Genomic DNA, 72,089 nt, shown 5'->3' with positions numbered 1-72,089 from the left:
TGTTTGGTGAGTTGCGACACATTATTTAGAAAAGCTGTGACACATTATTTAGGGAAGTTTAGAATACAAATACAAATATTTTTAATTGTATATTTACATATCTTTCACAGTAACAATTATTAGGATGCCATTTTGCCCACGTATAGGCCTAAAATGGCACACTGAGTTGAAATATGTCTTTTTACGCAAATTATTTTTAATATTTCTTCTGAAGTCTTAAGACTTTGCCGAGAGATAGGCCTAGGTATATGGGCAACAATTAATTTACCTTCGAATTCGGACTCTTGTGCGTTACAGCTTTCCAGGAAAATCAATAATAAAAAGTGGTATGCCATTTTAGGGTTAATTCCTATATATTCGCCTATTATCGCGAGGACATTGTCGTATATAGCATTAACACTTAAATTACCGTATATCACGAGAAATTATCGTATGGTTGGCAAGCCTGTCTTCCACACATGCACAGGAAGAAAGGTGTTGCATACTTTGACATCACTGTGACCGTGGTGCAGTGTTGCCACACTTGGTACAATTGTACCAAATTCAGCTCTTTTGTCATCCACCGGCCCGCTGCTACCACGCTGGCATTTTCAGCCCCTTTTGTAAAAAAAAGTTGGTACAATTCTACCCAATTCAGCACCATTTAACAAACACTTGTCATATCTTCAAAACTGTCAGTGTGCTGTTATATGTTTTCTGTTTCTGTATGTGTATTATGTGTATGTGTGCTGCACTAGTTTCGATACAATTGTGACTTAAAATTATTAATAATGAGTTGTGATGTCTTTCAGGGAAGGTTCAGGAGAAGGACTCCGGACCGCTTTTACATTTTTTACAAATGTCAGTTCATTTACCTTATATTCTTCTTCCAGTCTATTATCCTACTTCAGTCGTGAAATAAGGTGCAATAATTTATACTTTAATATTTTATTCTAACGTACTGTTTACACACAAACTCTGAGATGACTGATTTTTTTTTTTCGTTTTATATATTTTTCATTATGACCATAATACCGTTTTGGTTTATTGGTCACTTTGAAATAGAAGCGCGTTTGGTTTCCTTACAATACATACTGAAGATTATAACTTTCCCTTTTAATTTGAGGCCTCTGTTGTATTTCCTACGTGCGAGAAAAGTTTCATCTACTTTCAGGTTGTTCGGGCTCATTCTATTTGGATTAAAAAGTAATTTTTGAAAAGAGCACTTTCTTGATTTAGACTCTTGGAAAAGGGGGGAGTGTTCTAGAACTTAGATCCGTATATTACGCTGGTATAAAATAATGCATTCAGCCCTTTTGGTTTCAATTTGGTACTATTTTTGAGCCCACTCCAGAGCTAGGACTGTGGCAACACTGCCGTTGTGGCTTGTGGATCTTTTACCCCAGCACGATAGAGACCTGCACGGGCCGAATTTTTCAGCCCGAGCCCAATCCAGCTCGAACGTACCTAGGCCCGGCCCATCCCGGGCCCGAAAAGTTTTGAAGATTTTCGGCCCGAGCCCGGCCCAGCCCAGCCCGATATGTTTTTCAAAATTTTTGGCCCAAGCCCGGCCCGGGCCTGATAAATTTTTAAAAGTTTTTGGCCCGACCCCGGCCCGATAAATTTTTTAAAAAAATTAGCTCGAGCCCGAATCTTTCTCAAAATTTAGTACTAAATTTGACCTAACACTCAGAAACATTTCCTAAACTTTGGTTCACAACCTGACGCTTGCCTTCCGAATGATAACCATTGCCTGCTAGAACTTTGCCTGTCATCGAGAGAACAAGAACTCCATTCCTTGTAACAAAAATCTAGCTTAATTGATTTTTAGCATAAAGTGAAGATGGCAATATTGTTTAGCGACAGGCAAAATATTCCCACCCCCTTCTTGTCATATTTTGGGTTCAGTGAAGGTCAAGGTCAGAACTCAATTTACCGCATAATCCCTGCAATCCTCTATAGTGAAAGTGGAGCCGCTAAGCAACACAAACTGTAAATAGCTATTGCATTCTTTGTAACATTTTTCATGGACGCACTTCTTCAACGTTTGGCTTTATTCCAATTATCGTTTAACAAAAGTCAATAATTATTAAAGAATTGCAATTGATCGGCCCCAGCCCGGCCCGACCTGAAGAGAAATCAGTGTCGGTCAGCCCAAACGAGGCCCGGCCCAAAGGAATAACAATATCGGCCCACCCAAGCCCGGCCCGGCCCAAAGAAATAACAGAGTCGGCCCGTGCAGGTCTCTACAACACGAAGCAGTACAACGAAGTGGACGAGACAGTGTGTCGCCGAGGATGTCATCCCTTATACCTGACGTACTAACATGCTCATAGATACTTAAGGCCCAGGAATCTAATTGACAATTCTAATACTAATTCGCACAAACAAGATCCTAATTCCACAGTTACGTTCCAAAACATTGGACCGCAGACAGATCCCTATGTAATTTCGTTAATTCTAATTGGTATCTTAACCCTTCTCAGTTTTTACAATAGCTTCTAACTATATAACATAAATCGACTGGACAAACCAGCTAAGTAACAAATAAAACTAGGTACGAGAAGTTATGCAAGTTGCCACTTATGACTGCGAATAATCCACAATGGCGGATCTAGAACGTAAGAACTGGGGGGAGAGGCAGCAGGAGCCTAGACTATAAGTATATCATGAGTTCACTATACACTTTCAAAAATATATAAATAATAGCATTGTGGTTCAAAAAACTGGGGGCCTTGGCCCCCCAAGGCCGGGCTAAATTGGCAACTGATAATCCAACTATATATTTCCTTGCACTATAGTGATCGCACGGAGTTGTGAAACTTGAGTTTGATATCAATTCCAGCATCCAATAGAATGTGAGGGTGTATCCCGGTCGTTAAAACCTATCTATTATAGTGCTGCCAAAGTGTCTTGAGCCGTGGCAAAAATGCGATCTAAAACTCACACCCTCATACGCCCACGCATTTAGCCAATGAGCGTTCAGCTGTTGTTAAGCGAGAGAGCGGATGACGAAAGAGAGTGGAATTCCTTTAGCCGATAGCAGCGCTTGGAATGGAAGACTAAGTGTCAAGTCAATGTGGTATATCTTTAAATTTGTTAGTGTGTCACTCGCACTATAGAGAAAACATCTCATGAGGGTACAGTGTTCTCGGATTCCCGCTAAGTTTCCTTTTGTTAATTTTTATTGCTGTTGTTGTTTTATATTTTTGCTATTATTATTATTATCACCGTGTAATTCTAATAATTGTTAGGGTTCACACTATAGTTCTTTAAGTGTTGTTTTTCGTCGCTTGTTCGCCATGTCTCTGTAAGTTTGGCAATTGTTGGTGCTCTTCAGATGTTTCACTTTTCTTAAAGGTACTTTCGGAAGGCAGTTCCATGAACAGCACGGAATTCTTTCGATGCATTAACCCAAAATACTATGGATTGAACACTAGTATCAGTTGTTTTCGGATGTTTTTTACATATCATACATATCCTTTCATATCTTTTTCTGTGTAAAAAGTGTGTTAAAACCCTAATTTTGGCCAGAGTGCACTGATGTATAAAAAAAATAATCATGATCGGTGCATCAGTCTAAGAAAAGTTAACGTTTAAATATGTTTTTATATTTTACCCCGTCTCCCTTTTCCGAACGTTTGCTAGAAATGTAAATTAGAGTAGGACGCATTAATGTACCAAATAGAAACATCGTTCAGTGGCCTGAAAATAGTGAGCAAACGTTTATATATTTATATATATGTATGTATGTATAAGTAAAATATCAAATAATACTTGTGCCAAAGTGGATACTTTCAAAAATCTAGCATCAATGTTAAAGACCAACCATGTTCACCAACAAATTAAGTGCTGACTAAAAGCAGGGAATTCGGGTTATTATTCAGTACAAAATCTCATGACTTCGCGAGTTCTGTCGAATAATTTCAACCTAAAAAAATATACAAAACGATAGTCATGCCTGTTGTTCTGTATGGTTGCGAAACATGGTCCCTTACCCTGAGGGAAGAACATAGACTGAAAGTGTTTGAGAACAAGATACTGACAAGGAAGGATCATGCAGTGGCTCCGCTGAGATCCGAACGACACAATTGTGTTTGCATTTGATATTTCATAACTAGATGAATCCCAATGTTATACGTGCCACCGGGCGGAATATCGTGAGTTACAACATATTTTGTAATGTAAGAAAAAAAAAACCTGGCAGAATAATTTGAACCGAGTCATTTGTTCGGAAACGATTGGGTAAGTGGAAAACTCAGCCAACACGTATCCCATCATTTTCAACGTCAAACGTTTTGGGGTAATAAACTTTGTCCCAGGGTCCCTCGTAGGGTCCCAGACGGGGTCCAACTCTAAAGTTTTAAATGGCAAGGGGGGTTAAGTGGCACATCATTTGAAAGCTGTTGTAAAATGAAAGAAAAGGCAGCAAGTCTCGACTCTCTACAACAACCCTGTGCAAAATGGCAACGGGTCAAAACGTAAACAAAAACTTAATTGAAAAGTCCATGGTCACCCCTATAAATCGGAAACGGTAAGACAAATGTGAAAACAGGAAAGGAAGTGTGGCATTATTTTCAAAGTACGATTTAAGTGAAAACGTCTTGTCCCAGGGTCCCACATGGTACCAGGGGGGTCCAACTAAAAGTTTCAAATGGCAAGAGAGGTAGGACATCGTTTGAAAACTCTTGTTAAGTGAAGGAAGATGGAGCACGTCTCGACTTTCTACGACAACTCTGTTCAAAATTGCGGTTGGTCAAAATGTAAACAAAAACTTAATTGAAAATATATGGCCACCTTGAATCCAAGATGGCCGCTTAAAACCTATATCGAAAGGATAAGCATACCAAACTGCTGAAGCTAGGAAAACAAATTTGGCATTATTGTTGAATAATAAGTGACTAAAATAATGAAAATGTTCAAAGACGCGACATTTTGAATTCAAAATGCCGCACTATGTATCGAACGCATATCCAGCTCACACCACTGGTGTTGGAGAAGCGAACGTTTATGGTTAATAGTAGATATCCACAAAATATCAAAGAGTATAATCTGTAATCCAATATGGCTGCCAGCGTGAAAAATGAGTTTGTATATAAATTTGTTATTTCTTGGAATACTGTGACCAAATCAACAAAGTTTGACGCAGCTCGATGTACTGAAATGACTTACACATGATTGGTACTACTAGCCAATCTTGTAATTTTATTTTATTTATTCATTTATTTATTTATTATTTATTTATTTTGTATATTTGGTATTGCTTAAAGTATTGCGATCAATCCAACGTATGGCATACAAATGTAACCATCACGAATACGTTACAATAGAGCTCCCAACCTACTGGTGGAGCAAGTTCTTCCTGTATGAACTACGTATGACAAAATTAGAAAAATACCCGAACTTTTGTTTAGCAATATGAGTAGAAAGTCAGAGTTGTGTGTTCATCGCATATTCGTTATATTCAAGTAAATAATGTGGAGAGAACCGTGACGAACATGCATTAAGAAGAAAACATGTATGTGTTGTTGCCGGATGAAATAGTAGTTGAAGTGAATCGAAATTCAATTATTCTTTAGTCTTCCTATTATTTCTAAATTAATAGAGAAAAATAGAGATTTAGATTTGTACTGTTATGAATGACATATGTTTTAAGCGGCCATCTTGGATTTAATGCCATAGTTTTTCAATTAAGGTTTTGTTTACATTTTGACTCGCCGCAATTTTGGACAGGGTTGTCGTAGAAAGTCAAGACTTGCTCAATCTACTTTCATCAAACAAGATCTTGCAAACGATGAGCTTCTTAACCTCTGTTGCCATTTGAAACTTTTTAGTTGAACTCCACCTGGGACCCTGTAGGCACCCTGGAACAAGACGCTTTAACTTAAATTGTTGTACTTTGAAAATAATGCCACACTCCTTTTCCTATTTTAATATTTGTCTCACCGTCTCCAATTTATAGGGGTGAACATGGACTTTTCAATTAAGTTTTTGTTTACATTTTGACCCTCCGCCATTTTGCACATGGTTCTTGTAGAGAGTCGAGACTTGCTGCATTTTCTTTCATTTTACAACAACTTTCAAACGATGTGCCACTTAACTCCCCTTGCGATTTAAAAAGTTTGATTTGGACCCCGTCCGGGACCCTGCAAGGATCCTGGGGCATTTTTTATCCGAAAAAGTGTGTCCTTGAAAATGATGGAATACATATTGTCCGAGGTTTCCATTTACCAAACCGTTTCCGAACAAATGACACGATTCAAACTATTCTACCAGCTTTGTAACTTTTATATTACAAAATATGTTGTAACTCACGACATTCCGCCCGGTGGCACGTATAACTTTGGGATTCGTCTAGTTATAACATATCAAATGCAAACACAATTGTCTCGTTCGGATTTCAGCGGAGCCACTGCGTGACCCTTCCTTGTGAGGCTAATACTCGGAATTAAGAGGAATAAAACGAGAATGGAAACTTCATAACGAGGAACTGCATAATTTATACCTTTTACCAAACATAGTTAGGATCATCAAGACTAGGCGGTGTCAGGTGAGTAGGTCATGTAGTCAGAATGGAAGAAAGTAGAAACACTTCAAAGTTTTAACTAGAAGTCCGGAAAATGATCATTGAGAAGACCTGGGCGCAGATGGGAGAACAATATTAATATGGATCTCGCAGAAATAGCCATACAAAATAGAAACTAATCCAGTTGGCTAAGGAAGGAAGCCAATAGAGAGCTTTTGTGAACGCGGCATTTTACTCAGGGTTGCCCACAAGGGGAGGGAGCTATGACGCAAACTGCATCATTGAAATATTTGGGGGGTTAAGAATCTATATAAATATGTTTGAGAGGAGTGTAAAAATGAATGGAAAAGAATTAGTAGAACAAGCGATTTGGCAAGAGAAAGTGTTTGTATATACATAACATTTAAATTTGAATTAAAATAGCATAATTATACGATCAGGCTGGGAGGGGGGGTAAGTCATAATTGAGGGTGCGTCATGGATATAAGGGGGAGGGAGCACCACTGTTTTACTCGTGTGTTCAATAGACCATAGAATTAGTTAGTTTATAAGTAATACATTGTATGGTTCGCCCCATGCCTATAAAGTGAAAAGGTAGGTATGCTTTTGGTGCATTTACTCTGAACTCGAATAGAAGTATTGCATAACCCACTAAGTTTTATTGTATAGAATAACTTCTTCTAGTGGATATGTTAAATAATAAACATTTTACACCTTCATAACAGTATAATTCTATCTTTAGGAAGTTTTATATTCAAGCACATAAATCCAAAAGTAATTTCTTCCACACTTTAGTCATTAAGTCACTCAAAAGATTTAGAATGTTTCAGTAAATCCAGACGATTTGTTCGAAAAGTTTCTCGGAAAGAAAGGAAAGGAAAATCTCAGAAAGAAACTGTTTAACCTGATATCATAGATTTAAACCTTTTCTAAAATATATTGATTCCTAAAGTCTTTGCTCCATAAATCTTTGACTTCCGCCATTTCAAAACCATAAATCAGGGACTGTTATTTTCGTTATTCGTTGTGTATAAAAATCAAACCCTAGAACAAAAGCACTGGTCGCATACAAAATCAATATGTATACCCGTATAAATACCTAGTCAGAATCACATGAAATAATTATTTAATTTATATTTCTTTAATTGTTAGGATGTTGAATGTGAAAGTACAGAGTTGAAAATACTTTCTTAAAATTAAGAAAGCGTTTCTTATCTGTGCACCGAAAAAAAAATTATTTTTTTCTTAGGAATAAAAGTGGAAATTCTCATTCATGAAAAATGAAAGGAAGCCAAAGTTATTGTATAAAGCGGAACTGAAGCATACGCTGTTGTTTTCCTTATGAATGAGAATCGTTAAATTCTCTTTCTAGGAAAATATTTTGTCGGTGCAGAAATAAGAAACGATTTCTCAATTATAAGAAAGTATTTTCAACAGTGTAATTATCTAGCATTGTTTCGATATTTCCAAGATATATATATGTTGTCCACAGATACTACAAAAAAGGCAGAGGGAGTAACAGCCTAAAGGGCTATCTTTTTCTGCTAACTTCAGTTTCTTTTTCTACAGAACACAAATTCACAACCCCTTCTCAACTAATACGAATACTATTTTAAGAGGGTTCCTTACACATACAAGTTTCCTCGTAGTGCAGACATTGACTCTGTTGTAGGGCTTTAAACTAATACGTATGTATCTCTATAATTTAAGTACGATACACAGAGTAGTTCACAAAACGTTTTACGTGCCAAGTAATTAAAGTTCAGGTAAAAGCCTCTCTTATAATTCATTTGCTACTTCATTTCTTTTCGATGGTAAAAGTAGAAATGAAAAAGATTGATAAGGACTATCACCCTAATTATCTCTCGCCCCCTTTCAAACCATCCATGGCATACCACGTATTAAAATAACAACTAAATATTATAACATTATAAGTAACAAGTAGTAATGTCACATGTGTACCGACTGAAAGAGTATAGATTGTATGGAGTACTACTAATTTCCGAATTAACATTGAACCGGATGTGTTAATAAATTTGCACCACTTCCACTTTTAGCAGAGAGATATGGTTGGAAATGGAACAGATTAATGGAACATTTAATTGTTTGTAAGAGAACCATTTGTCGCTATATATCACAGTTGTCACACTATAGTGATCAACATTAAAACCAGAAGTGGTTTTTTTTCCTGCTGGTTTGAATATAGTACTAAGAGAGAAAATTATACCTATCCTTAAAAGGCTAAATTGATTCGAAGAAAACAATTCGCGTTATCTATTATCGTTTTTGTTCTATGAAGATCAATATTGAAAGCGAAAATTTAAGTACACTTCTATTACTTCCGGTTTTAGTAAAAAGTTGAGTATGGAAATAAAATGTATTCTTAGGACGCTTAATTGGTAGCAATAAATCGACTTCCCGCTATCTATTACCGTTTCTTCTTTATAGTGATCAATGTTAAAACCGGAAATGGATGGTTTGTACCACCTCTGATTTATGGATCACGCCCACCAACGAACTCGATTCTTAACTCTATAGCCTATAGGCCTACATCCTGGCTGAAATTGCAGCTGACCTATCAAGTAATTCTTGAGATTTTTTTTCCCTCTAGGACGAACGGACATACGGTCAGACAGGGTAAATAATGGATATCCCATCAAGAACGCAACTTTTGAAATGACCAACATTTCTGTTCTAGTGCTTTGGCAGTACCGAACGATACACAATTTTCATCCGTCCAGTGGCGTATTTACGATCTTGTTTCGGGGGGCTTTGCAAACTTTCAGGGCGGCTTTGTCTGAAAATGTGAAAATTCTGCAAGATATTTCATATATTTTACTATAGTAAGTAAGATTTCGGGGGGGGGGGTCTTAAGCCCGGAAGCCCCCCTAAATACACCACTGCATCTGTCTTTCAGAATTCGTTGCTTGCTAGTTCTAAAAATATTTAATTGTTGTAAACGCCGGCGAATAGATTTCACCGAACTTTCAGCAACATTGTTACTCACGATGGCGATGTCTTCCGCAGAATAACTAACACAAGATCGCCCCGAGGATTTAATGTCCCCAACAGAAGCGGTTTAATCAAACTTAGCTATCAAGTCTCATCAGATTCGACTTATTTGGTGCATTACGTTGACCAAACGTTCCACGGAGTTTGTGAATAGTATCTGCACAACATTTTCAACATTTGTAATAAGTTTTTATTGTGACAACGTGCTGTTCTGTAGTGAAGCACTCCATCCCTACAGGGCGGTAGCCAGCCCAAAAATGCAGGGGGGCCTGATCCAAACATATTATAATTCATCACCATATTATAGTTCATTTGCAAACCTACCGTAAAATTTTAGGGGGCGGTAAAAATGTAGGGAATCCCGGTCCCCCTAGTCCCCCGTTTTGCTTAATTTCTTTCTCGTTTTATGTTAATTGTTTTAATGCCATAAAATGATATACATTCTATTTGAAAAACTATAAGCTTGTGTTGGGATGTCAACACTGCTTGTGTAACACTACTGCCGTGATGTTGGTGACGTGTCCACCTCCCGTAGGTATCAGGTTACCTGCACACATTTTTCATTTTTCTGCCTTTTTCCGGTGTTTTTGGGGTGTAAATCAGCACAGCCTCACTCGGTCACTGCTTGGTATATGTATTACTCTTAGAAGATAAACAAGGCATTTCCGCACCCAACGACTATCACCACGATGATTAACGACCCACAATTAGTCAGCGTACCAATTTTCATAAATATCCAGCTGTCGCGATTCGCATACGTCCCTTGTCAGTGGAGAGAGAAGGGTCAAGGACCATGCCGAAGACTTGCATACCACGGAAGTACTTTCTTACCGTGGCACCACGGCATTCCTTGTAAAGAAGTATACCTCTTTTTTTGTAATTTCAGAATGTACTAATGTGGGTCAGGCAACACGATGTAATAATATTACCGGATTTATTACTTTAATCGGCAAGATCCTAGAACACTGGTCCCTTCTCCATTGAGTTGTTATAAATATAGATAACATTGTCCTGCCTTCACCCGCTATCGCTCCCTTGTGGTAATACTATGTGAATTGAGTATTGAGCTTTGGTACAGAAAGTAACCAACCTAAGCTAAATGTGGCTAGTGTTTACAACCTCCTCACTTCAATCGAAGATTCCTGACAGCAATGCACATATCAGTTTCTATTTATTCCGATAATCGTACTTATTACGTAATTTTTGCAAAGAGATCCGAAAATGTTTGCCGTAGCCAGGCACGTAGCCAAGGGGGGGGGTCCGGGGGGTCCGACCCCTCCCCCCTTCGAGAACAGAAATGAAAAAAAATAGGAAAGGACGAAACAAAATGAAATGAGAAAAAGAAGGATCAGCGTTAAAAATAAACTATAGTAAGCTTTTGGTTACTCTTTCTTATGAGGAAATTTGTATTACTTGCAATACATGGTTGCGAGGTGAGCGATTTATCCTGGAGGAGTCAGGAAATTTGAAATTTCTAGAAAAGTTGAAGAATTCTCAGAATTTCGGCTACTAGTCAGGGAGATTTCAAGCTTCTGAAAGCATAGTACCGTTGTGTAACAGCGTGGACATTTTTTATCATAATTTTTCGTCATCGTATCCTTGCAATATCAAACATGTTATATCAAAAACAATTTTCTACTGCTCCTTTAACCTGTCATTTGAAACACACAGTAGTTGACGGAATAATAAAAAATGTGGAAAGAATATTCTGTTAACATTTGATTCAACAGAGAAAGGAACGCAGATATTGCAAAATATTTTACAAGACATTATTGAGTATGTACTTTTTATAATAGTTAATATGTACTTTTTATAATAGTTGAGGTCATAATGAAAGGAAAATTGTTATATTTGAATAAACAGAGGAAGGATGTGAATATTGTATAATCGTTTTGAATGCTTTTTTTTATGTATTTTATTCGAGATTTCTTCATAGTTTCTTAAAATACTTACAAACATGTCCTCACAAAACAATATATGTTGATAGTAAAGTAGTTTAGATTAATCAAGCTCCTGGGCCTTCAGAATTTCATGTCACGCTTACCCCCCCCCCCTCCTCGTTACGAAATCCTGGCTAAAAGAACCAATATATGTTCCAGTAAAATTGTTTAGAATGATCGAGCCCCTGGTGTGCTGACCACAGTATTTCATGTCACGGACCCCCCCGCCTTCACGAAATCCTGGCTACGTGCCTTCCGTAGCATACAAACACTTTCTGAAATCAACTAATATAGTACCACTTAACATACTAAACGGTTTTAGCAGGCTCAAAGCACAATTACAGAGGAAACCTAACTCATTATCCAAGAAATAATACTATACTGTTTACATAAAGAAACATATGGTACATGCATACATTCCTTCAAATCGGAAAATTAGGTTTTGGAAACCCATGCAGGTCATAATATGTTTTCAATCATTATAGCACAGAGAAGTAAACAAATCTTATTAATAATATGGCAGTTCTGAAATTTCATGCAAGTGCCGTATCGTTTCCACGACTATGCGCATATCGTATGCACGACTATAAATATATTATTCATTTCACAATACTCACAAGTAAACCTTACGTTTGGGTGAATCCAGTTGCTGACGGAGACACATATGAGAAAGTAGTACTAAATGTGGTCAGTATTTCAGTGAAGTTATAGGTGCGAAGCTCCAGGGGTTTAGGAGATATAGCTACCAGAACATTACATGGAAGTACAGAATAGTCTTCATACAGTTGGAGGTAAAAGCTCTGTAAGACCTCTTGCAATGACAAAAGGTGAATAACAAATATATGGGTACATATTAGGACTAGGGAGAAGTCATATAGTAAGGGTATACCTGACGGCGGCCATCTTGAAATCCGCCATTTTGAATTAAGGTTAAGTTTTTAAAATAGGAATAGGGTCATGTGATACATGATTTAAGGCTCAAATTTAAAAATGAAATGAAATTTTTTTGAGTTTTACGTCCCACGGTTATGCCGGTTAGGCTAAAGGAGACGGTGATAATGAGTAATGAATGAAATGGTGGAATGAAGAAAGTGGGAGGAAACGGGAGAACCCCGAGAAAACCCACGCACACGGTGTTTGTCCACCACAAAGTTCACTTGGCGGGAGCAGGGTTTGAACCCGAGACCCCTAGCACCAGAGGTGAACGCTCAACCACTGAGCCACCGCGGCCCCTGGCTCAAATTTAATCAGAAGAACAATGGTGACGTTAATTTTGGTTTACGCGCAATTGGTAAAAAGTTACAGGGAAATTAAATATTGTTGCAGCATAAGTATTAGTCCTTTACCCCGCTTTGTAAATTTTGTGTTAATGATAATAATTAAATAAAAAGAAGGTGGATAAATATTAGGTCTATGGTAAGAGTTGAATTGATGGTTGTCATGTTCAAATCCGCCATTTTGAATCAGACAAAAGCTTTAAACAAAACGCATAACATTGACACCTTGTTAATAGCACATTTTACCATAAATCCAACGGTATAACAATTTTTGCTTTATCATTAACCAGCATTCTAGCCCGAAGTCATCTATTGCATTACTCTATTCCCATTTAATTTTGTGCTGATTAATGATATGATGATTATATCATTATGATGATTATATAGTTTCCCTTAGTCCTAATATGTACCCATATATTTGTTATTCACCTTTTGTCGTTACAAGAGGTCTTACAGAGCTGTTACCTCCAACTGTATGAAGACTATTCTGTACTTCCATATGATGTTCTGGTAGCTGTATCTCCTAAACCCCTGGAGCTTCGCACCTATAACTTCACTGAAATACTGACCACATTTAGTACTACTTTCTCATATGTGTCTCCGTCAGCAATTCGATTCACCCAAACGTAAGGTTTATTTGTCAGTATTGTAAGCAATTTATTGTTACAAGAGCAATACTTATTGTTTGTATAACCATAAAATAATTAACTATATTTTATGTTTTTCACAATTATCTCGTTATGATTATGATTACAATACAAAATTCGGTATAGTAGTTACAACAAAAAAATATTACTAAAACCTTGAAATAGGTTCGCAATCTACCTTAAACGTGACCGGTTTTGTGACGTAAAAGGCAGTTAGAAACTTCCGGAGGCATGTCAAACGGAGACCTTTAGTTTGGGTTGCGAACCCCAAATAATTCTCATACATGAAATTACTGAATGGCCTTAACATCTACCCAGTTGCTCCAAGAAGTAATTTTAATTAATGCAAGTCTTGGGGGCGTAGATAGCGTAGCTCAAAATTAATTAGAAACATGGGAGTAGAAATTCAGAGATAAAATTCGATAACACAGAAATAATTTAGAATAAGAATTTAATGAACTGATCTCGAAGAATTGAATAATCACAGTGCATGGTATGGACTGGTATGACGTAAAGACTAGAGAAGACAATGTATAATCACTTACTTTTGGTAACGATGACGAGCAGAATCTCTGATGGACAGAATGACGGAGTGACAAAAACTAATTATGAATGATATGACTCGCAGAGTTTCGACCGGAAGAGAATCCGGTAGTATTTATATGATTTTTCCGTCATGTCAACATTCTTGCAATTTCTTTCTGAGTCTTCCTAGTTCTAGAAGTCATAGCTGGCCTTTTGCATTGTACAAGTCAAGGCACTCTAAATTTTCCAGTGGATTATGAATCCTAAAGAATATTCAAATTGCCTCCACTTCATACATTGCCTGTTTTATACACATTTTAAAATTCAATTAAATATTTTGTTTCATTAAACATTGTGGTACACAATAATATGATTTGCACAATTTTGTTCTTGTTCTAGCATATATAACTAATGTTAAAAGGAAGGAATAACACTGATTTACTGCAGATCGTGTAAAATTTTAATCTAGTTGGCATGATTACATGAATTTTAATGTAGCATTCTTCTTCATCATATCATCATATGTACACTCATGTCCAAAATTATTGTCGCATGTCTATGTTGTTGTTGGAATATAATTTGATAACGAATTCGCCCGGTATATCTTATAATGTTAGTATCTGTATAATCGGCAAAGACATGTGTGTGGCAAATTTCATATCAAAAGGGCAGTAAATAAGAACAATAAAACGAAAATAAAACATTCTTGTGTATTTAGAAACATTTGGTTTACTCATTCTAACTTTCGTATTTATAATTTTTTTTCCAATGAAATTTATCACAAGTATACATTTCCCAACTATACACATAGTATCAGTATTAAAAGTACCCTGCAAAATCATTATCAAATTATATTCTTACAAGAAGACAGTTATAGATAAGCGACAACCATTTTGGACATGAGTGTACATTTGATGAACAATTTATCATATATACGTGTGGATACTATGAATTAATGTTTCTACAAGTTTTACTCTCTATCGTTAATTAAATGATCCACTCAGAAATATTATAATGAACTGGCGAAATTATGAAATTTTCCATAACCTGTTTTGTAATTTCTACTCTTACAGTTTTCTTGTTCATGTTTGAAAGAGATTAGTTGTTAGTCTTGAAAACATAGGTCTTTATCATAGAGTAGCCAAAGTATTCGTTCTATGCACTGAGAGAATCGGTTAATGAAACGAATTTGAATCCTTTTCTCTTTTCAGACACGCGTGGGAAGAATTTGGATTCAAACAGTCTACTTAAAAACCTAAATAGTGACGTTTGACTAACTCTATCGCCTATGGAATCCGGGGGTTCAATGCCACGCTAACGAAAGTTCTCCATTAACTTCTGTCCTCAGACAACTGGATCCAGTTTCTACTTTGTATTTCTATTTTCTGCGAGATCCATCATAATATTACACTCCCATCTCTGCCTACGTCTTCCTAATGATCACTTTCCGTTTTGATTTCCAGTTAAAACTTTGAAAAAGTTCCTACTTTTTTCATTCTGACGACATGACCTGCCCACCTGAGCTTCTTGGACTTCATGACCCTAACAATGTTTGGTAATTGATATAAACCATGGAGTTCCTCATTATGAAGTTTCCGCCATTCGCTGCTCCCGTTCCTCTTGAGCCCAAATATTCGTCTTAGGATTTTAGTCTCAAATACTTTCAGTCTACGTTCTTCCCTCAGAAGAGGCGACCATGTTTCTCAACCATACAGGACAACAGGCATGATTATTGTTTTATGTATTTTAAGTTTCAAATTCCTCGGCAGAATTCGTGATGACAAAAGATTTGAACTGAATACTGTATTAACACGAATTGCCTGCTTTCAGTCGACATTTAATTTCTTTGTTGATGTGGGTTTGGTGTGTTAACATTGATCCTAAATATTTGGAAGTATCTAATTTGTTAAAAGTATTACTTGATATTTTGACGTATCCATAATTAGCACTGTTACGATCCCGGGGAACTTTTATGCATTTAGTTTTCTCTACATTTGCATTCGAACCCATGTCCATGCAAGCGTTTAATAATACTCTTCACAGCTTTCTGTTGTTCCCCTGTCATCCACTACTATCTACATGAACGGTAGTGCTTGGCAGCCAAGTTCCCGAAGAAATTCGACGGAAATGAAAATTGGTATTATACATCAATAAGATTGTAAAAAGAACTCTATAACGGATTGAAATGTGAGGTTTAGAAATTAAAGAGATATCCGAGAGATGTAGTCATATACCAAATCTTACATTTCTAGCTTCAACCATATTCGAGCACTGGACCCCTAAAATATGCAGTTTTCACTCACTGATTCACTGACTGATTCATCAAATTGATTAGGTACTTCCCAATGAGATAGGGACGTGAAACTCTTCATAAAGGTACCTTATAATGACCTGAGTATGAAAAAAGTCCGAATGTGAGTAATGCTCTATGGGAAATTTTTCATGACCGAAAAACTGTCCTTAGCCAAGCTGGAATCGGTTTATTCATTCACCCATTACCTTGATTAAATACTTCTTAATGAGATAGAGGTGTGAAGCTCTGCATATAGGTACCTTATTAAAGTCCGAAATTTAAGAAATTTGCTATGGGAATTTTTTATGGGCCAAAACAGTCCTTACACAAGCAGAGATCAGTTCACTCACTCACTCGTCACGTGGATTAGGTACTTCCCAATGTTAGATAGATATGTAAATCTCTGCATAAAGGTACCTTATAATGACTTGAATATGTAAAAAGTCCGAAATGTGAGAAATATTCCATGAGATTTTTTTGTGCGAAAAACTGTTATTAGGCAAGCGGAAATCGGTTTGTTCACTCGCTCGTCACATTAATTCGGTACTTCTCAATGATAGAGGCGCGAAGCTCTGCATAACGGTACCTCATAATGACCTGAGTATGGAAAAATTCCGAAATGTGAGGAACGTGATATGGGATTTTTTTAATAGGCGAAAACTTGTCCGTAGCCATTAGGTAGTTTCCAATGAGATAAAGATGTGAAACTCTACTTAAAGTAACCTACCTTACGTAATGACTTGAGTATGGAAAACGTTCGAAACTTAAGGAATGCATGTGGGGATTTTTTATGGGCGAAAAAAAAACTGTCCGTAGCCATTAGGTACTTCTTAATGAGATAAAGATGTGAAACCCTCTATAAAGGTACCATAAACGGCTTGAGTATGAAATTTGAGGAATTTGGTATGGGAAATTTTTAATTAGCGAAAAACTGTCCTTACAATCCATTATTCCGTTATTCAACACATCATGTGCATAGTGATAATGTGAATTGTCAGAGTGGTCGAATTGGCACATATATGCCGTAAATTTAATGGTTTAAACACAAGAAAAACTAATATATATTTTTTGGGGGGATGAGTATTTTTCCTCTATTGCAGTCATTGGTATTGAATAGATATTGAAATTAAAGTGATAACCGTCTCCTTTAGCCTTGCCGGCAAACTCTGGGACGTAAAACTCAAAGATTTCATTTTTAAATTGATAAGTAAGAGAATGTAGAGGTGGGGATATTTAGAATTAATGAAGTTTTCCAAGAAATGAGATGTTCAATTGTTTGACTTTTGTATGAGATATGTTTGAGGCAAATATAATTAAGTTTACAAGATATTTAAAAGGTTTATATCATTAAAAGAAACCCCGAGGCAGTATGAAACTTCGTAACATACGCGGCACGTAATGAACTCCGTAGTTTCGCAATGTGGAAGGGTAGAGAACAAGTAAGTATGTTCAAACACCAGCCACGTTTAATGATGTAGCATCGAGGATTCAGTATCAAGGGTTTCGGAGCCCTGTTGATGCTCTTCGTATTTAGGTAATGAAAAATGAGACGTTAGCGATCGTGATTTCGTAGCTTTAGTAAATGTATTAGAACCCCATTAGGACATAACTCTTTGACAGATATTTAAGAGAAGAAACCCTTCCCGCTGGTCTAGTGGCCAGCATATGCGCCTTTGTTGTACAGAGTCCTTGGTTCAGTTCCCGGTGGGAGAGCCCTTGGGAACTAATGTTGCATATGGCACGTTATGATTCCTTTAAAAATGTGCAATTCTAAATTTCAATCCAAAAATATACAACAATTGGAAATCCCAATATATGATATTGATATGGTGAACTATAAAAGAAGTGAAATCTGAACAAAAACACCGCTAGTGCAAATGGTACAGCCAAGTTCGTCAGCCTGAAAAAGTGAGGCTTAATATGAGAAATATCATAGGGCTTTCCTTTCGGTCCATCTGATAAGGTATTAGAGCAAACTCATAATAGATATTGAGTAATGGTTTATTTATATAGATACATATACAAAACAGATTCTATCTCCACTTGTGTCTCTAACGGAAAGTAATAAAGATGCATCACTTCTGATTTCAAAATTCGAATTTCATAAAGCAGAAAGGAAAAAGAGCAAAAATAGGTTTTTATACGGATTCAGGGATGACGTGAGTGAAAGGAAACTTTACCCATGACCTAGTGATCCACCACCCACCGTGACTGCCAACCCACTGACCTACCACTCACAGTGACTCACCATGAACCACTACCATTGTGACCAACTCTAACATCCATGACCTACTGACCCACCATCCACCAAAACCCATCTTCATCAAGTCTGATCCATAATCGACATCCTCCTCTCCACCGACCAAAGAATTTACACTTGTAATAAAACAAGGCTATGAAATTATCAGTAATCGGATTTTGAATTTCTACGTTTAATCGATCAAGTATTGTTCTGTTACAATACCGATGGATCTGACCTTTGCAATATAAAATACTAAAGTGTTTGTCAATAGCCATTTTACGATGAATTTTATTTTAATTATCATATATAATTATTTCCTTTTTTATTTTTAGTATTACTGTATTATTGTGTATATAATTCTGTTTACTAAATTTTCAATCCAAAGTGTTCATAAATTCTGATTCATTCCAAATTAAAAAAAAATCTTCCATTTTAGAGGAAGATCAGGAACTTAAAATGCTAACTGCATTACCTCGATGAATTGCTAGACTAATGCGTTGAAATAAAAAATATGCACTTCTTGAATCTCCCATCTTGAGTTTTAATTTCGATTCGGTTTCCTTTAAGAATTCTTTAGCTTTCTGGCTAAAAGCTCCAATGGTTTTCGTAGCATTACTAATTGACCTTTTACCTTTGATTTTGTCAATAGCTTCGATTACTTGTGTTTCAGTGATCCTATCCAGTGACATTGTATCTACAATCGAAGAAACATCATTCAGAAAAATATCAGATAGTTTAACATTAGGTAGTTCAGAACTATATACTGATTGAAAATGCTTAGCAAAAGCTTCGCATTTCAATTTATTATCAGCAATTTTTTTCTTTGTTATATTCAAGTATTGATTCATTTATATCTGAAGATTTTTTCTTATTAATATAGTTCCAAAACTACCTAGGTTCTCTTACGATTTGCTCATTTTTTGCGTTGTTATAATCGCGAAAAACTATTTCAATACTATTTTTTACTTGTGACCTTAGTGTAACAAATTGCATCTAAGTCTTGATTTTTTAAATTTCTTCCTATAACGTTCTTTCTTCTTTATTTTTATTATTTCAGGAGTAAACCAAGTTGGATATGAACGTTTCCTCTTTATATTTTTATTTTGTTTCATTTAAAACTCCATATAATTCAGAATAGAACAACTCGACACAATTATCAATATTCTTAATCTCATACAAGGAATCCCATTTCTTACATCTCAATAATTGATAAAGTTTCAAGAAATCATACTTACAAAAGTTGTAGACTACGTCTTTCATTTCATTTCGTGTCTTATAGTTTTTATAAAACGGAATACTAATAATCAAACATGGGTGATGACGATCTGGTTGAACAAAATGAACATCAGATTCAAGAATTTCAACGTGTAATACATTAATAAATACATCATCTAAAATTCTATTGTTTAGATTTCTTACATTATTGATTTGTGAGAAATTTTAAAAAAATTACTTTATGTAAGACATTGTTCTCCAAATTAGGCAAATTTAAAAAATAGCTACCATCCAAATAATCTGTTAAAAGCGCCAAATTCAAATCTCTTATAATAAAAACATTTTGAGATAATGTTAGTTCATTAATTCTTTCAATATTTCGAAAAAAAATTAAATATAATTCTTCTGAACTATGTGGCGGGAAATACACTGTACATACATATATACATGTTAAATCTGATAACTGAATTTTTACCCACAAATCCTCATTATCTTGCAATTCAAATCTTTTTATTCTTTCAGAGATATAATTATTGTGAACAGCTAAGAGAACACCACTTCCATCTTTCATATTACTATGCTCTAGGTTGCGATCTTTTCTATAGACCAAATATTTATCATCAAACAACTCATTATTAAATATTTCATGTCTTAGTCTATTATTATTATTATTGTTATTATTATTATTATTATTATTATTATTATTATTATTATTATTATTATTATTATTATTATTATTATTATTATTATTATTACAATATCCAAAAGTACCTGAAATTTTTTCACTCAAAATATTCTCATCTTAGTAAGTAAATAGAAAGAAATGAAAAAGGAAGAAAAACGAAGGTCTATAAAGTAAAACATAGACAAATTCACCAGTGTTCAGAAGATGCTGTTTATAGTGCACAGAGCAGAGTGGGTTGGTGGGTCAGTGGCTCAAAATGGGTCATGATGGGTAGTAGGTTGCAGTGGATCTCGTCCTGTTGACCCATGAACCACTGATTCATTCACAAATCTTGGCCCACGACCCACTGCAACTCTGTACGGATTCAAACTCAAAGAATAGATTGGTCGCCAGGTTCCCACCCTTTTTGTAGAACCAGAAATAGTACACACCTATCATTTTCGGTTTTAATTTCGAATTCCCATAGAACAAGAACAATAAGAGCTGGCAAAGAATTGTATTTTAATATGGATTCGTCGCTCCAGACAGCTTCGGCGGTCTTTCTTACCTTTACATTGAAATTTGAGGTGGAATATAGTAGTGGATTCCTACAGTTTGGATATCTACGGTAGGTTTACAACGCTAAATTAAACTCACTTGTTAGTAATCAGAAATATGAAAATTTTTCGTAAACTGCAGCGCATTGTATTATAAGAAATAAGACATATTAGCCCTCTTTCATACGCAGTCACTGAGTTGCACCACTGCTTCTGAGGCAATGCTTTAAATTGAAGCTTTCAGACGGGGCAATCACAGTTGCGACCACCGTCTCGAGCAACTATCAGTAATCGCCACTGGTGAAGAAGCAATGTCTTAAATGGAAGGTTTCGTACGGGGACACAGCAGTTGCTACTACCGCACAAGGATACCAATGTATGCGTTTTTGTTAATTCAAAAAAAAACAACATAAATTTGGATTACTGATCAGAGATGAAAAATGTATAATTGTTTATCGCTTAAAATTTACCTTATTTTGCACCATACTGGTTTACTGGGTTTCTCTACCGTCTTAAGACAGCTATAGACTGACCTGCATTTTATGTTACAATGCAGTATCACCCCTGTAATGAACGCATAAGATACAATGAACAAATTTTTGCCTGTTTTTTTATATTACTACCACTTCCCAATTACCTGTACAATCCTGATCTTTCTGATATATACCAATCAAAATTTCTATATACGATTATATTCTTTTTCCTTTTTTTAAATAAAAAAGTGCTAATTAAATGTTAATTCTTATGTGTCATCATTAGTTCTCCCAGCTAAAAAACTGGCAAAATCTCTATTCATACAGTTGAAATATTTTATATATATATCCTTGTATATCCCTTGAATGTAAAAATATACATATGCACTAGCATTTTCCGTAATTATCTAAATAGCCATCATATGAATGTTGTATTGATTTCCCCAAGGCATAATTCACATCAAATTCTAACGTCTATTAAATATACATAGGTTGTATTTGGAATAAACCAAACATGGCTAAAGAATACCATAAATACATTTGCATATATGCACCACAGGCATCTCTTCTGGTGCTTTGACGTTATACGTATAATGTTTATAATGAAACTTTGCAAAGTTTTGTACATAAAAGCTTGTAATTGTCATAAAATGTGTAATAGCAATATCTTTCTTGTGTTATTAATGACGCAGTGCATAGAAGAAAATTACAATGAAGTGCCACAAGGGTAAAATTTAGGATCATTATTGTTTCTAGTATTTATCAATGAAGTATACAAATTCTCATACGCTATTTGCAGATATGTTAAAATATACATGGCAATAGAAACATTATAAGACTATAAAATGCTTCAAAATGACTTGAACGAACTGATGGAATGGTTCAATCAGAACATCATAAACGTGAACACTAATAAATGAAATGTAATGTATCGTAATGTAACAAATCGTAAAACTCTACAGAAATGTTACTATAAAATGAATGACATTACCAATCAGGGGCTTAGGGGTAGTGTATGATAGAAATTTAACAATGATTAACTAGGCGTACAAAAACCTCGGATTCATTATTAGGCCTGTCAATAAGGGATGATTTAGGGTAGAATAAGGGAAAAAAACGGTGGAAAGCTGGAACAAATTTTATTTTCTTTATATAAGTCCGTAACAACATAGTAATTTTGCACCACTCTGCCACGCCGGATTTGGCCGCCATCTTGGAAAAATGGCGCCAAAAATTAGTTTTTTGTAAATATCTCGCATGGAAAGCATTTTAGAGCAAAACATGTTATTACAAAAAATAATCTACATTAAATTCTGTACAAGAAATGTTCTTTTCATTTTATCTCTAGGATGCACCATTTAGATGTTATAGGCGTGGCAAATTACGCATTTTTCTTTCAGCATTACTTTGTAGCAGAAATTTAACGAAAATTTTCTGATAATGTTTTGTCTTAGTGATTTTTTAATATAAAATATAAATTAATATATTTTAATTCATTGCAGGTGTGACTAAGGATAAGTAATCAAGTCTATTAGATAATCTATGTTCAAGATGTCAGCTTAAAAGTATTTTATCTGTGAGATATTTCTCGGTGATGGTGTTACGTGTATAGTAAACAAAAAGGGTCTGAAAACATTAGTAGACTGCAGTATTAAAGTGAAAGATGAAACCAAATGTTAACCTAAGGGACTGAGAAGTGGTACACTTCATGAAATGTGTAGAAATGTTTATACAAAAGCAAGAAGCAGCAAAGCGTTGCTGTCATAACGAACTTCATCACTTATGCCGATTAGGTTAGTAGTACTAAGATTTAATTTTCAAGAAGCCTTCCTGTTTTGTAGACAATGCACATCAGATGATTTTTTAAAGAGACAGACTCAATAACTTGTGAGTGAGCGTGAGAGTGTACATCACGTCGAAACCATTCAAGTTAAAGATTCTATTATGGAAGCTAACAAGGAACAGTGCCAATTTGCATTTTTTCCAGATGATAATGATGCACTACTAACTAAAAAAAAAAAAAACAATAAGAACAAAAACTGAAAGAAAATTACTCAGAAGATATTATTATATCGACAAACAAAAACACAGAGCCCATAGTTTGCTTCCGTGATACAGGGCATAAAATACTCATGGATGCATGGTATTGAGCGTCAAAAGCGTAAGTATATGGACGAAGAGAATTTGAGAATCATGACAGCCGGGCAAATAATTGCGAAGATATCAAATCCTAGGTTTACGAACTGGTGATTAGCCATAATCAGATAATCTTTGAGTGACGTCAATTGATTGATTCCTGGGACCATAAAATGCCTTTTCGACATTACTATCTTGAAAAACAAGAAAGGGAATAGCACAAAATGGGAAAGAAAACTTATAACAATTTCTCACGTCATAACTGCAGCAGCTACACGAAAATATACTTTATCCTCATCGCAAGTAGGACTTGCGGTGGTGCATCTTAATCAAGAGTATGGTAATAAGCATCTTCTTAATGCTCTCTCTTCGTTAGGATTGTGTGATCATATGCTGAAGAAGCTCTCTGTCAAGTTTCGGTTCTTCTGCACCCTGCATTCTTTGTTTGTTGATATAATATCTTCTGAGTAATTTTCTTTCACTTTAGTTCTTATTGCTTTTTCAGTTGGCAGTGCATCATTATAATCTTGAAAAATTTCACTAAATGAAAATTGGCACTCTTCCTTTTAGCTTCACAGAAGTTGAAAGCATAAGCCATGGCATCTGAAACAACATTATCTTTTAGACTACCACTTTTCATTCCAGAAGAAATCTTGTAGAAATTTTTCATGCTTGAGGAATGGTATCTGGCTTCAGCAGCAACTAAATTATGAACATTGTCGATCCTAACTTCTTTGCTCCAGTCGTCATTTTTTCTGTCGCCTGCTTCCATAATAGAATCTTATAACAGCATAACTTGTTATAAACAGGTTCTCAGTCATATTTTTTTATCTATATTATATCACTAAATTCCAAGGATCTTATAAAATAGAGGATCTGCCCATATGTATCTTCATCCTATTAAATAATGAAGCCAAAAAACAACCGAGCATCGGCACGTCTGATTGGCCACTCTCGTTTCCGCCATCGTCTGATTGGCTACATTCGTTTCTGCCATGTTTGTTGGCTCAAAACATTGCGATCTTATTGGACGGAGTGGGCAGAGTAGAGGTGGCGAAACTGTGACGTATGGCTTCAAGATTTTGTTGTAAGGGCAGATCCTCTATTTTATAAGATCCTTGCTAAATTCACTCAAAAATAATTTATATTGTATTTTTCTTTCCGTACTTTATGGTGGCACACAATTATTGAATTAAAATACACTTCTATGATTGCGCATATATACTTATGATGATGGTTTGTGACCTATTATATCGTTTATTTTATAAAACATGTTACGACAACTCATCAAATTAACATATTAGAATCAATTTTGATTCTATTTCTTTTTTCGTATCTTCTTCTCCTTGTTACTAGTTAGTGCATAATTTTAAAATCACACATTGCCCAGAAGTATAATAAAAGATATTTAGAATTACGCTGAAAATACAGAGATATAGTTACATATATCGCCCTAAATATAGGACTGTCTTTTATTGAATTTACAAATAAAAGAATCCTTGGACCGTTAAATAATACATATTAATCATTCGAGTTTTCGAATCACCTCGTATATATGAAAATTACAATTCGTATAAATTTACATATATATTTATTTTTATAACAATATTATTATCATATTTGTTTTAAATTTTATCATTGGCTTCATTTATTTATACATTTCAACGACGTCAAGGCACATTCGAAATTTGATTTACAAGTTATTTAATTTTAATTCTTTTTTTCGGATCCATTAAATGCTTATTACAAGTTAATAATTATTTACTTGGGCATAAAAAAGAGGGTTTTGAAAGATATATATTTATGATATTCATATGGTTGTTCTTTGAAGATAAAAGGATCGAGTATATGTATCTTTAATAAAATATAAATTAAAATGAAAATATTGACAATACTTAAAACATAACACAATAATTAATTTCTTATCTAGAACACAAATATACAAATTGTTCCATATGTTGATTCATTGAATTATCTTCATAGAATTCAAATGACGTACAAATAACAAACAAAATCATAACGATATTTAAAGCAAATTAAAGCAAAAATTGATTGAATATGGTTTTCTCGGACGAAGTAACTTTAGCTTAGCTTAACTTTAGCTTAAGTTACAAATTCATTCAAATTGCATTGAAAATCATAATACGGAATACAGTATTGCGTATTATTTACTTGTAAATTTAATAGGGAATGATAGGAGAACAATAGAAAGAAATGCAGAGATCTTATTAAACGCTTGCAGGGACATGGGTTTAGAAGTAAATGCAGAGAAAACTAAATACATGGAAGTGCGTCGGGACCGTAATACAGCAAATTATGGTTGCGTTAAAATATTAAATAATACTTTTGATAAAGTGGATAGTTTCAAATATCTAGAATCAATATTAACAGAGGAAAATCATATGCACGAAGAAATTAAATGTCGACTAAAAGCATGGAATTCGTGTTACTATTCGGTTCAAAATCTCTTGTCGTCGCGAATTCTATCGAGGAATTTGAAGCTTAAAATATACAAAACGATAATTATGCCTGTTGATCTGTATGGCTGCGAAACATGGTCGCTTACTCTGAGGGAAGAACATAGACTGAAAGTATTTGAGAACAAGATCCTGAGACGAATATTCGGACCCAAGAGGAACCGGAATGGGGAATGGCGGAAACTTCATAACGAGGAACTACATAATTTATATGGTTTACCCAACATTGTTAGGGTTGTTAAGTCTAGGAGGCTTAGGTGGGCGGGTCATGTAGGTAGAATGGAAGAAAGTAGAAACGCTTTCAAAGTCTTGACTGGAAGACCAATCGAAAAACGACCATTAGGAAGACCTAGGCGCAGATGGGAGGACAATATTAAGATGGATCTCGCAGAGATTGGAATACCAAGTAGAAACTGGATGCATTTAGCTAAGGATAGAAGTCAGTGGAGAGCTTTTGTGAACACGGCATTGAACCTCCGGGTTTCATAGGCCATAGAGTTAGTTAGTTAGTTAGTTCATTGTTTCTTATTTTGAGAATTTGTGACATCTACGGAATTTCTACGAAATCCAATTTGACCGAAATTAGATCTAATGATCACATGCTTTCTAAGTGTAAGTAATCGTACTACACTTGGATTAGGTTTAGTTACTCGATTACTATTACTGTTACTACTAAGGTTAGGTTCAGTTATATTACCGATAAAATTAGGTTCAGTTCTCATTCGTTTTACTCGTGGCGAGATATCATGTCTCCTAACATATCTGTACCTATTCTTTCCACAATATTCACGGTAGCCTGTCCTACCACGGTTTTTGTTTCTTCTGTAATTAGGTTCGGTTGCATTACCGGTACATATGAATCTAACATTACTTTTCACATTGGGATCACACTTTAATCTCACATGAATGTTTCGAATTTGGTTTCGTTTAATGTTAGTTTGGTTCAGGATAGTACCGTATTGCACTATTGATGGATTTTCAGCATTTTGCAATGTCATACCTAGATGATTGAAATCAACGCATTGCATCACGTTCTGTAAAAGCGCCATCTGATTGTTCACTACTATCATTTTGGTCTTTTCATTGAATGAACATTTCAACAGCTCCAAATCAATCTACCAATCGCCACAAACATTGCTGGGAAAACACGTTCTCTTTCTGAATTTCACGAATACTTGGATCAATTTTCTTCCTGCTACATGAACCAATGTCATGTACATATCATTAAATGGTCCTATTACTATTACTTCATCTCCGAGATTAATGTCATGTTGAATATACCGTGTATACAAGCAGTCAATAGCATTCACTAGACGAAGATAAGACGAAAACTAAGACTTTTCACACATTGATGAATACTAAAATATTCATTACTCGCAGTGTCAGTAAGGCAATCAAAAACATTCGAATGAAGAACAAAATCTGATCCAACCAATATCGCAGTATTTTTTTTTGCAAAAACCCAGAAAATTTCATCCACATATTTAAATCAATGACGTCACATTCCTTCGTTGATGCAAATTTAGGATCTGTATTCTCCATAGTTTCTGTGGAAGGTTCATGTTCATTTAACGCATTTATGCTAACATTTGATGAAATTTCTTCAGAAACTGACAGATTTTCTTGTAGAATCCTTACTGTGATTATTATGTTCAGAGATTATAGTTCCGAAAATAGAAGTATAGTAGAATTTTGACGTAAACTTTGCTTCCGTTCTTGCCTCCATTGTTCCATTCGCTGATCCATTTTACTCATTTTTTGATCCATTCGATCAATCACTTTATCCATTTGTTCACCAAGACGTCTAATAAGGTCAACTAGGTCATCCCTGTTACCATTTGCTTCAGATATATTTCCACCACTAGGAAGACTCTTTTTGATAATTCTAAAAAAAAATAAATAAATAAATAAAAAAATTGTGCCAGTCCTTAACAATGTATACTCCGTATTGATATTACTTTATCAAAACTATGTACCCTTAAAGTCAATGAGTACACTTAAATTTTATTGCTTAGGAGATTGTCTACTGAGCTTCGACGAATCCCCTAAAAGGTCCTTGGCGACAACCACCAAATTATATAACAATAATGAACCTGCGGCGAGGACCACCAAATTATATAACAGCATAATTTGTTATATACAGGTCCTCAGTCATATTTTTATCTGTACCACTACATTCACTCAAAAATAATTTATATTGTATTTATGTTTCCGCACTTGGATATAGTATACGTAAGACCGTCTGAGTTCCAGAAAAAGCTGGACGCTCATACTTTTAGGGATTATTCATTGAGTATCTACGAACTTAGAAAGGGGGTAACAAACCCACTTTCATTTACTTATCCACTGATACGAAAATAAAAAAGAACGTACCTATTTGCCCTTGTACTTTATATGCTATAGCGCATTACATTATATGCAACAAGGATTTTGGTCTGCATCATGATATAAATTTAAAAATATTTAACATTTTTCGAATCGAAATCAACAAAATTTATTCTAGAAAGTAAAAATAGAATGTTAAGCACATATAATGAAGACAACGCAGTGATTTAATTTGGTAACGTATAAATATATAATATAAAGTATCCTCGCGCACGGAAGACAGGGGGTTCTCATGTATACTATTACCCCGCACTTTATGGTGGCACACAATTATTGAAATAAAATACACTTCTATGATTGCGCATATATACTTTATTATATCGTTTATTTTATAAAACATTGTTATGACAACTTATCAAATTAACATATTACAACCAATTTTGATTCTATTTCTTTTTTCGTATCTTCTTCTTCTTGTAACTAGTTAGTGCATAATTTTAAAATCACACATTGCCCAGAAGTATAATAAAAGATGTTTAGAATTACGCTGAAAATACAAATATATCGTTACAATCTTTAACTTGAATGGTTTCGACGCGATGTACACTCTCGCGTTCACTGACAAGTTATTTCTTTTACTTTGTCTCTTTAAAGAATCATCTGATGTACATTGTCTACAAAAAAGGCAGGCTTCTTAAAAATTAAATCTTAGTACTACTGACCTAAGAGTTATCGGCGTAGGTAATGAAGTACGTTGTGACAACAACGCTTTGCTGTTTCTTGCTTTTGTAACTTTTCTACTCTTTTCAAGAAGTGTAACACTTCTCAGTCCCTTAAGTTGACCTTCGTTTCCATCTTTCACTTTATAACTGCAGTAAGGGTCTAGTAATGTTTTCAGACCCTTTTTGTTTACTATACATGTAACACCATCACCGAGAAGTATCTCACAGATAAAATATTTTTAAGCTGACATCTTGAACATAGATGATTTAATAGACCTGATTACTTAGTCACACCTGCAATGAATGAAAATATATTAATTTATATTTTATATTAAAAAAATCACTAAGACAAAATAGAATCAGAAAATTTTCGTTAAAGTTCTGCTACAAAGCAATGCTGAAAGAAAAATGCGTAATTTACCACGCCTATAACATCTAAACGGTGCATCCTAGAGAAAAAATGAAGAGAACATTTCTTGTAGAGAATTTAATATAGATTATTTTTTGTAATAACATGTGTTGGACTGAAATGCTTCCCATGCGAGATATTTACAAAAACTAACTTTCGGCGACATTTTTCCAAGATGGCGGCCAAATCCGGCGTGGTAGAGTGGTGCAAAATTAGTATGTTGTTACGGACACTTATATAAAGAAAAGAAAATTTGTTCCAGCTTTCCACTATTTTTTTTTCCTTATTCGACCCTTCATTGACTGGACTATATGAAGATTAGTAAGGAGTATGCCAGTTTTGTCAGTACCCAAAAGCTATATGAGCCCTACGTTCGTATCAAACTTGAATACACAGCAACTATGTGGAACCCTTAAACAAAACCAACCATAAATAATATAGAAAAAGTTTAGAATAAATATTTGAGGTACTTATATAGGGAGAATCAAATATATCCGAAAACATACACTGGTCAATTTTTAAATTTAAAGTTCAATATATTTACTCCAGAACAGCGACGAATAATGCAAGATATTTTCTTTCTATATAAGTTATTTAGATTTAACAATATAATATTTAACAATTATATAACAACAATATAATATTTAACAATAAAATCGACTGCATCAATTTACTTCAACAATTTAAAATACGCAGCCATACAAATGTAACTTATCTTGAAAATTTCAATTTCTTACTGCGGCAGATAACAAACAAATGCAAACAAGGGGTTACCAGTACGGACACTGAGTACAAACTACAATTTGGTTATCAAAATAGAGAATAGAATTGGATATAAACAGTATAAGTCAATTCAGGGCAGTTCTTTGTAACGTAATAAGAAATAATTGTATAAAGGTAACAAAGAAAGTTCTATCGCTTTTTCACCCACCATCTTCGAACATCGATATGTCACCTAACACATACGTGGAAGATCAAGAATAGTCTCCATCAGCATGAACGACCTTCTGCGAACGTTCTGCAAGGCCATGGATTCCATCGCGGTAGAACGTGGTGAACCGAAAAAGGTATCAAGTGCATTTTGCACCTCTACTAGGGATTTAAACTGGCGTCCTCTAAAGTGATTGTCCAAGGAATTGAACAGGTGATAATCGGACGGTGCAATGTCCGGAGAGTATGGTGGATGCAATAGTGTTTCCCAGCCAAAGGTAGAATGGTACCTCGGATCATCCTACCCACGTAGTTCTTAGCGTTGTCCTGAAACAGGACGACACCTTTGCGACTCAGAAGAGTTTTGAGTCTTTTTGAACACAGCTCAACTGCTGACAGTACACAGTAGCATTGACGCTATGACCAGCTAGTACCAGTTCCCGATGCACGATGCCACGAGCAGTCCACCAGACACAAAAGAGGACCTTCTTCTGGTCCACTGTTTGCCTCGATTGCTGGCTGAAAATCTTTATTTTGAACATGTGTTGGTCATCTGGCACGTAGTGCATCTTTGAGTGTTTTGACACCATCCTTATACTTGTTAAGCAACCGCTCCACTGTCCGCGTAGTCTCGACACACCTAACGACGACCTGGCTTATCTTCCGCACCGCTGCAACGGCATTTGATTCCAGTTTGAACTCATACAGCAACACGCCCTTCTGAAGCTCTGTGGAGTTCCATGTTCACTATACGCAAGTTCGCGGTAGCTACTTAAACTGAACTGTCACAACGAGGTAGTATGTTGTATATACCCACACGGACTAACCTCCACCTTATCTCCAATCATTCAGCTCACGGTGTGAGGACCACTGGAACACAGATCTCTACAAGAAGCGAGAGAACTTTATTGGTTACCTGTAGAGATGAAAGCGTAATAATAATGATGTTGCAACCACATTATACCAGTAAGGGTATTATAATATAAATGCGTGATACTTTTAAAATGTATGTAAGGGACACTGTAATTGGGTAATGTAGCCTGTTGTGTCTAGAATTAAATAAAATAATTTTAAAAAACTAGATTCTAATTGTGCTTTTCATTGCCCTTGTAAATATAAAAAGGGTAATGAATAAATACGGCTACTATTGTGAGGCAATAACTACTGGGAGGGTATTTCAATTAAAAACCTTTGGGAAGTACATGAACTAGAAGCTTTTAAGGAATTACTTGAAATAGACCTTTCGTTCAGCTATTTGAACTACAAACTTTTAAGCAGTAATTTGAGCTAAAGATTTTTATGAATTACTTTAATTAAAACTTTTTTACATGAACTAAAACTCTTTTGGTGGCTGTTCAACAAAAAGTTTTGAAAGCTACTTAAACTGAAACTATTAAGAAATTATTTGAAATAAAAGTGTGGAAAGTTGCTTTGGTATACTAAAAGTATTTGGATAGCTACATGAACTGAAAGTTTTTTCGCTAGTAGCTACTTGAAGTACAGGTAGCTACTTAAACTAAAACATTCTCATTAGTTACTAGAATTAAAAGCTTTTGGACAGCTAATTGAATTAAACGTTTCTGGGAACCAACTTGGACTAAAAGCTGATCAGTTACTAGAACTAAAAAATCTTGAACAGATATTTAAACTAAAATCTTGCGTCTTCTTTTTCGCCTCAACCATAGTTTGGTGGACAACATGGAAGTTTAGAACTTTTCTTTTCCTTGGGAGAGCTGTTTTATACTTTGATAACGTCTTTACTTCGTAAAATCTTATGAGTAGCTACTAGAAGTTACAGTTTTTGTAAAGCTACTTGAACTAAAAGCTTTAAGTAACTACTAATGTAAAACGTTTCAAGAAGCTACTTGAATTAAAGCTTTTAATTGCTTACTGGAACTAGCAGCTACTTGAACTGAAACTTATTCTAGGAGGTACCGGAACTAAAGACTTTTGAGTGCCTACTCAATCTACAAGCTTTTGAAGACATACTTGAATTAACAGTCCTTGTTTAGTAACTAGAACTGAAAGATAAGGCTACGTTTTGAGTTACTTAAACTGTAAGGTTTCGGAAAGCCACTTGAACTAAAAGTTTCTGATAAACTATTAAATGTAAAGGCTTTTAACAACTACTTTAATTAAAATAGTTTGGAAAACTACCTTAATTAAAAGCGTTAGAGTTTACTAGAACTAAAAGATCTTAGACAGGCACTTGAAAAACCTTTATACTAGCTACTAAATATATATATATATATATATATATATATATATATATATATATATATATATATATATATATTTGAAAACTACTTAAACTAAAACTTTTGAGTAGTTACTAATTCTATAAAAAAAAAATGAGCTGCTACTCGAAGTAAAAGCTTTTGAATTCTTACAAGAATTAAACACTTTTCAGTAGCTTCTTGAAATTAAAATGTTTTGAGTAGCTAAAAAAATATAAAACCTTTACCGGAAATTACTTGAATTAAAATGTTTTGAGTAGCGACTGAAACTGCAAGCTTTTGAGCTGCTACATTAATTAAAAGCTTTTGTGTAGCTAGAAAATCTAAACGCTTCTCGAAAGGTACTTGAACTTAAAACTTTCGTGTGTTTACTAAAATTAAAATCTTGGGAAACTTAAACTAGAAGCTTTTGAGTATTCACTAAATCTAAGAGTTTATGACAAGCTATTTAAACATTTCGGTAGTTACAGATTTTAAGTTTTTAAGTACTTACTAGAACTAAAAGCTTTTCGGCATCTCCTTAACGTTTTAAGAAAGCTCCTCACCTGCAAGCCTTTGAATAGTTATTTCAACTAAAAGCCTTGGAGAAACTGAACCAAATTCAGATGTAACGGCAACGGGCAAATTTGCATACAAAGACCTAGTAAACTAAAAGAAGAACAACACGGACGTAGAACGATTGACTTCACTATTTCTTATTTCTATAAGTGTTGAGAATTAGAATTTTAATTAAATATATGTTTCTGAGTGCCAACAACACTTAATTTCTAACAAAACTACTACGAAACATGCATATGAAACATATGTCTCTATTTAATGGTAAAGTGCATAAAAGTTGTCGAATTTGATTAAGCTTATAAGAAAGTGCGACGCCTCATTTCATTTTAATTGTACGATTTTCCGTATAGGTACTGCAAAACATCGTTGTATTATTTCGACATGCCTGTGTGTTAACACGATTGTGTTAAACTATAACACAAACAGGTGGTTAGAACAACTCACTCTCCATTTGGAATTGTGTCAAATGCCAGTAGTTGAAATGACACACACCCTGTGTGTTAAATTAACACAAGTGTAGAATTTTTGGTATTGTTTTCTGCGTGATTGCCAAATATGTTGGGCATCTAATTATAAAGGCTTATGTACTGAAGCTAAACACAAACATAGTAGAAAGAAATACTTAAACAAACCCACGTATTCATAAAATTTCAACATGCAAACCTCGCGATGTGTTCTCAATTGTTTTACATAATGTTTCTGAAGAAATATGCCAACAGCGAAAAACAACACCGTATTACTGTCACGTCAAAAATGCTCGATAAAATACGTCATCGGAACAACTGCTGACAGTACACAGTAGCATTGACGCTATGACCAGCTAGTACCAGTTCCCGATGCACGATGCCACGAGCAGTCCACCAGACACAAAAGAGGACCTTCTTCTGGTCCACTGTTTGCCTCGATTGCTGGCTGAAAATCTTTATTTTGAACATGTGTTGGTCATCTGGCACGTAGTGCATCTTTGAGTGTTTTGACACCATCCTTATACTTGTTAAGCAACCGCTCCACTGTCCGCGTAGTCTCGACACACCTAACGACGACCTGGCTTATCTTCCGCACCGCTGCAACGGCATTTGATTCCAGTTTGAACTCATACAGCAACACGCCCTTCTGAAGCTCTGTGGAGTTCCATGTTCACTATACGCAAGTTCGCGGTAGCTACTTAAACTGAACTGTCACAACGAGGTAGTATGTTGTATATACCCACACGGACTAACCTCCACCTTATCTCCAATCATTCAGCTCACGGTGTGAGGACCACTGGAACACAGATCTCTACAAGAAGCGAGAGAACTTTATTGGTTACCTGTAGAGATGAAAGCGTAATAATAATGATGTTGCAACCACATTATACCAGTCAGGGTATTATAATATAAATGCGTGATACTTTTTAAATGCATGTAAGGACACTGTAATTGGGTAATGTAGCCTGTTGTTTCTAGAATTAAATAAAATAATTTTAAAAAACTAGATTCTAATTGTGCTTTTCATTGCCCTTGTTGTAAATATAAAAAGGGTAATGAATAAATACGGCTACTATTGTGAGGCAATAACTACTGGGAGGGTATTTCAGCTAAAACCTTTGGGAAGTACATGAACTAGAAGCTTTTAAGGAATTACATGAAATAGATCTTTCGTTCAGCTATTTGAACTACAAACTTTTAAGCAGTAATTTGAGCTAAAGATTTTTGTGAATTACTTTAATTAAAACCTTTTTACATGAACTAAAACTCTTTTGGTGGCTGTTCAACAAAAAGTTTTGAAAGCTACTTAAACAGAAACTATTAAGAAATTATTTGAAATAAAAGTGTGGAAAGTTGCTTTGGTATACTATTTGGTCTAGGAATTAATTCGTGCGGGTGGACAAGAGATGGCGCAACGAACGGAGCGTCCCACAGTTCCGTGTATCCACACATGTGTTGCAAACCCCTGTCATCGCGTATCGTTCGTAGTATAGGGCAGTGGATTAAAGCGTCAACAACACCAGTTTGTAGTTAAGTGAACATGGCGCAATTTGTGCCTGATAAAGTGTTTTTGCGGGGTGTCCTGCTGCATTACTTTAACATGCAGAAAAGTGCGACTGAAAGTCATCGTATTTTGGTGGAAGTGGATGGTGACCATGCTCTAGCTGAGCGAACGTGTCAGAAGTGGTTTGCACGGTTTAGAAGTGGTGATTTCGGCTTGACAGACCAAGAGCGAGCTGGACAGCCAAAAAAATTTCAAAACGAAGAATTGACAGCATTACTCGAGCAGGATTCGTGTCAAACGCAGGAACAACTTGCAGCAGCATTAGGCGTTGATCAAACAACAGTCTCCAAACGCTTGAAAGCCATGGGAATGATTCAAAAGATGTCACATTGGGTTCCACATGAATTGAAAGACAGAGACGTTGAAAGACGAAAAACCATTTGCGAATTGCTGCTTCAACGACAGAGCAGAAAGGGGTTTCTGCATCGAATTATTACGGGTGATGAGAAGTGGATCCATTACGAGAACCCTAAACGAAAAAAGGCCTGGGCGAAACCAGGTGAACCAGGTCCATCACAACCAAAACGAGATATTCACTGTGCAAAGGTTATGCTGTGCATATGGTGGGATATGAAAGGTGTGGTGTACTATGAGCTGCTGCAACCGGGTGAAACTATGAATGGAGAACGTTATCGACGACAATTAATGCGTTTGAAGCAAGCTCTGGCCAGAACACGACCAGAATGGGAGAACAGACATGATAAACTTATTGTTCAACATGATAACGCTCGCCCACATGTCGCAAAACCGGTCAAACCCTATTTAGAAAATGTCGGATGGGAAGTTTTACCCCACCCGCCGTATTCACCAGACGTTGCTCCTTCGGACTACTACTTGTTCGATTGCATGAACAACGATTTGATTGGACAGCGGTTTACTTCTTCAGAAGATATCGAAACATGGGTCTCTGACTGGATCGCTTCCAAGGATGAGGACTTCTTTCGCCACGGAATCGGTACATTGCCTGACAGATGGGCGAAAGTACTGGCTAGCGATGGACAATATTTTTCTTAAGGTATTTATGTATTTTGTGTTTGTACTACAGCTTCAATGTGTGCGTACCAACCGCACGAATTAATTCCTAGACCAAATAAAAGTATTTGGATAGCTACATGAACTGAAAGTTTTTTCGCTAGTAGCTACTTGAAGTACAGGTAGCTACTTAAACTAAAACATTCTCATTAGTTACTAGAATTAAAAGCTTTTGGACAGCTAATTGAATTAAACGTTTCTGGGAACCAACTTGGACTAAAAGCTGATCAGTTACTAGAACTAAAAAAAAAACTTGAACAGATATTTAAACTAAAATCTTGCGTCTTCTTTTTCGCCCCAACCGTAGAATGGTGGACAACATGGAAGTTTAGAACTTTTCTTTTCCTTGGGAGAGCTGTTTTATACTTTGATAACGTCTCTTCTTCGTAAAATCTTATGAGTACCTACTAGAAGTTACAGTTTTTGTAAAGCTACTTGAACTAAAAGCTTTAAGTAACTACTAATGTAAAACGTTTCAAGAAGCTACTTGAATTAAAGCTTTTAATTGCTTACTGGAACTAGCAGCTACTTATTCTAGGAGGTACCGGAACTAAAGACTTTTGAGTGCCTACTCAATCTACAAGCTTTTGAAGACATACTTGAATTAACAGTCCTTGTTTAGTAACTAGAACTGAAAGATAAGGCTACGTTTTGAGTTACTTAAACTGTAAGGTTTCGGAAAGCCACTTGAACTAAAAGTTTCTGATAAACTATTAAATGTAAAGGCTTTTAACAACTACTTTAATTAAAATAGTTTAGAAAACTACCTTAATTAAAAGCGTTAGAGTTTACTAGAACTAAAAGCTCTTAGACAGGCACTTGAAAAACCTTTATACTAGCTACTAAATATATATATATATTTTTTTGGAAAACTACTTAAACTAAAAGTGTTTGACTACTTACTGAATGCTTTTTGGCCAACTACTTAAACTAAAACTTTTGAGTAGTTACTAATTCTATTTAAAAAAATGAGCTGCTACTCGAAGTAAAAGCTTTTGAATTCTTACAAGAATTAAACACTTTTCAGTAGCTTCTTGAAATTAAAATGTTTTGAGTAGCTAAAAAAATATAAAACCTTTACCGGAAATTACTTGAATTAAAATGTTTTGAGTAGCGACTGAAACTGCAAGGTTTTGAGCTGCTACATTAATTAAAAGCTTTTGTGTAGCTAGAAAATCTAAACGCTTCTCGAAAGGTACTTGAACTTAAAACTTTCGTGTGTTTACTAAAATTAAAATCTTGGAAAACTTAAACTAGAAGCTTTTGAGTATTCACTAAATCTAAGAGTTTATGACAAGCTATTTAAACATTTCGGTAGTTACAGATTTTAAGTTTTTAAGTACTTACTAGAACTAAAAGCTTTTCGGCATCTCCTTAACGTTTTAAGAAAGCTCCTCAACTGCAAGCCTTTGAATAGTTATTTCAACTAAAAGCCTTGGAGAAACTGAACCAAATTCAGATGTAATGGCAACGGGCAAATTTGCATACAAAGACCTAGTAAACTAAAAGAAGACCAACACGGACGTAGAACGATTGACTTCACTATTTCTTATTTCTATAAGTCTTGAGAATTAGAATTTTAATTAAATATATGATTCTGAGTGCCAACAACACTTAATTTCTAACAAAACTACTACGAAACATGCATATGAAACATATGTCTCTATTTAATGGTAAAGTGCATAAAAGTTGTCGAATTTGATTAAGCTTATAAGAAAGTGCGACGCCTCATTTCATTTTAATTGTACGATTTTCCGTATAGGTACTGCAAAACATCGTTGTATTATTTCGACATGCCTGTGTGTTAACACGATTGTGTTAAACTATAACACAAACAGGTGGTTAGAACAACTCACTCTCCATTTGGAGTTGTGTCAAATACCGGTAGTTGAAATGACACACAGCCTGTGTGTTAACTTAACACAAGTGTAGAATTTTTGGTATTGTTTTCTGTGTGATTGCCAAATATGTTGGGCATCTAATTATAAAGGCTTATGTACTGAATCTAAACACAAACATAGTAGAAAGAAATACTTAGACAAACCCACGTATTCATAAAATTTCAACATGCAAATCTCGCGATGTGTTCTCAATTGTTTTACGTAATGTTTCTGAAGAAATATGCCAACAGCGAGAAACAACACCGTATTACTGTGTCACGTCTGTACTGCACTAGAGCTCACCAGTCAAAAGCGGGGACTGTGTTTCAAAAATGGCGGAAAACCAGTAGAAACACAAATAAAAGGCAAACATACTCTAAGTATATAGGTAAGAATTTCCTATCATTCTTGAACGAGTTGTTGGTGAAGGTTGTGTTTCGAACCATCAAGAAATACTTCACAATAAGCGTTGGGGAGGACGACAAAAAAGTTTATGAAGATTTTCTAAATGAAGTGTTCTGTAGTTTACTATTCTTATTTTAAAATTAAAATCTCCTGTAATCGTAAGTATGCAAACCATAAGTTTTTTCAACACAGAAAAATGGTTCCATCAACACCGCACACGGAGTTATTTCAACATCGAAATAGGTGTCGTAGTAACACAGAACTGCTGTCGAACCAACACAAAAAAAAAATGTTAATCTGGTAGTCTGACCTTGAATTTTAACGCAGGGAGTGTTGAATAAATACCAAAACGGTGTCATTTATACGGCTTTGACCTTAAATTATGACACAGATTGTGTGTTGAAATAAGAAAATGGTTTTGAAATAACATACGGACTGTGTTATATTGATACTTGATATGGTGTATATTAACACAAAATAATTAACACACAACACACTATGTTGCTTTCTTTGTTTTGGTACAACATCGCCACAAGTAACACTCAACACTTTTCCCTACACTACTGACCCCTGACATGGTGTCGAATCAACACAGATCCGAAATTAACACCGCTCAACACCAGTTGTGTGATAAAAACGTAACACACTCCCTATGTTAAACGCAAACACCGCGAGGTCTGTGTTAAATTAACACCGTATATTGGTAGTCACGCTGAAACCACTGCCCTGTGTTAAATTTGATTTGAATTAACACAACCACTTTTTACTGTGTAGGCCTACTAATTCAACGAAAATTCAAAGAGAGAAAATATGCGGGGCTGAGACAAAATCAAACTTGGGTGTCCAATTTACCAGACCCGTTCACTAACCACTATGCTACGCTTCAATATGCTCTCTATACATCCCATACACGCCCTTCACTCTTGAGGGTGGTGTTTATACTTAGTCTATATGGTCTGTACCACAACTGCTATTGAATTTGAGTTGAGCTGATTTTGAGTTTTACGTCCCGTTCAGCAGTGAGACTATATGAGACGTGGACCTACTAACGTGGAATCTGAACCACATGAGCTCCCACCGGGAATCGAACCCGGGTTTCTCACGCCAAAGGCGCGTACGCCACGAAGGAGCTCTGCTATTGAATTTGAGTATCTGCTAAATAAAAAATGGTCAGTGTAATAATTATTATTCTATTTAGAAAGTTGGTAATTATTACAATGTATTAAAGTTGTTTAGAAAGTTTTCCTTTGGTATCTATACCATTATACAGTGTTTCAAAACAACGCCGACAACGTTTGGGAGGTGATTCCTGACACCAAGATAAGACGAAAAGTATAGACTAACCTGGGTGGACTAACCTTTCGGAGATATAGGCTGCCGAAGACATGAAAAAATGAACTTTAAAGGTGCATAGTTCCAACACTATGAAACCTACCGTAGATGGGTTAAGACTTCAGTTAGGAACTAATGTGTGCCCTATCCAAACATCCAAATGTAGGTGCTGTTTTGAAACGCCCTGTATAAAAGAGTAAATGTGATTAACTCATCAACATAAAGGACATACTACTATTTGACAGGAATATAGAAATATTTCCTGGAAAACAACGGATACGATAGGATTTTTTGAAATATTCATTCTCAGGAAAGCTAAAGAAGGTCCAAATGTTTCCTAGAAATAAAGTATCATGTTAGAAAGCTGAAACTTGGCATATGAGCGTCCTTTTTAAAAATAATTGTACAGGCGTTTCCGAATGTTTCGGAAATTGCGGTCTTAAATGGGGAAAAGGAACAATTTTTATATTATAAATTGCAAATCTTCATTGTAAAAGTGCAAATGTGAAAATTCGCTCAAATTAGAGATGTGGAATTCGGTGTTTAAAGTCTTCATTAAAAGTAAGCGAATACGAGTTTGAACGGTTTTGACAATTCAGTTGCTAATGGAGGAAAGTGAACTATTCCTTTAATGTTCAAATTTTCTCTCTTCTTTGAACATACAAAAAACCTCAATATGACTATTCGTTTAAGTTGAAGGTATGAAATCCGATATATAGACTCCTAATCGAAATTAGTCCAAAACGTGTTTCAGCCTTTTCAAAAATTCAGCTCATAAGAGGAGACAATTTCTAGTATTATATCTTCGATTCTAATGTGAAGTTTGAGATGTGAAAGTCGATATATCAACTCTTAATAATAAAGAAAACATGAATTAACATCTTTTGCACCATTTTCAAAAATCCCACTTCTAACGCTGAAAGGAGCAACAATGTTTATATTATTGAATTTCCTGTTTTATGACGAATTGCTCTTCTACTCGTTCTATTGCATTTTTCACTTGTTGTATTAAGCATGATTAAATTAATACTTAAAAGACGATTTTAATTATAGGGGCTACAGAGTCGTTCGAGGGAGCCAAACCTCCATTTGTCCCCTCCTCATGCTTACAATCTTGGGCACAATACCTATCTGCATTGCAAAAAGAATCTTGAATCGTTGCTTAGTAAAATTGAACAATTCTGCGCAATCTAATGATGAAATCTCAAAGGAACAGATGCATGAAGCTACGAATTCCGAGAAGAAATTTGCTTCGCTGATTATACGTATAACCTTTTTGAGAAAGCTCTAATATAACTGTTCAATTAACTCACGTGTCTCTCTGTGGTTGCAATTCCAAAACCCGAGATCTCGTTTGAAGTGTTTTCTCTGCATCTGTCTTTAATGTATATAAAGAGAAAGAGAGAGAGAGAGAGAGAGATTTCGTTTCATAGGATCATGTTAGAAGGTAATGTGTAGACGGATGTGTATGTATTTCAATTTGAAGAAAATATTTCATATACTGTTTTGCTACAAGGAAAATTCATTCTATATTCAGTTTTGTCACGTGCATGGAAAATATAATTACATGTCCTCCACGTGCAAACTCGTAATTGAAAAAAAAGAATAGAACTTTAGAAAAAAAAGGCAAATTGCTTGAAATTTAGTTTTCACCCATATTATTATTATTATTATTATTATTATTATTATTATTATTATTATTATTATTATTATTATTATCCTTATCCTTTTACTATTATGTGCATATCTCAGTTCAAATCTGTTTTCACGATAGAGTTGCTAATTGTACTGTTTATAGAGGATTGTCCTGTACTTTACATTATATTTTCCTGCCATGTATGTCCACAGCCTCACATTTGTCCTGTATTTACTTACTGATGCCAACACTATATTTTGAATTTATGGAAGAACATTAAGATTACACTCTCTGATTATCCTTTTTTTTTAAAAAAAAAAATCTCCATCTGGAATTCAAATTCTGAAATCGACTCTTGAGAAAGAGCGAATATTATCTTGTACACTGCTCAGCATCGACTATCTGGCATTCAATTATCAGCTATCTATCACTCAATTATCAGCTATTGTAACGTCCATGTCCACCTAGTCTCATCAATTAGAGTTCAAACCGAGAGTTTTCAAAATTAAAAATAAAAATAAAAGAGAATTAATAAAAAAACTGCCGATTTGGGTTCGCTAAGACAAAACCTGGCAGAATGGACTTGCCTAGCAGGGCTCCCATCAAAAGCAACACAACGAGAGAATAGTGACCATTGGATCCGATATTTCTTTATGCAAACAAAACAACATAAACAAGATAAACAAATTAAACACAATGTTTCAAATTTTCAGATAACAATTTTATTGAATAACAATAATGTAGTTGTGTATATCCGCTAAAACGTTAGAACGCATATACACAAATGCAAATTAATAACAATAAATATATATAATGAAAATATATAATTCTAATTCTGAAGATATCTGAAAGCTCGTGAGTATTAATATTTTTCTTAAGCGTCGAAACAAAGTTATTACGTATATTTTTCAGATCAAGCCCGAAAATTCTTATGCTTGATTCAAATCTTAATTCGAACAGAATTTTTCAATACAAATTCAAATTTAATTTGAAAAAATCTCAATCTCAAAATATAACTCCAAGTTACTGAATCTAAATCTCTGAATCTAAATTTGCAAAATATCTCCTATATGCAAATAATATTCTTCAATTTAATAAAGTCTAAATCCAGTTAATGTCGACAATATTGTAATCAATTCTGATTATTAATTTAATCAAACTATACAGTCCTCCTAAAGATAACTATCAATCGAAATTCTGGTTTCTCTAATCAAATCTAGAGGAAATCTCAATTTAAATTCAAAACCATTTTTGCGATTATTACCAATTTGTTTTAACAACAGGAGCTGGAGTGAAAGAATAATCCTATAAAGCAATTTCTTATCGAACGCAAAAACTTCCAAGGTATTCAAACTGTATAGAAACATACAAATTCATAAAGAAATACTGGATTTTTGACGACAGGAATTGAAAATAATTATTCACTTCGAATCCCGATTCAACCGATCGCCACAAAATATTGGAGGGCAAATACTGCATCCAAAGGTAAAATTAATGGGATCAACTGAATTCTCTTCCACAGAGGAAATCGAATCTAATATCACGACCAGACAACCGAAACAGTTTTGCAAAGAAAAACGTGACACAACTACTTCTTTAATTAATAAGCATATAAACTCACCTCGTTGCAAACAAATTGTTTTACTTTGGTCCTGTTGTACTATTTGAAAAAATCTGACTTTCTTTGTCCTGGACTTCATTTGGCAAGCAAGAGGACAAGTTCTCGATTTTGTGCCATTTGAATTTCCTTTGAAACTTGGTTAAACTGGTTACTCCAGTACATGAATGGGAAAGAATTAGAGGGCAATTAACACATGGAAGAATTCCAGTGCTTGCTGGAAAAATACTACCAATTCCAACAAGAAAGCGATTCACAAGAAATCTGACATTTCTCAGAAAAGTAATACTTTTCGGCAAATTTCTCGAAAGATAACAACGCTTGAAGATCGAGAAAATCATCACGGCAATGGCTTAAGAACAGAACTTAAACACGATAATCACAAAACTTGTAAATAACACAGCAAAATCATAGGTTTCTTGTACCTCAACTATGGGAAATTTTTGACCTCCTCGGCCCGGACCTTTTCAAAATCTTAGAGAATTCACTATTTTTTCTTATTATTTCACTCGGAATTGATACACATTGATACAATCCGATACACTCTTTCATATCGCTCCATTTACTGATGATATTTGAAATAAATTCACACTGGCACGAAACTTCAAACTCTCCTAGAGCTGACCTGTTTAACATTACACACAACAGCCACTACACAGACTCGAAACAAAGCGAAAGAAGAGAGTCAACCGCTAGGGGGAACAACAAGGAACTAGACAACGTAACCAGAAGTTACGCTGCCTCGTAACCAAACCGTGAAGTAGGCCACGCCCCCTTTTCGCGCAAAAGCTATTTTTTCCTCTCTCACTCCTTTTATCAACAGTATACAGCTTTTAAGACAATTCACTCTTTTCTTTATATTTCTTTCCTACTTTTTTTCTCTTTTCTTACGGAATGATCCCAATTTAGAATTACAATAAACTGATAACAAAACATTAATTATTGTTATATACGCTATTTTACAATAATTTATATTTTATTTTTCTTCTTTTGTTATTATTATTATTATTATTATTATTATTATTATTATTATTATTATTATTATTATTATTATTATTATTATTATTTTGTCTTCTTCTTTGGAACAAATCCATTCTTCAGAGAGAAAAATCTCTCGACGAGATGGATTGTTACACTATCTAGCGTTGAATTATCAACTATCTAGCATTCCATTATCGACTATCTAGCATTCAATATTATTAGCTACTTAGCATTCACTTATCAGCTATCTACAATTCCATTATCATCTATCTAGCATTCAATTGTCGGGTATCTAGCATTCATTCTAGCAAACTGTTGGATTGCAGTTTCGTGTTGTCTTCAGCAACTATATGGGGTATTAAGATATGGGCAAACAATTCAGGACGGAATCCGAATCACCGCAAAATTCGTTGAAATTTCAAGGCCCTCTCAGCGGGAATAGAATCCGGGACCCTGTGAACTAGAGGATCGCCAGGTGAACTTTGTAGTGGACAATCAGCGTGTGCGTGGATTTTCTCAAGGTTCTTCCGTTTCCTCTCACTCTCCTCATTCAACCATTTCATTAATTTCCCCATCATCAGCATCTCCTTTAACCTAGCCGGCATAATCCTGGGACGTAAAACTTAAAGATTTAATTTCATTTCATTTTATAATGCTATTTAGAATCCTCCGTATTGGATCAATATCAACTCTTTTTTCCTAAAGGGTATCGCGGATTTTGTTTTCCTTTTCCTTTCCTTTTTCTTTTTTTAGTATATAAGATTATGTAAATGTTTAAACTTTCATCTCCAGGGCAATTTTGCACCTTTGTCTATTAGTAATTATTTATAACGAATTTTTACTTCAAAACATGAGCTTATTTCCTAAGTCTTATGAAAAGAGAACCGTCAATTATGGTTAGAATACAGGTAGATGTATTACAAAACGAACGGTAGAAATCTGCATAAGATCTTTTCAATACATCAGTAGTGTTGGTTATCCTATTAAAGCATAGGTTGCAATATCAAAGACGTATATGTACATTACGTCAGTGGCGTAACTACAATGGATCGAGAGGAGCAGTTGCTCCAGGGCGCACAGTAAAAGGGAGCAAGGACGAAAAAAGAATATGGAAAACTGTTCCTTATGCAAAGAACATTTGAAAACATTTCAAAACGTACGCTATGACTAGAGACAAAACTTTTTCGCAAATGCGATATGTGAGAAACGTTAAAAAAAACGCGTATGTGTTTCAGGAATCCTCAAACTTTGTTTACAAGCCAGAAATCACGTTTATATTATCGAGATTTTATTTTTCGAAATTTGGCATACTTGAGATAAATGCGAAAAAAAGCGAAAAAGTGGAATTCTTCCTAATTATTGCTAATAATAATTAAAAAGCGCATTTCCAACATTATTTAACTTAAAAATCGTTGCATTTTACCGGAAACGTGCACGACGCTAAATTAAGTTCTGCATAAAATTCGTAAGCTTGCATGGCGTGATGTCACCTTCTGCGATTTTCAACGACTTTGTGCGTCACTAAGGCCAACCGGGACCCTTATGCTCACATTACTGTAAGGAAAGCGAAAACTCGCAAAATATATTAGAGTTAGCTCAAGCAGGAAAATTTGGGTCTGTTACTGCAGCGCTAATTAATATGGATAGTGCTTCTCACCAGGCTGGAGTTGAAGTAAAATTGAAAACTACGTGTCAAAAGTATTGATAATGTTGCAAAATTACTCGCAAACAATTGACGACAATTCTGTGTGGAGAGTGCGAAAAGCTCTGTGAGTTATTTGATCCAGAAACTGTTTCACTTTATGAAGACGTAGACATCAACAAAACTGAACTGTTTTTACCTGGTAAATCGTTGACCGTGCTTTGTGGTGAAAATGTTCATGATCTGTTGGTTGCTTACGATGAATTTACAAGTAAGATTATTGAAATCAACAGTGAGGATAAGGAAGTTAACATTAAATCATCGTTAAACAGTTTAAAAGTTAACCACAGGTCTTTTGCTGTCAGCTCGTTACGTTCAATATGGTTACCAGTCTCGAGTGTTGATGCCGAGAGGTTCTTTTTCAAGTATAATATGATTGTTACTGCCAGACGAATAAACTTAAAAGAGAAATTGGTAATGTCTTGCTGCGTGTTATCTTTTAACTAAAGATGAGGTTAGAGGAAATGTTTAAAATTTTGCATTAATTTCTATATTTCAGTAAATATAGTACCTAGAATGTGCACCTAATTAAGGTATATCCTCATTTTTGTATTAGATATACCTTACTTCCAAAAATATACTGTTTGCAAGTACCATATTAAAAAAAAACAACAACAACTTGTGCTACATTTAAAAAATAAATGCGACATAAATGTGAAAATTGTGATAATTAATGCTACAAAATATCAAAATTGTTGCGAAAAAGTTTCGTCTCTAGCTATGATTATTAACAGTTAATTGGCAACAACCGATACCGGGGACGGATCCAAGAATTTTTGAGGGAGGCGCAGATCTGAAAAACAAACTTGAGACATTTTTGATATTTGGTTCTCTAACTAAGAATGTAGACTGCAGTGCTTCATAACACGTATTTATTTCCGCCCTTCTGGTTGTGTAATTGAGAAAAGCTATGTCGTTCAACAAGAGAGAATCCAGGATTACCATGAACTGGAAACGCATACATTATCCGCAATGAGTGGAGAACGCACTCAGAATCTTCCTTTTGAGAGAAACTTTAAAATCCCCCCCCCCCACAGCCTTTCAACAAGCGCTTCATAAGGGCCTAATTTATATATTTTGCTCCTCGCGGAGGGGGCGCGCGAGCCCCCACTGTATAAGCGAAAAGCACTGTTTCCATTATGAAAATTCCAACTTTCTTTCTCTCACACACACTCACATACAAATTAATCCATATATACGGGTATATGTGTTTGGATATTGTGAAAGCATTCGTTTTTATATTAGATGTTCTTAATTTAGAATCGATTTCTTTAGATAAAAAGCTTTTCTTTACAAAGTTTGTAATATTAGCATTAGTTAAATTAAAACTCCATTCGTTCGAGTTTTCTTTGTCATTAGGTACATTTTTGTAATGCTCATGTTTTGTATTAGTGAGTCAATAAATATTGTTTCCTGATATGAAAATCCAATACAAAATGTAAGCCATGACGCAAAGTACTGTAAATACACATGCTTCAGAAAATAATGTTTGTATCAATTATGGCTTAAATATTAAAACATGGTAACCTACACAGCAACATAACAAATTTGAAATTCACTATTTTGATTTGATACATTTTTTTAATCCTTCATGTACAGTCTTAAGTGAAAAATCTGCTTTAAAACTTTGAAAATGAATTGTGCAGCAGAAAACCTCGAATATCTTAAAATAGTAAAATTGTGGGTTATTATGTTCTTGCCTCACCGTCTTAATTTCATTGAGGGCGTGAGGAATTATGTGGTAGCTTTCACATGATAGATACGGACAAGTCACCGTACAGTGAAGCCACTGTCGTTCTGGCATCTACTGCTACTGCAACGGACGGCTGCCGTGCTGTTTTCTTGATTACAGTGGCCTACGTGACTAAATACTAGGTATATACTCCTGCATTGATCAAGTATAACATTCTAGTTTATGGTTTTATTTGTTTCGACTGTTCCGGGCTTAAGTTATAAGTAAAAATATTAACAACAAATATTTTTTAAAAAAAGCTAGGGCTACCTACTTGATAACAATAAGAAATGACATCAAATACGGGACGGGATTGTATACCTATTTTGGGCCACCCTGTATATGATTTCACGTCCTACAGACATTCATTCGTACAGAACCACTCTGAGTGGTTTGGTTATAAAGTTTTATTAACATTATATTGTATTAAATTCAGTTCGTATTTCAGATTGAATACGCTGTTATTTCTTTCAGGCGTACATGCAATTTGTTAAATCACGGAACTAAGATGTGTAAATAAAGGAAGAATTTTACGTCGTAATTTCTGAAATTTTTCAATAATGTGACAAACGTTCTTACATTATCACTTTGGTTAATGAGGTGGGTTTAAGGAATACTCCTCCTTTGACACTGGAGTAACCGTTAAGCAAAAATTTTATTTTTCTCCTTGCCTTCATACCAAAACAGACGATTGCAGAGTTGAGAGCAGCAATCGTTACATATCGTGTAAAGGAGAACGCAAATATCTTTATAATGAGAATTTTCTGTGCGACAGATCCACCGTACGGATGAATTCTTAGTGTGTGAAACGAGTTTTAAGCTAGAAACTTGAAATTTGGACAGTACATAAAGTTTTAGACGTAAAGTACCAACCACTAAGGAAACATCTTTAGAAATTCGTCGGGAAAGGGGCCTGCAATGGCAATTATTATAATAATAAGATATTTATATCTCGGAATCATCTAAACTTTTTTATTTGAATATTTGACCTAGAAGGGTGAAAAAGATATTGAAAGTAATATATAGTGGAAACTGCAATTATGATATTAAGATGTCCATATTCCGAAATCAATAAAAAAATTAAGTTTGGTAAAGGTATTATGATAAGTGTATTATTAAACTAACTAACTCTATGGCCTATGTTACCCGGAGGTTCAATGCCGCGTTCACAAAACCTCTCCACTGACTTCTATCCTTAGCTAAATGCATCCAGTTTCTACTTTCTATTCCAATCTCTGCGAGATCCATCTTAATATTTTGTTCCCATCTGCGCATAGGTCTTCCTAATGGTCGTTTTCCGATTGGTCTTCCAGTAAAAAAAATGAAAGCGTTTCTACTTTCTTCCATTCTAGCTACATGACCCGCCCACCTAAGTCTCCTAGACTTGACGACCCTAACAATGTTGGGTAAACCATATAAATAATGTAGTTCCTCGTTATGAAGTTTCCGCCATTCTCCATTCCCGTTCCTCTTGGGCCCGAATATTCGTCTCAGGATCTTGTTCTCAAATACTTTCAGTTTATGTTCTTCCCTCAGAGTAAGTGACCATGTTTCGCAACCATATAGAACAACAGGCATGATTATCGTTTTGTATATTTTAAGGTTCAAATTCCTCGACAGAATTCGCTACGCTAAGAGATTTTGAATTAGTAAATTTTAGGAAGAAAGCAAGAAAAAATGAAAAATGGATTATCCTTCCAAGAATAAAGATTTTTTTAAAAAAGTAAACTTTTAAGAGAAAAACGTAATCCTATCATTTATGTTTTCATATGTTATTAGTATATATAGTACATGTATATATTGTTTTGAGATGGAAACACTTCATAATCGGATAATTTTTAACCTGAATATTTTAAGAATGAGTTATGTATATTTTTTTATGTGAATGTGAATTTCATGAGGTACGTGTAAACTTATGAGAATTTCAAATTTCAAATCTGCAATTTAAAGGTCTAGTGCATGCTATTGAAATTATGTTTGTAATATGATACGCGTGAGCCTCTCTCTTTCAACAGGGAATGCAGTCACAATATGTTATATTACTGCACAGACCATTTACGTATTTCTATTAGTAGGTGAATTGATGAACTCCTTCGTGGCTAAGCGGTTAGCGTACGCGCATTTGGCGTGGGAGATCCGGGTTCGATTCCTGGTTGGGAGCTCATGTGGTTCGGAATCCACGTTAATCAGTAGGTCCACGTCTCATATAGACTCGCTGCTGAACGGGACATTAAACTCAAAATCAACTCAACTCAAGGTGAATTGATGTTTTTTTTTAAAAAAATCAAATACAACGTATATTAGATTTCAATATATTAATTTGTGTCCATAAAAGGGGTATGTCATTTGCGTTTTTAAGATCAGACACATAAAATTTCATATATTTAATTTAAATTAATTAAATCCGTGCTTGGACGTTTTTTGATATTTTATTCACAAGGGAAACTAGAGGTAAAGGGGAAAGGGGGTGAGTACTGCAATTACAATAATATATCCTTATCTAGTAATCAAAAATAAAATTTGATATTTGAATTTCTCATTTGAAATAATTAAACACATATTTAAGTGTTCTGTTGATATTTGACCTAGAAGGAAAGGAAAGAGATTAGAAAAAAAAAAAGATACGTTACTATTGCAAGGAGTGATCAGAAAGTAAGGTTACCAAATTTGCACTAAAACGAGTATATATTATTTCATACAACCTATACAGCCAACAGATAGTACATACATTAGGTTATTTTTCGACCATAGTCTCCATATCGATTGGGGCGCTTGTCGCATCGTGACATGCGTTTGAAAGTTCCCTCCTGGTAAAAATTCGGTCCTTGCGTATTCAGCCGCGATGTCACGAAGTGTTTCCATCTGAAGCAACGCCACGGCCACGTAGATGCACCTTTCAATTGCGGAAACAGATGAAAATTGCTTAGAGCCAGGTTCGGGCTGTACGAAAGATGGTTGATGACTTTCCAGCGAAACTGCTTCAACAGCGTAATTGGTCAGTCACTGCCCAGGTAACACAAATTGGAACAGAAGACGTTTTTTTAAGAGTATCACATGACGTCATTTTTTTGGTGATAATGTCATCAAATATCACGTGATCTGCAACGTCTTCTGCAAGGTGCAGTAGACGTCTACAGAGGACGATTTGTGCACCGTCATTTCTTTCACCTCGATTTCGTCGTCCGTAGACGTCTACTGATGACCTATATGGTACCATCATGGTACGTCATCCTTTTAACCTCAATCACGTCATCCTGGTACCTACTTGAGGTACCCTTTTGGTTATCCTGGTACGTACGTTTTAAGTCGTCTGGTGACCTTGGAGGTACCTTGAAAAGTGCTCTCTCAAATATATGGGTGGATTTGGAACGGATTGAACTTTCCATGGCTCGTCCACCCATGCAATGAAGTATCAGCATAAACTATTCCCAGCCACCTAATTTGACCCACAACAAATGGATCGACTCTGTCCGAAACTACTCATTTATTTGAGAGTACTAACGAAGGAACTTCTAAAATCGATGAAAGTTACGATTGTGATAACTATGGTCAATATCTTTGTACAAAATGAAATAACTTACTGTTTTTATGCACTGATTTAATTTTGTAACACATACTACAATATTGCAAATGGTTTTACTGTATGAAACTCATACACATGTGTGGTTGTTAAAGTTACAGAGATACCCTAATGTTCAGGAAAAAAAAAAATCAATATACGTACATATAATATAATATAATATACAAATATTAATTGCAATATAAAGAAAACGTCACAATACTATGTGGTTGTTCAACCATAATGTTCACTAAATACACATACTACAATATTACAAGTGGTTTTACTGTATGAAACTCATACACATGTGTGTTTGTTAAAGTTCTAACGTTCAGGAAACAAACAAAAGAAAAATCAATATACGTGCATACAAATATTAATTTGCAAGTGCTTTTGCGAAACACATAAGAGCAGCTTCAAACTTACATATTCTTTATACATGATGTTTGCTTTTAGGGAGTGGAGGGAATCATGAAAACAAAGCTCTCTCGATTTTTGACCTCACACACTGATCACCAAAAGATATTACACTCTTTATATAAAGAAAACGTCAAATGCTATGTGGTTGCTCAACCATAATGTTCACTAAATAATAATAATAATAACATAAAGAATGAGGAGCACATAGAAGAGTAATGTTGGTCAAAGCTGTCCACTGCAAGCTCTTTTAACTTATAAATAGAACAGGTTTCCTTCCTTACGGCAGGATCCACGCTGGTTAAAAACACTTTTAAAATGTAAAGTCCACAAAGCTTTTCGATTTTCTCCTAAAATCGTCCTTAGGTGGTGGAAATGTAGGCGTTTAATGATTAAAATATGAAAAAAAAAAAAAAAAACACTAGCATCTGCTTTTAGTCCAGACCAATGGCATGGCTGCTACCATTGGTCTGGACTAAGAGAGTAGACCAATGCTAATGCCAGAAGGGCAGCTGCTCGTTTTATTCTTTACTATTTTTCTAAAAGTGTTTTTAATCAGCGTGGATCCTGCCGTAAGTATAAATTATGTTATCCACGCAGCGTGTTCAATACTTAGGTTTCCTTACCTTTATAATTTTAGCTTAGAAAGAAAACTGATATAGAATTTAGAAGGAAAAGTAACAAGTAAGTACAAAAATGAATATTAATTTTACCAATTTCAGAGGGAAACCTTTTGCACCCGTTTCTAAACACCACTCAATGGGTAGCCTTATGGCTGAATATCACTAGGCTTTCGCTCCATTTTCGGGTTACGTCTATTATTTAAATATCAGGGCAGCAAAACAGTAAGTAATTTTGGTTCGTTTTGTGCTTCAATAATGAGTACAATTAGTTTTAAACAAAATGCTATTAATGACTTAATACATGATTGTAGACACTTTTTGGATAAAGCAATGTCCTGAAAGTGTCCGCACACAATCCTGAATCTACCAGTAGCATTTGTTTTTTTAAAAATGTACTGATTATTGAAATAAGAAATGCACATTAATGCATGAAAATTATTTTCCAGTTTACCTAGAGTGCAATTTAAAAAACTGAGGCAAAACTATACCTTCTCCTTGACAGATTTAAGTCGCTTTCTTTAGAAAATTAAAAACAATGAATTAAAGGAAATGTAACAAACTTTTCTTTCAATGGCAACAGTACACACTTTGCAGCCACTTCATTCACACACAAAACTGAAAGATTGTCAGACAATCGAGACACCACAAAAACGTCAAGTTTCTTTGATTCACATGGCCTAGTATATAAATTTTCGTAATTTTTGAATTTCTTGACAACAAGCTGCAAGGAGTTACTGTTGCGTGGTTGAAGTACGTTGTAAAGAACAGCTACCTGTCCACTCTTCGTGAGAAGGAAACTGTCGGTCTCACTACATGCGACAAGCACAAATTTCATAAACACTACTTTCTTATATTGCGTACCAGTAAACCCATAAGGTGTTGGCCCATCTTTGTGCTCCAAAAGGTTTGTAGGTCTTTGTTGCCGGACTAGTTCCTCGACAGGAACGATATTCCTCTCTGCTATCCTATTGTGTATCTGTGACAGAGCCTGGCTTGGGGACCTCAGTTCTTGCTTCAACTGCCCTAGAAAGTTCTCAAAGCAGTAGGCAGAGTAAGAATCTAATGGCCCAAAATGTTCTGCATCGTTGGCCAAGTGAATTAGGGAATGCACATTGTACACTAAATAAGAAAGTCCATACACATTCTTACATTCCTCAACAAATAACTTTAACACAATCTGAGCATATTGCGAGTACAAGGGTAAAAGTTTAGAGTTCCTCAGTATTGTTATTCCAACATGGAAAAGAAGGAAATGATTATATACATTTCTTTCCATGTGTTTCTTGAGAATTACTGGTCCAAGATACAGGAGGAAAGTGCGGTATTCAGTGCCCTTCCAATGCTCCAAATCCTTAAAACCCCTAGGTCTTCTGTTAAATTCCAGAGGAAAATGATTCTGAAAAGCTATTATTTCGTCTGAAACCAACTGAATTGTTTGGCCACTAAACTTTGCCCCACTTTGTAAGTGTCGATCTTCTGCTCTGACATTTCCAGGTCCATTTACCCACGTGTGAAGTAACTTTCTCATTACACCTAAATCCACCGCATGCATGGGTTCCACCGGGAACTGGGAAACAAGACCGATACCCAATCTCAACAAGGGTGAAACTCTCAAACTGTGCTCCTCATCCTCCTGGTTTTCTAACATCTTATCATCTCTCAGTCGACAATTCAAGTCGTCAAGAACCACACGTCTTTCAGTATATGTGCCATAACATACACATTTATCACATGAGGAGTAACCCCCATGTGATTTAACACATTTTAAGTAAGCCCTGGCAGGCATATCACATACAAAACTATGGACATTAACTGCGTATGTTTTGCTGTTGACAGTGAGTCCATTTCGCCTGAGAACATTCATTTCATTAATGAAGTCCTCCAGAAAAATTTCCAAGGGCTTTGGTTTCTCCCTTCCACAGAATAACCCAATGACAAACGGAGGAATCTCCAAACCATAAACAAGTCCCAAGATTGGCCAAAAGGAGACGCTGGAAGCTTCAAATAAAGGTATCCCGTCTATATTTAAAATAAGCTGGAGTTTCGAATCATTTTTAAGAGCACCCTCATTTTGCTTCACAAGCTGCTGCAGGCAGCTTTCAAGTCCAATATGGAGATACTCTCCATTTTCAAGAATCTTCTTGTGTATTTTTCCCCTTGGGGTTCTTAATAAAGTTCTAGCATCTGTTGGTAAAGACGCGTGCAATGTATGAAGTCCTCTCAGCAATGAACTTAAGGCCTCGTGACTAATTCTGTATTTCAGAGACCAGGTGCACAAGAAGGATTTCAATTCTTCGTCAGAATTTATGGGCGTGCAGACAGTATTTGGAATTTGGCCTGAAGTCTCTTCTGTACTCCTTTCTGGGTCAGCTTCCTTGCATTCACCCCAAAATATTTCATCCTGTGAAGATGAACTATTTATCGCGTTGGGACAATCTTCACCAGGCTGCTTAGAAGAGGAATTGCCAGAGCCAAGAATTTCACTGACTGCCTCATTCAATTCCCTGGCAATTCTTCTTCTTAGCTGCCTGTATGAAACTACTCTAAACATGTTACAATGTAAATACAACTAATATAAAAAAAGTACAAATATGAAAGCACTTTCCAACAAAAAGCATTTTTTATGAACAAAAACTTCACTGACTACTTCTCTGAACCATTTGTTTCGCGAACCGTTGTGGGGCATGCTTCAGCCACGTCTTAATTGTGTCCTCTAATGTTCGTTCGGTAGAGTTTGGGTCATGCTTTCGTGCTGCTCCTAAAAAGAAAAGATATAATGGTAAGTAGAAAAAGAGAGAAAATCATTATTTGCATATCATTTAAATATATGCTTCAAATATTTTTTTAAATGTGTAAGAAATATTTAGATAAATTATGTTAATGTAACTCAACTTGATAGAGGGAAAGGCGGAAGGGAAACCAGCAAAAGGAAGATCAGGATAGAATATTTTGATGCGCTTACAAAGAAAAAACCATACCAAATTATAGAACATCTCTGCCAAGTAAGAGAAAAGTTGTAAAATTTTCCATGTTGTCCACAAAACTATGGTTGTGGTGAGAAAGAAGAAGACATGAATTTTATCCAAGCACCTAAAGGTCATAATGAACTGGTGAATGTGTCGAGCTGGATCCTTATAATTGAGTGTTGCACTTCAATGGGGAACCTGAATATAGTATCCACTCTCATAATGAATGAATTCCAATATGGCTGTGTAAAGGTCTCGTTGTGTAAACAAACTCTCGAACACGTTCCGCGTTTTCACTCAGCGATTGCATATAGCCAGATCTGTAGGATAAATTTTGACAGAATAAGAAAAACCACATCCACCAAATACTTTTGATCCCTACTCAAACGAGCACCTTGGTTGTGAGAGAATTATATTTTCCGAAATGACCTGACTGGATCGAGTTAGGTGCCACACCACCTACATAGCGCTAATAGGGGTCGTTCAAGAGAGATTAATCTTCTATTATTGCTCTCCGGTCGTTACTTCCCTCCGTGATTTTTTTTCTTCTTGACAATGTTTTGACAAGTCTGCTGTTAATGTTAAGATCAAATAAGGACCTCCGGATCAAAACGCGCTAATGCACCAGATAATTTTTTTCAGGAGAAGCAAATGAAATCTACTGGGGCAAATCCGTAAGCCGTAATGCACATAGGCAAACCGCATTTCGATTTGCAGATTCTCAGATACAGGTGCACAGCCTATCTGAAGCTACCTTGCTCTTGTAAACCGCAAGCAATGTTTCCAATGCACTGATTATTACGTCTTACAAAATGCTTCATGCTACTGCAACAGTGGTTTGACTTGGTACCCAAATCTTTGTCGTAATATTGTTGTATTTGTAAATTTCATTTGAATTTTGGAGGGGAACGATATTACAAGCGAAGGTCCTACAACTCGAAACCGATAGCTCAGTGGTAGAACGCTCATCTCTGGTTCTACAGGTCCCGGGTACGATTCCCGGCCCCACCATGTGAATTCGTGGTGGACGATACCGTGCTCGTGGGTTTTCTCGGGGTACTCCCGTTTCATCCCACTTTCTCATTCCACCATTTCATTCATCCTTCACCTTTATCATCCTTCATCGTCTCCCTTAGCCCTATCGTTGGCACAATTGCCGGATGTTAAAATTACACATTTACCAATTTTCGAAACCGATTTACTGTAAATTTAACATACTAGTATAATAGGCCTACGTTTCAGTTTGTTAACATAAAAACTACAATTTTTTAGACCCTAGTATATAAATTGAACATTTCAAACTTAATCCCTTTGATGTTGTAAAGCCGTACTTTTGGTATTTTATTAAATTTCAGACCACTGTCAGAACAGAAAATAGGTTCTGTGGTTCTCAACTTTTCAACAGAAATTAACTATCTGTGAATGCAATTTCTCATCTCTACCAAAAGAGATACTGTCATTAATGTGATATATTTTTCAAATTACATTTTTTTCATCTTTTTTCAAAAGCTCAGATCTTATCAAAAGATATTATTCCAGGGTTATGAAATTTTGTAAAGGGAATACTTAGATATAACTTCTCACTACTGCGAAGGCATGGTGAATTTTTTAAGAACCACAAAATTTTATTTTCATTTATTTATTAATTTATAAAATTTTCGAAATTTCAGACTCCGTGCCATAACAGATCATCTCCAGGTTCTGAAATTTTGCGAAGATAATATTTATATGCCGGTACAACTTTCCTGCAGTGCCGCAAACTATGATCGTCAGTTTCATTTTCTCAACCTCCCCCTTTCCCTGCCTGATGCACATAAAATTCAATGCTGTACTCAAATTACTTATATCCAAGCGGTGGTATAGGATAACAGCGTCCACCTGCCACACGGCACTGACCAAGTCAAGCGCGGGTTCGAACCCTGCTCATAGCGGCATCCTAACAGGTTTTCCCTGGTTTCCCTCAGTATCACCAGGCGAATGTCGGGATAGTACCTTCTCTAAACAGGCCAGGATCCCTTCCTTCTTAAATCCTGACTTAAAGGGCCAATGTGATCTAGCATTTAGAGGCCCGATCCCTTTCTTGTGTACTTTCAATAAACAAATAAATACACAGACAAAAACTACCATAAACCGTCAACTGTGTTCTAGAAAGAAATTAGGTTATACCTATATATCGTCTGAACAAATGCTCGAATGCTTTATAGATGCATCCAAAATCAAACTGTCACTTAGGTCACGTCAACCCAAGTTAACAAGTTTCTGCAATACAGGCCATAGGTTAACTAACAGGTACCTGTTGTAAATGGCATGCTTTTTTAATTAATGCAACAATACAGAAGTAAACTCTTGGGGCAAACATGAATAATAAAATATAAAGGAAAGGCAAATTAAGGAGTAATTTGTAATATCTTTAAGGAAATCCACTTACGAACCACAGCTGCCTTCAATGTCAGGTTGCAGAAAGCTTTCTTCTCCTTTTTTCCGCGAAAATTGTAGGTCATGGCGACTTCATTGCTCATTACGTGGCGTAGAATGCCACACACTCCAGACCCCAGGGAAGCAAAGTAGGAACACTGAAAGGAAGAAGCAGGAGATATATAGAAGATGGAAATAGTTGTAAAAAATGTTATAGTACTTATAAACCTGGACAGTCGTTCAGAGTAGAAGTCAAAAAAGTGAACTAGATCCTTCGTAATTCCCTCAGGCCTGATTAGAGGGAAAACTATTTTCCTTCAATTTCGTAATGCTGGTTGCACATGTAACTTGACGATTCTCCACATAATGCGATTTTCCTTCTCACTTTGTTCAATTTTATTTTCTTTATAATATATTTCGTAACTTGTTAAAACAAGAAGTGCGAAAGAAAAATGACAGCAAATGCAACACTACGTACTCATATATTTGAAACGAACTACTCATGTTGTATTTGATTATTTTAAAGAAAAAAATATTGTCTCTTTTCATATGTGGAGAATGTAAATAAATTGTTCTTTAAACTTTTAGAAAATAATAATAATTGAGAAATAAAGGGGTTACTGATGGAAACAAGAAAAAAACTGTCTAATGTTAACTTTCGTTCCGGGAATCTGAATCGTCTCATCTCTAGAGGCTAACGTAACAACAAAAGCAAGTATATTCATTTAGCAACAGGGCAGGGATGATCTATTTTCAAGAATTATACATCACTATAAAACTAACACTGAAATCAACCCCCCCCCCCCAAAAAAAAAGAATTCTGTAAGAAAAAAGTCTAAAACCTTTCTAATTTTTTCTGTCATTACTAAAAAATAAACTATAGAAGAAAATTAGAAATGCAGAAGTCAAGCAACTTCATGCATTATGCTAGGAAATGCCTGCTATGCTTTCTTAAAAGTGGAAATATTGAACTGCTGACATTAGTAGCAATAGCTGTTCACCTCTTTGAAACATTTTTCATTACATAAGAAATACCTGCTAAATGAATTCTAAACAAACTATCAAATTCCCTGACTTTTCTAGGAATTTTTAGTACCAGGCTGGATTTGCTATTTCAAGTGAGTGCGAACAACGCTGTAGTAGTGGCGATCTACACACAAAGTCTGCCTTTTCTTCCAACTACTCCCTTTGCATCATGGAGATTGAATATTTTTACATTTGCCGTTACGCAACATACATGATACCACGAAGAAAAAAGTGACAAGTAGCTAGAACAACGCAGTCCTTGTTGTTTTTCCACACCGAAGCGTTCTCAAGTTGACAAGGGAATCAGCGCAAGTTGCGATCGCTATTGCAACAAAGGTTTGGTTTGCTTGTAAGAGGTTACATGTACATGACAAAAATGCGCAGCGAATGTGCCATCGACAATTACACTGTAAACTACGAGATTGCAATATTCCCATCACAGTGGTCCATACTAAACATGATATGGTTATGTCAGTAACTGTATGCACCGTAAACTGTTCCTTTAGCTAATGTGGTATTACAGTGTATGTTATGCTGGACACTCGCCGCGTTCTACCGAAGGTCACCTGACGAAGCGTCCAAGGCGACATCTAGAGAAACCAGACAGACATGAACGCAGAACAGGGAACCCAGTATAATAAAGACACTCGTATATGTTGCATGAACATCAACAGTCCATAGTCCCCCCCCCCCCAGAAAAAGTGCGTTTCTTCGGTTAAATTCCACAATAAAACAAAAAAAAAATCCACCTCCAAAAATGTACTTAAAATGATAACCTTCAAGTGATTTGAGCCTTCTCGTACAATTTTCTTGAGAAAAAAAAAAAAAAAAAGCAGTCGAGAAATGTTATAAGCTGTGCAAAATTGAAACAAACACGGGATTTAGATCGGAAAAATTCCCGAATTTTTGTCTTTCACATCAGCTGTTGAGTCTTCGAAGCCGCGCGCTCACAGTGGTATGGATTTAGGTTGAAAATCTTGCTGTACCTGTAGGAATGTAACTTGTATGTGAAATTACTCGCTATTTAACTGGTCTCCTACCATTCGACAACAGACTTTCTCCAATATTTCATGCCATAATTTATTTTACTAGCAGGAAAAATGAACAAGAAATTTCACTGTAAACAATGACGAAGTGTGGAAACAAAATCATTTAACAGCTATATACTGCATCACTTTCTCTTAACTACCCATGACTTTTCTTTTTACCTACTATCCTTAATTCCGCTGCTTTTGAATTCTTTAACTTTCACCTATGAAGACGTATGAAACATAGGTACGTAGAAGTGAGAATGCAAGCTTACCACGTCTGAGAAATGTTGGTCGTCTTTCAGGAACTCTTCCAACTTTTCCACATCTCCTTGTGTTTTCAAAGGGAAATCCACTGGTAGGTTGCAAATTGGTATACGCTGGATGTCTGAGGAAAGCTTGCTGTTCACTTTCTCCAGTAAGCTGTAAATCTGAACATTCTGCTGTCTAACTTCTATGAGGTAAGACAGGAGCTTCTTCTGTAGATCTGAAATGGAAAGTCAGGAGGAAAAGACTTCAGTGTCAGATAGAAAAGATCTCTGTAATACAAATCAAATTGCTATACAGAATTGCTTACCAACTATTGGGCTTTAACAGAACAATACATCCTAGACCAGTATAGATGGCACTCGCTAATGTAAATGGCTAACTGAAGTGATCAAGTACAATGCAAAAGTTGACTTGAGATAAAGATGTTGAAGATGTACTTTCGTACGAAAAAGAAAGTATGATAAGTGAAAACATACAATGTACACATCGGAAATTTAATAACGGTGGAATACATACTAAATATTAGTTTCTAAAAGTTGGCGAAATCTTCAAGAAAACAGACATGTGTTGTAGTAAAAGAAAATTAAAACCAATAGATTAAATTGAAATTCGATTTAATGTTTTTAAGCATCTTCGTCACAAGTCGGGATGGGGTAGGGGAGAACATGGGAAGGTTGTCGGCCAGGGCCTAGTTTTGTGGGTACCATCCTGCTATTTAACTGGTGCGACTGAGAGAAAACACTGGAAAATCCTGAGTCACGATGACTGGCCGGTGGGCGCAAACCATCGGTCTTCCGAATGCGAAGCCAGTGTTCTACCAACTGAGCTATGGCCCCTCGATTAAAACAATACAGTAGGATGTGTTAATTACGGCAAGTTAGTACAAATTTAATATTTGAAATTGGCAAAGTTATCATATCTCATGAATATACTTTTCTTTAGATCATAAACATGGTATTTTATTTTAGATCAATAACAATACTCAACATTAAATATTTCTACAGGTATTATAACAGTGGTGCTTATGTCAATTTTCCACACTTCAAATAATTAAGTCATTAGTTTCATAATTTTGAAAACCGATTTAGTAAAAATTTGCTCAAAGTTAAAAAAAAAAAAACTGTTTTCACTAGAATGTTAAACAGAGTACTTAAGAAAAAAGGATTTTTTTCAAGAAAAGTACAAGGAAGTGGAGGCTTATGTGCGATGAGTGAAGTATATAAGTGGATAATGAAATTGGAAAAGAAAAGTATAGCGACAAAATATGAAGACAGAAGAATTATTGTTTAGTTACAGTATTTATATGCAAAGAAACACATACAGTTAAACATCTATGCACAATTTCCATGAGACAGCAGAAAATTAAACAATAGTTACGCGAAAACAATCAATATGTTAAAAAAATATTCAAAGTTTTTTTTTTTTTTTTTTGGACCAACAGAAGCAAGCATAGGTACAGGAAAACAATAAGTAGCACCAATGTGTCATATCTCATTTGGTCATTTGGTAAAGTGTAAGCTTACCATTCGGAAGGTCCTAGGATAGATCCCAGAGGACGCCCATCCTGATTGAGGTTTTTCCAGACATTCCCTCAGTCACACTACGCAAATGCCGGAATGGTACCTTCCAAAATTGGCCCTGGTCGACAAACTTCCCACATCCTCTTTCCCAGCCTGTCATAGATGCTCAAAAACGTTAAATCAAATTCAAGTTCAGTGTAAAGAGGAACAATGCATACAAGTTCTAACGTCATTGGGCATAATTAAATATCAGTTGTGAACCTTAGATCATCAACTTACCTAAGCCAGCGTTATCTTCCTCTGGCCTGCTGTAAGTTCGTGAAGACAACGAACTGAAAGGCGATGAGTTTACTTCTGCTACAAGAATAGACACGTCACCAGTGGGGGATCTACTCGACTCACTGCTCACTCTGTCTCCAGACGCAATCCTCTCCTCTTCCCTCACGACGAAAACAGATGATGAGTGTTCAGCTGTAGGAGCTGTAAAGAAAGAAAGCAAACTTACTTACGAGGTTGACAATAACAGGACAACTCATAGCAACAATAGATAATATTTAAAAAAAAATGAGTAATAGTCTCCCCTTCAGTCCTAAACGAGCTGTGGAGCTTCTAAAGTTTAACGCTGGTTCAGATTCATGTGTGCCCCCGCAAGAAGTTGAACCCAGGACCCCACTATTGGAAGGTATGTTAATAATGAATATTTCCGATAATTATTATTTGGTTTCATGGTAAAGAAGCAAAGTTAACAGATTTTGTACTTGAGTTGTCTTTTTTATTTAACTTGAACATATATAAACTTTCAGAAAGTCATCTTGAAAGCTATGCTTCACTAAAACTGTTCAAAATCTGTCATAATTTCTTGCTTTCTAAAACCTCTTAACAATACGGCCAAAAAGTATATCCAGCTTAGAATAATTTTAAAATATCTCTTACCCGCCTCATCAGCCAAGTTCTCAAATATCGGCGTTCCCTGAATGTCAAAAAGCTTCCTTTTTGTAGCTTTCTTCTCTGGCAAACTAGTGCCAGCTGAGAGTAAGGGAGGTATACTGCTTGGTTGAAAAAGGTTCACGGGTTTTAATTTCCTCTGAGGTCGTTTGTTGTTTCCAACACGATCTTCAGCATCTGACTCTGTGATGTCACTGCCACTACAATCTTCCAATCTCTTTGCATATGACCTTGCCTTCTCTATATCATCTGAAAACAGAAAGGGAAAAAATATTAATGATTGCCCCTGGAAAAGAGTGAAACAGTGAGCAAAATGTCAAGTATATGGTAAATGAATTCTCTTGGGTGTTTTAAAAGCAGGTACATATGCATAAACATGAAGCCGAATCTCTTATGTATTTTAAGCTCGACAGTTGGTTCTTGTATCAAATGCAATGCACTTTAACTAGTATCGTTAATGCCATTCCGGATAACTCTCTCAAACTCTCAATATCCTGCAAAATCAAGGGATGATGTGACCGCGTTTGAACATGGTTGTACTTCGTGTTTACGATTGTAAACTTTACTAGTAGGCGCAAACATTGATTTACACCGTTCGCAACGCTGTATGAGAGGAGGAGCTAATCTGGCCAGTGTTGCTAGTTACACGCACTCACTATTTATCAGAGTTGGCAAAAACCATGGTTTTTATTGAAAAAAACAAAAAACTAGGTTTTTTGGTTTAAACCCGGTTTTTTTTAGTTTAAACCAGTTTTTTTTTTGGTTTAAATAATTTACTCTACGTATTTATATTAAATATGAACAGAAATTAGTTTGTTTCGCCTTGGCGTTATTATGCAACAACAAGGTTATGCTGGAAGGGGTCACATAAGCTTAAAGCGGAATCCAAACCGCTTCTCGGCTTACATCCAAGAGAAATTGTCCAATTGGACACGAAACAGGGACTAATTGGTCATAAATGCGATTGCCGACTCACTCACGAAGGACCCTTTATAAAGATACGTTGTACTGATCTTTACATAGGCCTGGTTGTTAATGTAATTGTCAAGAGTCATATCAGAAGGACAAAAAGATAAACAGTTACACAAGTAAAAAATTTGCACAGAATTATATACAAATCGGGAAACTCCCGCGATAAACTTATAATCCTCATGTGAAATTTAAAATTCGCGTAGATTGTACTACAGTTTCTTTTAGTCAGAGACTGCATTTATCCAGTATACGTCTGACGTTCCGTTTGGAACTGAAAGGTACAAACAAGTCGTTGAATCGCTTAAATAGTACCGAGATTGTCAGGAATAATAATAGTAATAAAAATTTGACAAACTATCTTTTTCAGAGAGTATGTTGTTGACGTTTCTACAACTGCCTACATCCATGTACCTGTAAAAAAAAAAAAAAAAAAACTCATGACGTAGTCTAGAAAGTAAAACCTCAGACCACTCGAAACGTCTGAGTGAGAAATATAAAATGCCTCCCAAATTCCAAAAGGGATTTGGAAATTACCTGCTCTAGTTATGGTCACATATTCATGTGTTGTTGCGGAATAACCCTATTTTGAAACTTGTATTTTGACGCTGAATGGTATTATTTTGTTAATTTCGGTAAGAGTTTACTTTGAGCACAACAAATCCTATTACTGTCTTTAGAGGAAGGTTTCTAGAACACTGGCCCGCCTACCTGTACAAGGGGTACTAACCGAACTTAACTAACTTGGCCTGACCTAACCTACCTAACATATTCAACCTCCTGTATTAGTGCCGTATCGTCGGACTACTTTGAAAACTGAAAAAATGCACCAAAATATACTGCATTCTGCTATATTCTGTTGGATTACATCAAGTTACGTTAGAAGACGTTACTTTACGTTAGGGGCATATAAACTACAGTCCAAAGAAACAACTCAACCTGTACTAGGTGGCCACTAAAAGCACGAATTCTATCTAACCGAGTCAGGGCAAAAGCGCAGCAGGAGAGCCCGAGCGGAGCAAGGGGGTGCGTCCGAAGGAAGCAGGCGTGTCAGCGAAGGTGGGTATACGCGTAAGCGAGGGCAGTGACAACATGTGGGTTTTGACGGTCAGAAAAATTTAAATAGCACTTGTCATCGTTCCATACTAACAACACTTCACTTGTTAACATACAATACAGCTTCTGTACATTCTGCAGAAATTCATTCCCGTTCAGTTAGGAGTCACTTACCTTCAAAACTGAGGCTTGTAAACTTTTCCAATTTCAGGAAAAAAAATCGTGTACAACAATTTCCTGGAGTTTCTTTTCCTTAAATAAATACTCCGCTAAATAGCCCTCGACGTTCTCTTATTTCTTCCCCAACGCCATGCCTTTCGTGCTACTATATCATAAGAAATGCACCTCTCCGCGAACTAGTCCTTCCGCCTCCAAATACAGTGCCGCTTACATCAAACACAACCAATAAAAACGGCAACTTTATTCAGTTTTACTATTTTACTCATCTTATTCACTCATTCCTCTTCACAAACTTAAATAAATTCTCCAATTGACCCGGTAAATTTCCTAAAATTGGTCCGGCGATACAGCACTTAACCCCAACCTCTAATCAAATTTAAATTAACATTATTTTGGATTTTTTTTTTTTTTTTTTTTTTTTTTACGAAAACCTTGTTTAAGGCAGTGTTCTTGTAACAGGGGGCTAGCGTTCTAGAACTTTCCTTCTTTTGGGTCTGGTTAAGCTGGTTAGTTCTCTTTAATGATGATGAAAGGAATGGTATTTAGTAATATTTTTACCCTTGTACTTAAGAAAAATAGATTCAAGTAGGCCTATATGTGAGCCTATCAATGTTCTGCTTAAAGCAAACTTTTGCCATATTCCTCCCTTGTACTAATGTTTAGTGGTGTATGTGAGCAAGGTACTAATGATGTTTTCTGCTTTATCTCTACCCGCATATGTTACTTTTTCTGTGTTTACAGGTGATACAAGCGAGGGAAACAAGCGGAGGAAACTGATTCTGTCTATGTTCATCAGAGATTATGCATATGGAAGAATCTGTTTTCCGCAACATTTTTCTTCGGTTTCATCATCTGTACATGCAGAAAAATAAACACACTGCTGAACAAGACTGCACTTATTTAATATAAAAACACATTTACACGTGTTTTTATATTAAATAAGTGCAGTCTTGTTCAGCAGTGTGTTTATTTTTCTGATTTTATTCGCAAGACATTGACTATGATTGTGTGTCTGTACATGCAGAAGTAGCATTTGTTGGTAGGGATGATCAAGCACGAGTGGCGAGACTGCCATCTTAAGAATGACCGGTAACATGACTAAAAAAAACTTCTTTAAAGATAAACTAACACCTTATCCTAACTTACGCAAAACAATATGCAAATTATTGAATTAAAATATACTAACCTGTTTCATATTTGATTTTCCTTATTTCGAACAAAGTCCAATCTTCTTCGTTTGGTTCTTCCCCCTTGAGTAGCAGAGCCTCAAAATTTCTTCTTACTTTTGCTTTTGTCGGCCAGAAAGCTTGTTTCTTGCGTGGCGTGAGCCACGATTTGTGGATGATGACAATGGGAATACCATCACTACAAGAGTTTTCTTCCACTACGAGAAAAGACATGGTGCAACTACATATACGGTAATCTTCCACCTTGCCGCCTACGAAAACTGCGAAGCCAGCGCATGCGCGGTTATCATGCACACAGCGCACGACACAGACATGGTACCTTGTAGACGTACATGGTACTTCCTGTTTCGAACATTAGAGGTTACGTGATCCACACTGTCCATGCAACGACGTTCATGGTTCGTATTGAAAAATGTCGTCATTCATATTGACTATTATGGAACGTTCCAGATTCGTACCTCCATCGGCAATAAAAGTCGTCATCACCATGCCATTAGTGGTACGTTTTTTGGTGGCCTAAATATCTAGAAAGACGTCTTCCAAGATATTGGTACCATAGAAAGACGTTCATGGTCTGGTTTGTGTTACCTGGGTGCGTTCCTTGTTGGGGACATTTTCTTTAGCAGCCGCAAAACTTCAGACACTAGTCCTTGGATATTCTGGCGAGATATCATAAACTGTTCGTGAACCTCTACCAGCTGCCAGTGAATTTCAGCTGTCGTTACATGTTTCGCTCATACAAATACAGAGCGGACTTCTTTGCGAAACCAGTTTTCCAAACGAGTCGCCATTTGTGTTGATCTGCAACTAGTGGCCGGTGGCGGAAACTCTGCAGAGTTGAAAATTCCACGTATTACAATTACCGCATATTCCCCATTCCTCTATAAGAGACAAAACTCCAGAAATATCGCCTTATAAACTTAGTTTCTGATCGTCCCTCGTATTACATCAATTATGATGTTAACATGTTTATATCTCGGAATGTCTTAAGGTGAAAAGTAAAACTGAACACGTGTTTCTGCGTTTCTTCGTATTCCACGTAGAAAGAGAAGGAAAGGACGGAGAGCGAGCCAACCGCCCTGGGTTGCAATTACGAGGGTCACTAGAAAAGTTTTGAGACATGCAGCTCTGGACATACATATTCTTACTTCAGCTATTGTAACTTTTCAAGTATTCTCCCGATATTCCATGTCTCTTCCTCCTAATCAAATTCTGGAAGCAACGATGCTACTAGATTTTAAGCACTGTACTTAACTGTTCCTTATAGGTATCCACAGCATCTTCAGGAATGGGAAAACGATACCCACGTAGTTTCTAATTCAACACAAGGGACATAAAAAGTCACACGGTCCAGATCGGGCATGAGATGTAAGCGGATGCGATAAAAGTTTAACAAGTGTTGGACAATGAAATCAACTATTTGGCTGCCAGAATGGGCTGAAACATTGTCATGGGACAGTAGGATAACTCGCAAACTAGTTCTCAGTTGCTTCTCCTTGATTCTGTTGAACAGTTCACGTAAACAAACGCTTTCGTCCCACTTGACAGAAACTGTGCATTGATCTCCTAGAGTAATCGTAAGCTCATGTCTACTTTTTGAAAACAATGTGACCACGATTTTCTTCTTATACTCCGTATACTCTTGAGTTTCATTAGTGGTACTTCGCTAGAAAACACCCAAACAGATAGTTAATTTCTACCATTTCCGGTCTGAATAAAGTTAACAGAGGAAATGGAGTTATCCTTCGGACGCTAAATTAAACTCAAAACACCGGTTCTCGCTCTCACTCTTTCTCCTCTCGAGAATAAAGGTGATACCGGAAATGGTTAATTTCTACTACTTCCGGTTTAAGTAGACTGAACAGAAAAAATAGAGTAATCTTTCGGACGCTAAATCAATTTCAAAACACCGCATCTCTCACTCTCTTTCTTTCTCTCTCTCTCTCTTACCATTTTTGCTCTGTAGAGTTCAACACTGAGACCGGAAATGGTTAATTTCTACCACTTCCGGTTTAAGTCGAGTGAACAGAGGTAATGGAGTTATCTTTCGGACGCTAAATCAGTTTCAAAACACGGCATCTCTCTTTCTCTCTCTCTCTCTCTTTTACCATTTTTACTCTCTAGAGGTCAACACTGAAACTGAAAGTGGTTAATTTCTACCACTTCCGGTTTAAGTAGAGTGAACAGAGGAAATGGAGTTATCTTTCGGACGCTAAATCAATTTAACGGAGTAGATGGAACTTATTTTAGGGGCGCTGAACCGACTCCAAAAAATCGCTCCTCAATATCAATTAGAGCCTTTACTTTGATACTTAATCAGAAAAGACAGATACGTTCATTCGATATTCCTTTATTGAAATTAGAAATGTCCGAACTACCAATTGTAATTTCAATATGAGACCTCTATAATTTGGCACTCGATGGTAGTTTCCAAATATCAAGCAAAACTTTTACGAGGAATGAACTCTTTATCAGTTTTTTTTTTTTTTTTTTAAATACGTATAATTGCACATTTTACTGAAGTTTATATAATGGTGTAACACATTTTTAATTGTTCCGTTTGAGTTTTCGCAAGTTATATGAGTTGGATTCATACATTTTTCCTCTGGAGTTCTAGTTTGTTTGTTTGTTTGTCTTTAATTTATATTAAACATTTGTGTTAGTCAACAGAAACAGAGAATGTTTATTTCAGCTAGAAAGCAAACGGTGACTTAATTATACGTGAGAAAAACAAAACAAAAAAAAAAAAAAAAACATGTTGTTGTAGCAGCAGAGACAGAATATCCAGTGAGAGGAAATTTCTGGGTTATTTGTTCTCTTGGGGTTTATTCTGGAAAAGGGCAGATAATCTCTTAAATGGAAAGTACTTCATGAGGAACAAAGAAAATGATGGCTAGCAGATGAGGAGATTAGAATATTTAAAATAAAAAGAAAGAAAGAAAGAAACCATCAACTCTAAAACTTAATCCAAGGACCCACATAATTACACACTTCTAATGTCCTCTGTACTGTTTGGGCATGTATTGGTGTGTGCCTGTTCACTTAAATACTGCGTACGTTCACTTGTATGAATTCTTGAAAGGTTACGAGTGGCATTGCTATTACAGATCCTTTACAGTGTTTCTAAAAACTGCATCAAATTCTCAGTATGGAGATTTAAAAAAAGAATACTTCTATTAGGCAGTAAAGAATATTTTTAAACACATTCTAGAGGAAATTGCGTTTTGCGTTACGTGAAAATAATCTTTATATCTCCAGAATATGTATGCAACCAAATTAGTTTGTCTGCATTCGCATTAACTAGAAGTTGAGGAGACTACTTACTAGAAGTGTAGTCAAGTTCTATATGGACACACAGAGAGGATCTTACGTTAGTCTAATAGTCAAAGCTACTTTACATATGATGAAATGAACCTCATAAGATGCATGGCTCTTCTCAACTACTAAATTCTACCTCAATTTCTTCTCTGCAAAGTCAAGAAAAGGAACGTAAATCTACCACAATTAGATCATGTCACTGAATACTAATACGGAAATGACAACAAAAGTAAAGACCGTTTCTCATTGTGAAACTAGAGTGGATTAAAATTATAGAAATTCAGAATTGAAATCAGTAATTGTGTTTTTCTGTTTTGATTGAGTTATAAGGATAAACCTATTCTTAGTCTGATAATTCTATACAATAATTATTTGTACATATCTTGTCTTTGTAATATGGTGTTAAATGTTGGAATCTAAAGTGGTATATTTTATCACAATATAATAATAAAGGAAAATGTTATTTCTTGCTTGTGTGAGTATTTGTACTGTACCTATCAGTCTAGTACATTGCTATCTCGTTTTTACTTATACAAGATGGGCCAAAAGTCACGAAGTGGTTATAACTCATAATAACTTTTTTTTTATTTATCATAAGTTTCCACTGATATTTCACAGATTTAAAGACCAAGGATGGGAAATTTTTTGTTCACACTTATGTGTGGAATATAATCTCAGGTAGGTGTCCGCCATTATGAACCCAAACAGTTGTTTGTTAAATGTTCTTCCTGTAGTGTGTGTCCAAGGCCAAGCAAACGTAAACTGCGTTATATTTCTGTATGGGAAGACGAATAAACATAAAATTAACTTTGAAATTGTCAAGACATAATACCTTAATTAAGGAATGAAGCACTAAATATTCGAGATAAATTAGTTAAAATCATTAATGCTATAAAATGCTGTAGAGCTGATATTTGTGTTTCTCTGGACCATCAGGTATCTCCAAGTCGCTATGTTTGTCTGGGAAATTAGGTTCGTTCGAGTGAAACCGAATCTGAAAAGTACGACTAAACTCATGTGACGTGGAAAAGTCGTGACAAAAGTGATGCAAGTTGTTGCAACCAGTGGCGGATCCAGGTTGGTCCCACTCCCAGAAGAGGAAACTTTGTTATTTTATATGTATAAATAAAACCCATCCCAGAGTTTGAAGTTCTTAAAAGTAGCTCTAAGTAGCAGTATGACAACCTCCCCAGAAGTCGGTCCTGGATCCGCCCCTGGTTGCAACAAGAAATAATAGTATAAAATATCAGTAGCGAAGAAACTTTTGCAAGATGAATAATCTAAACATTGTATTGTGCATATTAAGTTTAATTTTCCTTTTTATCATAAGAACGTTTTAGTTTAGGTGCTAAAGCTGAATTATTAATTGAACAATTTTCAGTACTGAAAAATGTGTTAAGGAGAATATTCAATTAAATCTGGAACGGTTTTGAAAAAGGGATGGGAAAGGTGTGCACGTAAGAAGTTTGGTGCTAGTGTTTTGTAAGCTATCAACAAAATAATGGGTGGGAGAAATTACCTCTTGACAGATGAAACAGAACAATGGTTTAGCATTCAAGTTTAAATTGTTACTTGTATGGTAGATTATATTCAACATAAGATACATCTTACATACTAAGTTTACAACTTGGCTGTTGGTAACATGGAAAATGTTGTTATGTATTATTCACCACCTTAAATATAACAACTCATTTTTTCTATCAGGAAATAGTGCTTACACGACAGCACGAATACTATTAATATACATCTACATACATATCAAAGAAATTAAAAAGACATGTATCATAATGAGAAATGCATCAACTTTTTAAAAAGGAATTCTCAACATAGATTGTATATACACCTCAAAATCAGTTGTTGTTAGGCTATTTTCATTAAAATGTGTATTCTAAGGGAGTTCAAAATATATATCAAAAATTAAAGTTTCTCATTTTGGGAAAATTAAACTATAGGTATATAAATTTCTTATTAAAAACGAGTGTGCATACGTCGAAACGTTTTCTGAAATTATGTTTTTACCTAGCTAAAAGGAGAAAGGGAGAATCTAATCGCTTCTCAATATCTAAAAATGGCATCGAGGTCGTACGTCTCTTGATCAGAACAAGACGGATAAACCGTCTACAATGATGTCTTTTAACATAGCAATTTGGTCCAGTCGGGTTTCTATCATGTTACATTCATTAACATATGTATCGTAAGGACAAAAAAAGGGGGGTTTAAAAGGTATACCAAAGATAGAGTATCTCGCGAGCATATTATGTTAGATAGGTGAATAATGATACATAAACAGCTTATTTAAGGAAACGTGAGCACATGCTCATCGTCTTCCAAACTTCTTCTGCACGGTAGCTTAGTGGTAGAGCGTTAACTTCTGAAGCGGGGGGTTCCTGGTCTCTCTCCGACCAAGTAAGTTAGTGGTGAACAATATCGTGTCCATATGTTTTATCTGGGTACTCCAGTTTATTTCCAAATTTTTATTAAACCAATTCTTCAACCATCATACACTTGCCCTAATCATTTGCTCCGTTAGCCTAAAGAGCATAAGCGTGGATCGTTAAACTGAAAGATCTTCCGCTTTTAAGGTGAAAATAGGGCAACTTCCAAATATTTGTTGCATATATAAAAGTGATATCCATTAAGTTGTCTGTCTAATCATCATGGGAATGATCAGCTGGCGCCCACTGGTAATTTGAGCAAACTTGAAAACCATTTCAAGGCTCATCAACTCAGTTCAAATATAACATTTTAGATGAAGGTGCATGTATCGCAGAAGTTCCCGTAAGAAGAGATAGTTCCGTATTGTTTGAACGGCCCTACCACTTAAGGTTGTTGATGTCCCTTCTAATAGTGGCTTACACTACCATTGGGTTTCGGACAAGTAGCATGGCTACAACGTGTACGTGGTACCTACACATGTTAAAGATAGATAGCCCCGTATTGTTTGGGCGAGCCTACCAAGGGAGACACGACTCCCAAATGACAATGTCTGTCTTGAGCAGACGATCTACATCAGCCATTAGGTACGGTAATGTACGGTGTACATCTACCGTAATTAGAGGAAGTCCCTATTTCTTGGCCGATCCTACCGGGAGGGAAATGTCGGATTCCTACCTGGGG

General features: G+C 35.6%; 2 protein-coding genes across 2 annotated transcripts; both read right to left on the bottom strand.

The window, feature by feature from the left end:
* Positions 1-51,616: 51,616 nt before the first annotated feature.
* Positions 51,617-54,643, bottom strand: LOC145684478 (uncharacterized). The gene has a single exon (XM_081756918.1). The coding sequence runs from the start codon at positions 54,641-54,643 to the stop codon at positions 52,619-52,621; it is 2,025 nt and encodes a 674-aa protein (XP_081613044.1). The 3' UTR covers positions 51,617-52,618.
* Positions 54,644-54,728: 85 nt separating this feature from the next.
* On the bottom strand, positions 54,729-66,238 carry LOC145684482 (uncharacterized). The gene is made up of 6 exons (XM_081756930.1): positions 65,654-66,238; positions 62,251-62,511; positions 61,597-61,797; positions 59,803-60,014; positions 57,487-57,631; positions 54,729-54,850 (listed from the first exon to the last, which is right to left on the bottom strand). The coding sequence occupies exons 1-6, from the start codon at positions 65,865-65,867 to the stop codon at positions 54,729-54,731; spliced, it is 1,155 nt and encodes a 384-aa protein (XP_081613056.1). The 5' UTR covers positions 65,868-66,238.
* Positions 66,239-72,089: the final 5,851 nt, after the last annotated feature.

Source organism: Thermobia domestica, chromosome 1 (genome assembly GCF_964235325.1).
Source record: "Thermobia domestica chromosome 1, izTheDome1.hap1.1, whole genome shotgun sequence".
NCBI classification, from domain to species: domain Eukaryota; kingdom Metazoa; phylum Arthropoda; class Insecta; order Zygentoma; family Lepismatidae; genus Thermobia; species Thermobia domestica.
Note: the sequence above shows the minus strand (reverse complement) of the source record. Positions and strands in the feature narration are given on the sequence as shown.

Bases quoted from the DNA above. Each gene is read 5' to 3' on its own strand.
- LOC145684478 (XM_081756918.1), bottom strand. From the start codon at position 54,643: ATGTTTAGAGTAGTTTCATACAGGCAGCTAAGAAGAAGAATTGCCAGG.
- LOC145684482 (XM_081756930.1), bottom strand. From the start codon at position 65,867: ATGTCTTTTCTCGTAGTGGAAGAAAACTCTTGTAGTGATGGTATTCCC. The intron at 62,512-65,653 runs GTTAGTATATTT...TTCTGTTTTCAG, and splicing joins GAAAATCAAATATGAAACAG to ATGATATAGAGAAGGCAAGG. The intron at 57,632-59,802 runs GTAAGCTTGCAT...TCTTCCTTTCAG, and splicing joins ACCAACATTTCTCAGACGTG to TGTTCCTACTTTGCTTCCCT.